Source organism: Macaca mulatta, chromosome 19 (assembly GCF_049350105.2).
Source record: "Macaca mulatta isolate MMU2019108-1 chromosome 19, T2T-MMU8v2.0, whole genome shotgun sequence".
NCBI classification, from domain to species: Eukaryota; Metazoa; Chordata; class Mammalia; order Primates; family Cercopithecidae; genus Macaca; species Macaca mulatta.
This window is the reverse complement of record NC_133424.1, coordinates 5,594,868-5,646,710: the sequence shown is the minus strand read 5'-3', so window position 1 is coordinate 5,646,710 and position 51,843 is coordinate 5,594,868. Positions and strand designations below refer to the sequence as shown.

Below are 51,843 nucleotides of genomic sequence, written 5' to 3'. Positions count from 1 at the left end.
TTATCCTCCCAAAGTGCTAGGATTACAGGCGTGAGCCCCTGTGCCCGGCCTGACATGCTGATTTCAATTCCTTTGGATAAATACCCAGAACTGGGATTGCTGGATCATCTGGTAGTTCTACTTTTAAATTTTTCTTTGGAACTTCCATACCATTTTCCATAATGGCTATACTAATTAAAATTACCATCAATAGTGCGTAAGTGTTCTCTTCAAATCCTTGCCAACATTTGGTACCTTTCATCTTTTTGATAATAGCTATTCTAGCAGTTGTAAGGTGATCCATTTCCTGGCATTTTTTTGACAGCAGTGAATTATGAGACAGAAATCTTTGGTGGCCCGAATTATTTATTTTTAAAATGTATTCAAGATGCAATATATATACACTAAAATGCATTTTTTTTTTTTTTTTTTTTTTTTGAGACGGAGTCTTGCTCTGTCGCCCAGGCCGGAGTGCAGTGGCCGGATCTCAGCTCACTGCAAGCTCCGCCTCCCGGGTTTACGCCATTCTCCTGCCTCAGCCTCTCGAGTAGCTGGGACTACAGGCGCCCGCCACCTCGCCCGGCTAGTTTTTTGTATTTTTAGTAGAGACGGGGTTTCACCATGTTAGCCAGGATGGTCTCGATCTCCTGACCTTGTGATCCGCCCGTCTCGGCCTCCCAAAGTGCTGGGATTACAGGCTTGAGCCACCGCGCCCGGCCTGCTAAAATGCATTTTTAATAAAGAGGACAGGGCCGGGCGCGGTGGCTCAAGCCTGTAATCCCAGCACTTTGGGAGGCCGAGACGGGCGGATCACAAGGTCAGGAGATCGAGACCATCCTGGCTAACACGGCGAAACCCCGTCTCTACTAAAAACACAAAAAATTAGCCGGGGGAGGTGGCGGCGCCTGTGGTCCCAGCTACTCGGGAGGCTGAGGCAGGAGAATGGCGGGAACCCGGGAGGCGGAGCTTGCAGTGAGCTGAGATCTGGCCACTGCACTCCAGCCTGGGCGACAGAGCGAGACTCCATCTCAAAAAAAAAAAAAAAAAAAAAAAGAGGACAGGTTTGGCTAGGCAGGGTCACTCACACCTGTAATCTCACCACTTTGGGAGGCTGAGGTGGGAGGATTGCTTGAACCCAGAAATTCGAGACCCGCCTGGGAAACATAGCCCATCTCTACAAAAATACAAAAATTAGCTGGGCGTGGTAGCGTGCACCTGTTGTCTCAGCTATTAAGGAGGCTGAAGTGGGAGGATTGCTTGAACCTCTGAAGTCAAGGCTGCAGTGAGCCATGATTGCACCATTGCACTTCAGCCTGGGTGACAGAGGGAGACCCTGTCTCCAAGATAAATAAATGAAAATAAATAAATAGAACAGGTGTGACAAACATGCAGTTATGTAGCCAGTATCACAACTGAGATGTTCAACAGCATCTTCATTCAGAATGTTATCTCATGCTGGCTGGGAGCAGTGGCTCATGCCTGTAATCCCAGCACTTTGGGAGGCCGAGGCGGGTGGATCACGAGGTCAGGAGATCAAGACCATCCTGGCTAACACGGTGAAACCCCGTCTCTACTAAAAATACAAAAAATTAGCCGGGCGTGGTGGCAGGCACCTGTAGTCCCAGCTACTCAGGAGGCTGAGGCAGGAGAATGGCCTGAACCCGGGAGGCGGAGCTTGTAGTAGTGAGCCGAGATTGCGTCACTGCACTCCAGCCTGGGGGACAGAGCGAGACTCCATCTTGAAAAAAAAAAAAAAGAAAAAAAGAATGTTGTATCATGCCCTTTTGGTCAACGCCTTTGTCCACCCGCAGCCACTAGTAAATGCTGATCTGTTCTCTGCATTTCATAATAACAGCATAGAAATGGAAAAATGCAATATGCGGCCTCTGGGGTCTGCTGCTTTCATTCAGCACAATGCATTCAAGATGCAACTATGCTGTTGCGCGTATTAGTAGCTCGTTGCCTTTTATTATGGAGCTGTATTCCATGGCAAGAATGAGCCACCATTCTTTTATCCATTACGTAATGGTTCTTTCCAGTTTTAGATGACAAATAAACCTGCTATAAACTTCTGCGTACAGGTCTTTGTGTGGAAATATGTTTTCATTTCTCTTGGGTAATGCCTACGAGTGTAAGTATTCTTTTTTTTTCTTTTCTTTTTTCTTTTGAGATAGAGTTTCGGCCGGGTGCGGTGGCTCAAGCCTGTAATCCTAGCACTTTGGGAGGCCGAGACGGGCGGATCACGAGGTCAGGAGATCGAGACCATCCTGGCTAACACAATGAAACCCCGTCTCCACTAAAAATACAAAAAAATTAGCTGGGCGTGGTGGCGGTGCCTGTAGTCCCAGCTACTCGGGAGGCTGAGGCAGGAGAATGGCGGGAACCCGGGAGGCGGAGCTTGCAGTGAGCCGAGATCGCGCCACTGCACTCCAGCCTGGGCGACAGAGCGAGACTCCACCTCAAAAAAAAAAAAAAAAAAAAAAAAAGAGATAGAGTTTCACTCTTATTGCCTGGGCTGGAATGCAATAGTGCGATCTGGGCTCACCACAATCTCCACCTCCCAGGTTCAAGCAATTCTCCTGCCTCAGCCTCCCAAATAGCTGGGATTACAGGCATGCGCCACCACGCCCAGCTAATATTGTATTTTTAGTAGAGACAGGGTTTCTCCATATTGGTCAGGCTGGTCTTGAACTCCTGACCTCATGATCCGCCCGCCTCAGCCTCCCAAAGTGCTGGAAAGTGCTGGGATTACAGGCGTGAGCCACCTCTCCTGGCCACCAATTCTTTTTTGATGCTTTCTTGTGTGTGGTACAACATGAAGAAATGCCTCCAAATAGGATTTCATGGCATATTTGAAATGTTTTTAATGAACAATTCAACCATTTGAAATATACATACACACAACCCAAAGTAATTTTTTTTTTTTTTTTTTTTTTTTTTTTTTTTTTTTTGAGACGGAGTCTCACTTTGTGGCCCAGGCTGGAGTGCAGTGGCCGGATCTCAGCTCACTGCAAGCTCCGCCTCCTGGGTTTATGCCATTCTCCTGCCTCAGCCTCCCGAGTAGCTGGGACTACAGGCGCCCGCCACCTCGCCCGGCTAGTTTTTTGTATTTTTTAGTAGAGACGGGGTTTCACCATGTTAGCCAGGATGGTCTCGATCTCCTGACCTCGTGATCCTCCCGTCTCGGCCTCCCAAAGTGCTAGGATTACAGGCTTGAGCCACCGCGCCCGGCCTTTTTTTTTTTTAGACAGAGTTTCACTCTTGTTGCCCAGGCTGGAGTGCAGTGGTGTGATCTTGGCTCACTGCAACCTCCACCTCCCGGGTTCATTTATTTGTTCGTTTTTTGAGACGGAGTCTTTCTCTATTGCCCAGGCTGGAGTGCAGTGGCCGGATCTCAGCTCACTGCAAGCTCCGCCTCCCGGGTTCACGCCATTCTCCTACTTCAGCCTCCCAAGTAGCTGGGACTACAGGCGCCCGCCACCACGCCTGGCTAGTTTTTCTGTATTTTTAGTAGAGACGGGGTTTCACCGTGTTAGCCAGGTTGGTCTCAATCTCCTGACCTCGTGATCCGCCCGTCTCGGCCTCCCAAAGTGCTGGGATTACAGGCGTGAGCCACCGCGCCCGGCCCACCTCCCAGGTTCAATCGATTCTCCTGCCTTAGCTTCCCAAGTAGCTGGGACTACAAGCACGCGCCACAACACCCAGCTAATTTTTGTATTTTTAGTGGAAATGGGGTTTCACCATGTTGGCAAGGCTGGTCTCGAACTCCTGGCCTTAAGTGATCCACCCACCTCGGCCTCCCAAAGTGCTGGGATTACAGGCGTGAGCTACCATGCCCGGCCACTTCATTGTGTTTTAATGTCCTTCCACAGATGGCAACATCTTGCAATATAATTGTTCTTTGCATGAAGTAATTATGGGATTTATTTAAAAAATTAATTCACTAGAGGGAATGTGATCCAATAATAGGACAGCAGCTTAAAGTTGCATGTTAAATTTCTACTTTTAAGGTTTCCACGGTGCACCTGGGACTGGCCATAAGACCATTTGGGGACATGAGAAGCTCCAGCCAGATGGACCTTGGTCAACCCCTGGGACACTCCTTTTGCCTCTTATAGTGTTTGGCACCATAGGGAGGCTAAGTGTTCTCGTGAAAATACTTTATGAACCATTTGCCTCTCAACACAGACAAGAGGTTAATTCTAAACGCTGAATTCCTGGATCCAACAACCAGGTCCACGGTCAAACAGCGGCATGACTTCAAACAGCAGCCCAAGTTCCCCGAATGTAGCTTTCTCATCTATAAAATGAGAACACAGAAGTGTGAGAGAGAAAACATGGCTAAAAGTGCTTTGTGGCCAGGTGCAGTGGCTCACATCTGTAATCCCAGAACTTTGGGAGGCTGAGGCAGGCGGATCACCTGAGGTCAGGAGTTCGAGACCAGCCTGGTGAGCACGGTGAAACGCCGTCTCTACTAAAACTATAAAAATTAGCCAGCGTGGTGGTGGGCACCTGTAATCCCAACTACTCAGGAGGCTGAGGCAGGAAAATTGCTTGAACCCGGGAAACAGAGGTTGCAGTGAGCCGAGATCGCGCCACTGCACACTAGCCTGGGTGACAGAGCCAGACTGTCTCAAAAAATAATAATAATAAATAAATAATTTAAAAAGTGCTTTGTAGGCCAAGCGTGGTAGCTCACTCCTGTAATCCCAGCATTTTGGGAGCCTGAGGCAGATGGATCACCTGAGGTCAGGAGTTCAAGACTCGCCTGGCCAACATGGCGAAACCCTGTCTCTACTAAAAATACAAAAATTAGCTGGGCATGGTGGCAGGTGCCTGCATTCCCAGGTACTCTGGAGGCTGAGGCAGGAGAATGGCTGGAACTGGGAAAGTGGAGGTTGTGGTGAGCCAAAATGGCACTACTGAACTCCAGCCTGGGCGACAGAGAGAGACTCTCTCTCAAAAAAAAAAAAACAACCCAAAACACAACAACAACAACAAAAAAACAAAGGTGACAAATAACAAATGCTCACAAATTCACTGTTTTTGTTACTGTGTCCTCCTCTGTTCTATGTTTCCTGGGTTATTTAAGTCCGCTGCACCTACCCAGTGGTACTGGGATACTGTGTGCTGGGGTACTCCTGCACATTCCTTCTGACTATCCTGTTTTTTGTTTGTTTGTTTGTTTGTTGAGATGGAGTCTTGCTGTGTTGCCAGGCTGGAGTGCAGTGGTGTGATCTCGGCTCACTGCAACCTCCACCTCCCAGGTTCAAACGATTCTCCTGCCTCAGCCTCCTGAGTAGCTGCGATTACAGACACCCACCACCACACCATTAATTTTTGTATTTTTAGTAGAGATGGGATTTCACCATGTTGGCCAGGATGATCTCTATCTCTTGACCTTGTGTTCCACCCGCCTCAGCCTCCCAAAGTGCTGGGATTACAGGTGTGGGCCACCACGTCCGCCCCCCATACCCTGTTCTATGGCTCCTTGGTGGTAGCTGGAAATCATTCTTGGCCTGAGTATTTACACCATGGGAAATGGGTCAATGCTAAAGACCAGCAAACCTCCTCCCTCCAACCTCCTCTCTCCCTCCAACTCCCTGGGAAGTTTCAGTGAGCCAAGATCATGCCAGTGAACTCCAGCTTGGGTGACAGAGAGACCCCGTCTCAAAAAAACAAAACAATTTACCCCTCTAGAGTGTGCGTATGTTGGTATGTTGGTGTAAACTGGCTCACAAGAGCTGATTGTTAAATTTTCAGGATTTTTTTTTCTGACCAATTGTTAATCATGGCCAATATTAAAAATTAAAGCTGAGCACGGTGGCTCACATCTATAATCCCAGCATTTTGGGAGGCTAAGGTGGAAGGATCCTTTCAGCCTATTATTCCCCCCATAGCATATAGCACTGTCTAACCTAGCCTGCTGTATAATTTACATATTTGGGAATGTTTGTTCAGGGACTCTTCTCTGTCGTGTTCACTGCTGTGTTCCCGTTTCTAGAACAGAGTAGATGCTCAATAAATATCTGTGGAAGCCGGGTACAGTGGCTCATGTCTATAATCCCAGCAATTTGGGAGGCTGAAGCGGGTGGATCACCTGAGGTCAGGAGTTTGAGACCAGCCTGACCAACATGGAGAAACCCCGTCTCTACTAAAAATACAAAAATTAACCAGGCATGGTGGTGCGCACGCCTGTAATCCCAGCTACCTGGGAGGCTGAGGCACATGAATCGCTTGAACCTGGGAGGCAGAGGTTGTGGTGAGCCGAGATTGCACCACTGCACTCCAGCCTGGGTGACAGAGGGAGACTCCGTCTCAAAAATAAAATAAAATAAAAAATGAAAATACATAAATAATAATAATAATAATAAAAAATATCTGTGGAATGAATAAAGGCAGCACCCCAGGAAGCACATTCTAACCACAGCACCACCCTGACTACAGCGCTGCGGCGCTGGCGCATTCTGCAGGTCTCCACTGCTTGCTTTTCTTTCATCTGATTTTTAAATTTTTTCCTGCGGCCCCGCCGGTTTCCAAGGATGCAACTATGAAGAGACACAGTGGGGGCTACGATCGGGTCGTGACTGTGGCCCACGCCAGGCGAGCGTCTCCGCCGCAGCCCCTCTGCCATCTGCGTGCCTGTTCTCCCGCTACCCGCCCCCGCGCCAGGCTCCAGGCTTGCAAACGTCCCCATGCCATGCACAGGCACATCTCGGGCTGCCAGCCAGGCACACACAGCGGGGTGTCATTAGCTGCAGCGCCGCCTAAACGCGACTGCCCGTGCAGAGCCACGGCCAGGCCACCTGCACGGGCTGGGGAGGTGATGGGGACAGCGAGGGACGTGCCAAACCCCACTGGGGGTCGGGAGGTGGGGGTGCTTTCATCCTAAGGTGCCTTCCGTTTTTTTTTTTCCTAATGAAAAAATATTTTAAACACTCGGATGAATAGAGAAAAAGACAAAATAGACCCCATCATAGCAATGCCAAAGAAAGATGAGACAGATTTATTTATTCCATAAATATTTACTGAGAGGATATTGCGTGTCTGCACTGATTCTGGAGCTGAGCTAGACCAGGGAGCAAAATAAAACAAAACTGACCCTTAAAAAAACATTTTAAAAATTTCAATAGCTTTTGGAGCACAAGTTGTTTTTGGTGACGTGGATGAATTGGATAGTGGTGAAGCATGAGGTTTTAGTGCACAGATCACCCAGGTACAGTACATTGTACCCAATATGCAGTTTTCTTGTTCTGCTTTTTTTCTTTTCTTTCTTTCTTTCTTTTTTTCTTTTTTTTCTTTTTTTTTTTTTTTTTTGAGGCAGAGTCTTGCTCTATTGCCCAGGCTGGAGTGCAGTGGCGCAATCTCAGCTCACTGCAACCTCCAGCTGCTGGACTCAAGTGATTCTCCTGCCTCAGCCTCCCAAGTAGCTGTGATCACAGGCACCTGCCACCATGCCTGGCTAATTTTTGTATTTTGAGTAGAGACAGGTTTCACCATGTTGGCCAGGCTGGTCTCAAACTCCTGACCTCAGGTGATCCACCCACCTCCGCCTCCCAAAGTGCTGGGATTACAGGTGTGAGCCACAGTGTCTGGCCCTGGTGTGTAGCTTTTTATCCCTCACTCTCCACTCTCTCCTCACTTCTGAGTTCCACTGTCCATTATACCATTTTATTTATTTTTATTTATTTTTTGAGATAAGGTCTTGCTCTGTTGTCCAGGCTGGAGTGCAGTGGTGCAATCATAGCTCACTGCAGGCTTGAACTCCTGAGCTCAAGTGACCCTCCCGCCTCAGCCTCCTGAGTAAATGGGACTAAAGGCAGGTGCCACAACACCCAGCTAATTTTTTTTTTTTTGAGATGGAGTCTCACTCTATTGCCCAGGCTAGAGTGCAGTAGCGCGATCTCAGTTCACTGCAAGCTCCACCTCCCGGGTTCACACCATTCTCCTGCCTCAGCCTCCCAAGTAGCTGAGACTACAGGTGCTTGCCACCATGCCAATTTTTTTGTACTTTTAGTAGAGACGGGGTTTCACCATGTTAGCCAGGATTGTCTCGATCTCCTGATCTCGGAATCCACCTGCCTCGGCCTCCCAAAGTGCTGGGATTACAGGTGTAAGCCACCATGCCTGGCCTAATTTTTTTTTTTTTAGATGTGGGGTCTTGCTACATTACCCAGGCTGTTCTCAAACTCCTGAGTTCAAATGGTCCTCCCTCCTTCTCCTCCCAAAGTGCTGCGATTCCAGGTGTGAGTCACTGTGTCCCACCCATTATATTACTCTGTATGCCTTTGCAAACCCATAGCTTAGCTCCCACTTATAAGTGAGAATACACAGTATTTGGTTTTTCATTACTGAGTTACTTCACTGAGAACACTGGTCTCGGCTGGGTGCGGTAGCTCATGCCTGTAATCCCAGCACTTTGGGAGGCCAAGGCGGGTGGATAACAAGGTCAGGAGTTCGAGACCACGCTGGCCAACATGGTGAAACCCCATCTCTACTAAAAATACAAAAATCAGCTGTGCATGGTGGCATGTGCCTGTAATCACAGCACTTTGGGAGGCCGAGGCAGGCAGATCACAAGATCAAGAGATCAAGACCACCCTGGCCAACATGGTGAAACCCTGTCTCTACTAAAAATACAAAAATTAGCTGGGCATGGTGGTGCGTGCCTGCAGTCCCAGCTACTCAGGAGGTTGAAACAGGATAATTGCTTGAACCTGGGAGGCAGAGGTTATAGTGAGCCAAGATCACGCCACTGCACTTCAGCCTGGGCCATAGAGCGAGATTCCATCTGAAAAAAAAAAAAAAAAAAAGAAAGAAAAGGAAAGAGAAGAGGAGTAAGTGTATTAGTTAGCTAAATATCACAGGTTGAGTGGCTTAAACACAGAAAGTTATTTTTCCACATTTCTGGAGCCTAGAAGTTCAAGTCAAGATATGGGCAGAATGATCTGAGTATGGTAGGGCACGCCTGCAGTCCCACCTTCTTGAGAGGCTGATATGAGAAGATTGCTTGAGTCCAGGAGGTCGAGACTAGTGTGGGCAATGCAGCGAGACCTTGTCTCTATGAAAAAATTAAAAAAGTTAGCCAGGTACAGTGATGTACACCTGTGATCCCAGTTCTTTGAGAGGCTGAGGTGGGAGGATCTTGACCCAAGGAGATCGAGGCTGCAGTGAGCTATGATTGCACCACTGCACTCCAGCCCGGGTGACAGAGCAAGACTCTGACTTAAAAAAAAGAAAGAGGGGGGAGGGGAGAGGGATGGTGTTGGGAGTTATAACTGATGTAAATGACGAGTTGATGGGTGCTGATGAGTTGATGGGTGCAGCATACCAACATGGCACATGTATACATATGTAACAAACCTGCACGTTGTGCACATGTACCCTAGAACTTAAAGTATAGTAATAATTAAAAAAAAAGATATGGGCAAGATTGATTTATCTTGAGGCCTCTCTCCTTGGCTTCGGCAAATGGCTACTTTCCCAGTGGAGCCCTGCCCCAAATTCCTGACCTACAGAATCCATAACATATAAGAAAATTATTTCAATAAAAAAGACAGGATCTGTCTCTGTTGCCCAGGCTGGAGTGCAGTGGTGCAATCTCAGCTCAGTGCAACCTCTGCCTCCTGGGTTCAAGCGATTCTCCCACCTCAGCTTTCCAAGTACCTGGGACTACAGGCCTGTGCCACCATGCCCAGCTAATTTTTGTATTTTTGTGTAGAGACAGTGTTTCACTATGTTGCCCAGGCTGGTCTCGAACTCCTGAGCTCAAGCAATCCGCCCACCTCGGCCTCCCAAAGTGCTAGGATTACAGGCGTGAGCCACTCCACCCAGCCATGATGATTGTTTTAAGCCTGAACATTTTGAGGTCATCTGTGGTGCAGTAATAGTAACTGGAATCGTGCCACGTGCTAGCTGGTAGCTTTAATTTGCCTGTCTATAATTACTAACCAAATCACACAGTTCCCCAAGAGTTTGTTTACAATGTCTGTTTCCTCTCCGGGGAACTGTCTGTTCATTGGGAAAATATGACATGGTTTAGTTTCTAAGAAACAGTCTCAGTGTGTCTCCCACTCCCTGAAGGGACTAGATAGATTTATATAATGTAGCACAGCCTGAAGGCATTAGTATGTATCTTTGTTTCATTTCTTCATTCATTTATACATTCAGCCACATTTATTTATATTCTTAGCACCTGCTATGTGCTGGGCTGTGTGCTGGATCCTGGTTATATAGCAGTAAACAAGCAGATGTTCTCAAGAGCCCAGAGTCTGATGGGAGGAGAATAACTCAAGTTAGACTGTGTGGCTGGGGATGCGGGAGCCGGAGAATGAATGAATTGTATCTGGCTGGAGAGGAAAGGAGGAAGCTGGAAGATACTTCATGGACGAGGCTAGTATTTGAATATGGACATATGGACCGGGATTTTTTTTTTTTTTTTTTTTTTGAGACGGAGTCTTGCTCTGTCGCCCAAACTGGAGTGCAGTGGCTGGATCTCAGCTCACTGCAAGCTCCTCCTCTCGGGTTCACGCCATTCTCCTGCCTCAGCCTCCCGAGTAGCTGGGACTACAGGCGCCCACCACCTCGCCCGGCTAGTTTTTTGTATTTTTAGTAGAGACGGGGTTTCACCATATTAGCCAGGATGGTCTCGATCTCCTGACCTCATGATCCGCCCGTCTCAGCCTCCCAAAGTGCTGGGATTACAGGCTTGAGCCACCGCGCCCGGCCGTTTTTGTATTTTTAGTAGAGATGGTGTTTCACCATGTTGGCCAGGCTGGTCTCAAACTCTTGGCCTCAAGTGATCCGCCTGCCTCAGCCTTCCAAAGTGCTGGGATTACAGGCGTAAGCCACTGTGCCAGGCCTGGCATACGCTATGTCTGTCCATTCATCTCTTCCTTACCCGCGTGGGGCAGGGCCAGAGGTCCTCCTGCCTGCCAGGCCACAGAGAAGGAACGCTGTCCACTGCCCGGCTGCCCACTCTGGTCTTGGGCTGAGCCACAGCTGGATTCCTGCGATTTGGAATGACAGGGATAGAAATTCCAGAACCAGATGTGGGTCGGGGGAGGAGACTCCACCATCTTGCTCTGATGCTGCCGGCTTGTTGTCATGGAAACCAAAGCCACTCTCTTAGGAAGGACCCATTAAGGTGCAGGAAATAATCAAGGTTCTCTCTGGCAGCCCCCTGCCCTCCCTGGTGGGAGGCAACCACCATTTGAGCCCTTGAATATTGCAGCGTTTTAGTTCTGCCCTCTTCCCTCACTTGCCTCCCTACAAAAAACTTCTCCAAAACATACGCAAGGGAGCCAGGCAGGCGTCAGAGAAGACCCTCAAGGTTTCTGAACTGACTCATCCCCAAGCCTGAGTCTTCAGTTCCAGCCCTAGCTAGGGACGATTCGCTGGGTGACCGCCACAAGCTCCTGTCTGCCTCTTGGCATCCTTTCCTGGGAAAATGACAGAGAGATACATTATAATTGCCACATTGTCTCTGAATACCAAACTGTTAGAGGGGTGGAAGGTAGGGGTTCAACTTGCAGACTGTGCATCAAACTGCCTGGATTGGGCTGGGCATGGTGGTTCACGCCCATAATCCCAGAACTTTGGGAGGCCAAGGCAGACAGATCACTCGAGGTCAGCAGTTCAAGAACAGCCTGGTCAACATGGTGAAACCTCGTCTCTATTAAAAATACAAAAATTAGCTGAGCCTGATGATGGGTGCCTGTAATCCCAGCTACTCGGGAGGCTGAGGCAGGATAATCGCTTGAACCCAGTTGGCAGAAGTTCCAGTGGGCCGAGATTACACCATTGCACTCCAGCCTGGGCAACAGAGTGAGACTCCATCTTTAAAAAAATGATAATAATTGCTACATTGTTTCTGAATACTGAACTGTTAGAGGGGTAGAAGGTAGGGGTTCAACTTGCAGACCCTAGATGAAACTGCCTGGATTGGAATCCTGGCTACACCACCAGCAGCTGTGTAACCTCAAGCAGCTTGCTTGACCTCTCTGGGCCTCAGTTTCCTCTCCTGCAAAACAGGGTGCAATAAGACTACCAACCTCGCAGGAGATCATGTGTCTAAAGCCAGGAACAGTGTCTGAATAAGGAAAATGTGGTATATCCATGCAACGGAAATATGACTCAGCCATGAAAAGCAATGAGGCTCTAACACAGGCTACAGCAAGAACCTTGAGGACGTCAGGCTCAGGTGAGAGAAGCCAGACACAAAAGGCTACACAGTGTGTGATCCCATTTCTATGACATGTCCAGAACAGGCCAATCCAGAGAGACAGAAATCAGGTAAATAGTTGCCAGGGGCTGGAGTGTGGGAAGAAGAATGAGGAGTAACTGCTTTTTTTTTTCTTTTTTTCTTTTTTTTTTTTGAAGCAGAGTCTCGCTGTTGCTCAGGCCAGGGCGCAGGGGCACAATCTTGGCTCACTGTAACCTCTGCCTTCCTGGTTCAAGCAATCCTCCCACCGCAGCCTCTCAAGTAGCTGGGATTACAGGTATGTGCCACCACCCTTGGCTAATATTTTTTTTTTTTTTTTTTTTTGAGATGGAGTCTCGCTCTGTCGCCCAGGCTGGAGTGCAGTGGCGCCGTCTCAGCTCACTGCAAGCTCCGTCTCCTGGGTTTATGCCATTCTTCTGCCTCAGTCTCCGCAGCAGCTGGGACCACAGGCACCTCCCACCATGCCCGGCTAATTTTTTATATTTTTAATAGAGACAAGGTTTCATCAGCCTCCCAAAGTGCTGGGATTACAGGCATGAGCCACCGCACCCGGCCTTAATTTTTGTATTTTTAATAGATCCAGGTTTCACTATGTTGGCCAGGCTGGTCTCAAACTCCTGACCTCAGGTGATCCACCTGCCTTGGCCTCCCAAAGTGCTGGAATTACAGGCATGAGCCACCATGCCCAGCCTCCCCTTTCTTTTTTAAGAGAGGGTTGTGAGCAACATAGTAAGACTCAAACTGGCCTGAAACTCCTGGCCTCAAGCCATCTTCCCACCTCAGCCTCCTGGGCAACTGGGATGACAGGACATGAGACATTGCACCTGGCTAACCTGTGGATTCTGACACTTAACTCTGGGTGATTACAATCATAATTTAATTGCTCTATGGCCGGGGTAGAAGGGGATCTCTCTCACTTTTTTTTTTTTTTTCTGAGACGGAGTCTCGCTCTATCGCCCAGGCTGGAGTGCCGTGGTGCGATCTCGGCTCACTGCAAGCTCCGCCTCCTGGGTTCATGCCATTCTCCTGCCTCAGCCTCCCGAGTAGCTGGGACTACAGGTGCCCACTACCATGCCCGGCTAATTTTTGTATTTTTAGTAGAGACGGGATTTCATCGTGTTAGCCAGGATAGTCTTGATCTCTTGACCTCGTGATCCGCCTGCCTCGGCCTCCCAAAGTGCTGGGATTACAGACGTGAGCCACTGCACGCGGCCTCTCACATATTTTTTAAGAGAGTCTTGTTCTGTTGCTCAGGTTGGAGTGTAGGGGGGCGATCATAGCTCAGTGTAGCCTCTGACTCCTGTGCTCAAGCAATTCTCCTCCTAAATGGCTGTGACTACAATGTGCACCACTGCACCCAGCTGCCACTTTTTTTTCCAACAAGACAACAGCACGAAATGAAGTATAATGTGTTCTTCCGTCAAGTTAACCAGCCATAACAGCAAAGCCCAGGAGGTCAGGGATGGAAACTCATTCACCTTTTTTAGTTTCTAAAGCCATTGGGTAGGCAGCTGCAAGCTGGGTCCTTGGGGGTGGCTGGGAGAAGGTGGTAAGTTGGTGGGGCCTCCGTGGGTGATGGATCATCTTTTTTTTTTTTTTTTTTTTTGAGACTGAGTCTCGCTCTGTCGCCCAGGCTGGAGTGCAGTGGCCAGATCTCAGCTCACTGCAAGCTCCGCCTCCCGGGTTCACGCCATTCTCCTGCCTCAGCCTCCCGAGTAGCTGGGACTACAGGCGCCCGCCACCTCGCCTGGCTAGTTCTTTTGTATTTTTTTAGTAGAGACGTGGTTTCACCGTGTTAGCCAGGATGGTCTCGATCTCCTGACCTCATGATCCGCCCGTCTCAGCCTCCCAAAGTGCTGGGATTACAGGCTTGAGCCACCGCGCCCGGCTGATGGCTCATCTTTACAGGGGTGTGTGGCCTCCAGGATTCTGTGTCTGATGAAGGTGATGGGTTCAGGCACAAGCATTTATACCCAAAGTGAATACTGGATGCCAGCACTGAGCTAGGCATGTGTGTGAGGAGGAGGAGGGTACGAAGATGAAACTGCCAGGAAAAACTGAGGGCTCCCAGGGGTCTTTGGGGGGAAATAAAAGGTGAGTGTGGCTTTAATAAGAATCAATAAGGGCCGACCGCGTGCGGTGGCTCACGTCTATAATCCCAGCACTTTGGGAGGCCGAGGTGAGCAGATCACCTGAGGTCTGGAGTTCACGAGCAGCCTGACCAACATAGAGAAACCCTGTCTCTACTAAAAATACAAAATTAACCGGGCGTGGTTGTGCATACCTTTAATCCCAGCTACTCGGGAGGCTGAGGCAGGAGAATCGCTTGAACCCGGGAGGTGGAGGTTGTGGTGAGCTGAGATCATGCCATTGCACTCCAGCCTGGGCAACCAAGAGCAAAACTCTGTCAGAAAGAGAGAGAGAGAGAGAGAGAGAGAGAGAGAGAGAAAGAGGGAAGGAGGGAGGGAGGGAGGGAAGGAAGAAAGGAAGGAAGGAAGGAAGGAAGGAAGGAAGGAAGGAAGGAAGGAAGGAAGGAAGGAAGGAAGGAAGGGAGGGAGGGAGGGAGGGAGGGAGGGAGGGAGAAGGATAAGGGCCAGGCACCGTGGCTCGTGCCTGTAATCCCAGCACTTTGGGAAGCCGAGGTGGGCGGATCACTTGAGGTTAGGAGTTCAAGACCAACTGTGCCAAAACGGCAGGACCCCCACCTCTACTAAAAATACAAAAATTAGCTGGGTGTGGTGGTGCATGCCTATAATCCCAGCTGCTCGAGAGGCTGAGCCAAGAGAATCGCTTGAAACCAGGAGGCAGAGGTTGCAGTGAACCGAGATGGTGCCACTGCACTCCAGCCTCGGCAACAGAGCGAGGCTCTGAAAAAAAATTAGGCCGGTGCGGTGACTCATGCCTGTAATCCCAGCACTTTGGGAGGCTGAGGCGGGTGGATCACTTGAGGTCAGGAGTTCAAGACCAGCCTGGCCAACATGGTGAAACTCCATCTTTACTAAAAATATAAAATAAAAAATAAAAAATATAAAAATTAGCTGGGTGTGGTGGCACACGTCTGTGGTCCTGTGCAAGTGATCCACCCGCCTTGGCCTCCCAAAGTGGTCACCACTCCCGACCAGATATTTGAATGTTATTCTGCAGTCAGTAGGGCTCTTGGAAGTGTGACAGGCAGGAGTGGAACTTGGTCAGATGTGTGTTCTGGAAAGTCCTCTCGCTGCGTGTAGAGAATGAACAGGCTGCATGTGTGCGTATGCTGGGAGGGGAGACAGTGAGGAGATTGGGACGTGCAGTGAGGTGGAGGTCATGGAGGCGGAGGGCTGGAGGAGAGAGGATGGACTTGAGCACAGTGACTCATCTTGGGGACCACGGGGAGTGGATGAGGAGAGGAGGGTCTTGGGCATGTAGGAGGACTGTCATATTCATGGGCACATTGCGGGAGGAAGCTGGGGGCTGAGAAGATTGAGTGTTCAGTTTGAAATGATTAATTTGTGGTGATTGGGAGACACCCATAGTAGAATGCCCTCCTCCACTGAGGACCCCAAAAGGCAATATCTGTGTGCCTTTTCCTTTCTGAAAGACCTTGCATTCCCAGGGGGCAATTCTAAATAGTCCAGGAAAACTCCCACAATTAGACCTAACCCAGACATTGAACCTCCCTCTGCTCAGCCCATTCATAAAGTGCCTCTGGCATTTAGGTGTCTTCTAATCTCATTTTCTCTGCTTGTTAATAGACCCACTGAGGCAATCCTCCTGGGAGAGAGAGAAAGATTTCATTTGTCTGGGGCTGAGGAGGGAGACAAGGGTTGCCAGAGCGAATAAGGAATCAATGCCTTGTAATTGCTAATTAAATGAGCCTGGCTCTCTCTCTTGGGGCTATGAGTTGGCTGGCCGGCCCTTAAGTGTCCACAAATTCAATTATGCTTCCCCAATAAACACCTGCAGCAACCATCGCTCTCCGGTATCTCTCTGGGGGAGACCTAGAAGAAGGATCTTCCTGTGTTTGCTGAGGCCATTCATTCATTTATTGATTGATGTATTGGTTTATTCTTTGATGCCTTTATTGATTCAACACATGCTTATTGTACGCCTGCTGTGTGCCGGGCCCTGGACCAGGCACTGGGGATACAGCAGTGAAAATACAAACATTGTTTCTGTCCTCACGGAGCTCACAGTGTAACAGGGAGACAAATAGACCTGTCAGTAGATAACATGAAAATAACTGGACTATGTGCTGTAGACACAATATCCTAGGTCTATGAGAATGTCAATACAGACTTCACGTGGGCAATGGTGAGGTAATAAGGATCATTTCCTTTGATGAAATGGAGCTTGCAGAAGAAGGCAGGGTCAGTTGTGGGGAGCTCTGGGTGGAGGTGGGGGGAGTCCAAGCTGCAGGAACAGCAAAGGCAAAAGCCCTGAGGCTGGAGAACAGGTACCATGTGGAGTTTGTCACTCGATTAGGGTGTTGCAGAGAATTGGGGGTGAGTCTTTTTTATTTATTATTTATTTTTTTATTGAGATGAGGTCTTGCTATGTTGCCCAGGCTGGTCTCGAACTCCTGAGCTCAAGCTATTCTCCCACCTTGGCCTCCCAAAGTGCTGGGATTACAAGTGTGAGCCATCACACCTGGTAAAAGAGGTGAGCCTTTATGATGTCCTAAGTCACCACCGGGCACAAGTTCACACTTGTCCTATGATCGGCCCATGACACTGATGGGTAGCAGACAGGAAAATAATCTTTTCTGAAACTTTTTTTTTTTTTTTTTTTTTTTTGATACAGGGTGTTGTTCTGTTGCCCAGTCTGGAGTGCAGCGGTGCAGTCACGGCTCACTGCAGCCTTGACCTCCCAGGCTCAAGTGTTCCTCGCACCTCCCAAGTAGCTGGGACTACAGGCATGTGTCACCTCACCCAGCCAATTAAAAACAAAACAAAAACAAAACAAAACAAAACAAAAAAACATTTTGTGTAGAGACGGGGTCTCACTATATTGCCCAGGCTGGTCTCAAACTCCTGTGCTCAAGCAATCCTCCCATCTCATCCTCCCAGAATGTTAGGATTACAGGTGTGAGCTCCCACACCCAGCCCACTTCTGGAACTTTTATTGAAAAGTACCCTTAGGCTGGGTTCGGTGGCTCACACCTGTAATCCTGGCACTTTGAGAGGCTGAGGCAGGAGACCATGTCTTTCCAAAAAAAAAAAAAAATGTTTTTTGAGACAGAATCTCTCTCTGTTGTCCAGGCTGGAGTGTAGTGGTGCAAACTTGGTCATGCAGCCTCTGCCTCCTGGGTTCAAGGGATTCTTATGCCTCAGCCTCCAGAGTAGCTGGGACTACAGGCGTGATCCACAACGCCCAATTTTTATATTTTTAGGAGAAATGGAGTTTCACCATGTTGTCCAGGCTGGTCTTGAATTCCTGGCCTCAAGTGGTTCACCTGCCTCAGCCTCCCAAAGTGCTGGGATTACAGGCATGAGCCACCACAACCAGCCAAAAAAAATTTTTTTTTTTAATAGAAAAGTACCCTGAGAACCCTGGTCTATGGAGGGCTTTAAACGCCATTCCCTCATTGAGTTCCCCGGGAAAGCGCCATGAGGTGGTTAGAGGTCTTGGGTTTAGAGTCAGGTATTTTCTATCTCCAGGCTTGTGGGGGCGTCCGAGTGATGTGACCAACCCCATACATGGTCCGTGGCTGTATGAGCACAGGATGTATGTCCTTGTTTGCTTCCCTCCCTTGCCTGTGCCTGTATCCCCTGGAGTGAGCCAGCCCCCACTCCAAGTGGAAACAATTCCTCCCCGACCTCCCCGGTTCTCCCCCACGGGCCAGCCCATTTAAGGCGAAGGTCGAAGGGAGTCTGCGCTATGAGGCCGGCTGTGATTTGTTGTCGTAGCACATCAGAACAACAAAATCACTAGTCTTCCACACAGCACTAGACCATAGCCACTCTAATCTTCTTCACCACCCCCTGCCCCATGTCTGAGATCGCTGCCCAGCTCCTCCTTCTCACCTGAGCCAAGCTGTGACACCTGGGCTTCCTGCCTCTGTGCTGCCTCCCTGTTTTCCATTCCCGGTTCTCCTGGAGAGAGGCAGGGTCTGATCTCCAAGGGCCCAACTCCCACCCAGGCACGTCAGAGACATGGGATTTAGAGTTGGACGGATGGGGTTGACTTACAGCTTCACTTGTGGGCTGAGAGTCCCTGCGTGGGTTATTTTTCTGCCTTTTTCGGGGCCTTGGGTTCCCCAAATGTCACCTGGGCACAGTAACACCCATGTCCTAGGGTTGAAGATGGCATGATATGCTGTATGTACAATGCTTGGCACAAGGTTCCTCACTGAAGTCTGGAAGGGACACCATAATGTCATCTTAGCAGGCACCTGTTACCCCAGTGAGGCATCTTACCTGTTGAAAGTTCCGGACTTGGGTCAGGTGCGGTGACTCACACCTATAATCCCAGCACTTTGGGAGGCTGAGGTGGGCGGATCACGAGGTCAAGAGTTTGAGACCAGCCTGGCCAACATGGTGAAACCCCGTCTCTACTAAGAATACAAAAATTAGCCAGGAGTGGTGGCGGTACCTGTAATCCCAGATACTCGGGAGTCTGAGGCAGCAGAATCCCTTGAACCCGGGAGGCAGAGGTTGCAGTGAGCCGAGATCGTGCCACTGCACCCCAGCCTGGGCAACAGAGCAAGACTCCGTCTCGAATAAAAAAAAAAAAGAAAATTGCAGACTTCTGTGTGTGCTTATCTGGAAAGTACTTTGTTTAAAGATCCATTACATGAGGGGCAGGTCTCCAGAAATGCCAGGCACCTCACACCACCCTCTCTCGTCCTCCTCCTGCAAAATCAGGGTCAAAGGGCTCTCGCGTTACCTGGGGGAGCTGTCCAGGGTTCTGGCGCCGAAACGGAGCCCTCTGGGAACTGTCCTGAGCCCCGGTGCTGAAACAGATCGCGGTTCTCTCCTTGGAACCCCCGAGAGGCGCTGTCCGGATACTTGGTGCTGAAATAAATAGCATTCTCCTCCTTCGGTCGGGGGAGAGCTGTCCCTCGTGCTGAAGAAAACTTGATTTTCCTCTCTCTCTTTCCCGGTTCCCCCACCCCTCTTCGTTCTCGGTTCCCCCGATTCTTGGGAAACCCCACCCCCACTCAATTTATTTCCCCTCCTAGCTTCTTTCTGGGGAGCTTCAGAATGGCATTGGGAGGGGGAGACACGGAGGGGTCGCAACTAGCACTGATACCTGCTCCTCACCCTGTACCACGTCCCCAGAACTTACCTCCCAAGCAGTCAGCCCCGCTGATCTCTGCTTTCCAGACCGTCAAACTTCGCCGTCTCTGTCCGTTCCTGGGAAAATGTCCATGCGCCGACCTGCAAACCAACCTAATTCCCGGCATCCCATGTCCCTCAGACCACCCCTCCTCCCACGCAGCTGCGGGCCTCCCCCTCTGTGTGCCTCACCTGCTTCCAGTCTTGTTGGCAGATGCAGGTGTCTCGTGGCTGCCGAGGCGGGGATCTGTGCTTTTATAGGCTTCGGGGAAGGCGGAGCGCCAGGAATCCTGGGAGGGGCTTCCCCAACTGGCCAATGGGATTCCGCCTCAGAATGAAGCTCCAAAGATTACCTCATAGGTTGTGGCCCACGCTTCAGAATAAAAGTCTGGCATCTGCCCAAAAACTGGGCTAGGGGATTTTTTTTTTTTTTGGATGGGGAAGGAGCATTCATTGTGGACCACGGAGTCTCCGCACTCTCTCCAATCCCCTCCTGGGTTCCTGAGCTCCAAGTTGGTTCAGGTGTCCGGGCTGGTACCTGTTTCTTTGCATTCCCAATTTTTGCGATTACTCCTGGTTCAGGAAAGAAAAAGCTGGTAAACTGTTTTGGGAAAAATAAGGGATGTTGAGAATATTAAAGTCCAGTTCCACCTAGGGCAACTGACGTCTGTGAAAATGGAGGACTCAGAAGACTCTGGGGCAGAGATGGGACTTAAGCCTGAAGATTTTGATTCCTTGACTCAAAACCCAACTTATAAAATTCAGCTTATTGTAGTGCTATACTGGGCAGGCTCTGAACCAAAAAACGAAGAAGCTGGGGTTCAAATTCAGATTTTTCTTCTCGTTCCTTTGGGACATTGGGCACAGTTGTGCCTCACTTTTTGCAACTGTAAAGTGGTAATAGTAGAGCGTTTGATGAGGAATTAATGATATGGTGTGGATTGCATGTTGGAAATAATCAGGGCAGGCGCTAATGACTTGAGTGAGGCACTGGCCTCAGGTGCAAAATTTAAAGGAACACCAAAAAACTCAATAATCAAGATAAATAGTATTTCAGGCCAGGTGCAATGGCTCATGCCATTGAGCACTTCGGGAGGCAAAGGTGGGAGGATCACTTGAGGAGTTCAAGATGAGCCTGGGCAACACAGTGAGACCCCGTTTCTGAGAGAGAGGGGGAGGAGAGAGAGAGAGAGAGAGAGAATGGCACCTGTGGTTCCAGCTACTTGGGAGGCTGAGGTGAGAGGATCACTTGAGGCCAGGAGGTCGAGGCTGCAGTAAGCTATGATTGCACCACTGCACTCCAGCCTAGGTGACAGAGCAAGACTCTGTCTCAAAAAAAAAAAAAAAAAAAAAAAAATCAGTGCTATGTTTTAAGAAATCAAAATGTATGCCAAAATCCACAATTAACAAAATATCAAAAATGTCAATAAAGGCAGAACCAGCCTTTCTGACTTTTCCTTTTGCCTAAGTTCCCAACATGGCTTGGCATGGCACTAGCAATCGTGTCTGTTTATGGTAAGTTTTGTAATGACACAACTGTTATTCTTTCCTGATCTATTCCACCCATGTATTTGCTCAACAAACTTTTGTTGTACTAGGCACTGGAGATACATACATGAATTCAGCAAACAACCTTGTCTTTACGGAGGGTAAAGACACGAAAACTCTGCTCGCATGCTGGTATGGGTATTGGGCTGAAGGAACAGTTAGTGTAAAGGCCCTGCTGGGGGTGGGGGAAAGAACAGGCCCTGGAGGGTGAGCAAGCGTAGAGGGGACAGTTAGGATATAAATCTGGGGACAGCTGGACAGGACCTGATCATTCAGGCCAGGACCAAAGTGAAGTTCCTTAGGTTGCACAGGAAAACCTCCCACCCTTTCTCTCCCCCCATCCCTAAGCTTTTACTCTGTGCCAGGGTCAGCGCCAAACATTTCACCTGATGTGTGTTCTGAAGGCCTCAGGGCAGCCCGATAAGATAGATCCCGGCCAGGCACGTTGGCTCACCCCTGTAATTCCAGCACTTTGGGAGGCCGAAGCGGGTGGATGACCTGAGGTCAGGAGTTTGAGACCAGCCTGGCCAAATGGTGAAACCCTGTCTCTATTAAAAATATTGGCCGGGCACAGTGGCTCAAGCCTGTAATCCCAGCACTTTGGGAGGCCGAGACGGGCGGATCACGAGGTCAGGAGATCGAGACCATCCTGGCTAACACGGTGAAACCCCGTCTCTACTAAAAAAAAAAAAATACAAAAAACTAGCCGGGCGAGGTGGCGGGCGCCTGTAGTCCCAGCTACTCGGGAGGCTGAGCCAGGAGAATGGCGTAAACCCAGGAGGCGGAGCTTGCAGTGAGGGGAGATCATGCCACTGCACTCCAGCCTGGGCGACAGAGCAAGACTCCATCTCAAAAAAAAAAAAAAAAAAAAAGAAGAAGAAGGAAGGAAGGAAAGAAAGAAGGAAAGAAAGTTAGTTCTTTTTAGCAGGGTGCCTGTAATCCCAGCACTTTGGGAGGCCCAGGCAAGTGGATGACCTGAGGTCAGGAGTTTGAGACCAGACTGGGCAACATGTTGAAACCCCATCTCTACTAAAAATACAAAAATTAGTTGGGCATGGTGGTGCATGCCTGTAGTCCCAGCTACTCAGGAGGCTGAGGCAAGAGACTCACTTGAACCCAAGAGTTGGAGGTTGCAATGAGCTGAGATTGTGCCATTGCACTCCAGCCTGGGCAACAAGAGCAAAACTCCATCTCAAAATACACACTGAGAGAGAGAGAGAGAGAGAGAGAGAGAGAGAGAGAGAGAGAGGAAGGCAGGCTTTTTGGCTGGGTGTGGTGGCTCATGCCTGTAATCCCAGCACTTTGGGAGGCTGAAGTGGGCAAATCACGAAGTCAGGAGTTCAAGACCAGCCTGGCCAAGATGGTGAAACCCCGTTTCTACTAAAAATACAAAAAATTAGCTGGGTGTGGTGGCAGATGTTTGTAATCCCAGCTACTTGGGAGGCTGAGGCAGGAGAATGGCTTGAACCTGGGAGAAGGAGGTTGTAGTGAGCCGAGATCGCGCCACTGCACTCCAGCCTGGGCGACCGAACGAGACTTCATCTCAAAAAAAATAAAAAATAAAAAAAAAAGAAAGACTTCTTTTTTTTTTTTTTTTTTTTTTTTGAGACAAAGTCTCACTCTGTGACCCAGGCTGGAGTTCAGTAGTACAATCATGGCTCACTGCAGTCTCTGCCTCCTGGCTCAGGCAATCCTCCTACTTCAGCCTCCTGAATAGCTGGGACTACAGGTGTGCACCACCATGCCAGGCTAATTTTAAAAATTATTTGTAGAGACAGGGTCGCCCTATGTTGCCCAGGTTGGTCTTGAACTCCTGGGCTCTGCGATCCTCCCACCTCGGCCTCCCAAAGTGCTGAAATTCCAGGCATGAGCTATCATGCCTGGCTGATATGCACGTTTTATAGATGGCTAGAGAGGGGAAGGGGCTTGCGGAAGGACCACAGGGAGAGGGTGTGGGAGTTGGGATGGGGACCCCAGTCTGTTAACCCCAAGGTTTAGTCTCTTATCAATTGTTCATTCCATTTCCTGTGCTGTTCCAGAAGCACACGCATATATAAGTGTGTACATTCTCCGCCCACATGCACATTTGCTACTTTTTATTTTTATTTTTTATCTTACTATTTTGTTTTGTTTTATTTTATTTTATTTTTGAGTTGGAATCTCACTCTGTCACCCACGCTGGAGTGCAGTGGCACAATCTCAACTCACTGCAACCTCCACCTTCCGGTTTCAAGTGATTCTCCTGCCTCAGCCTCCCAAGTAGCTGGGATTACAGGCACCCGCCACCACACTCGGCTAATTTTTGTATTTTTAGTAGAGATGAGTTTTCACTATGTTGGCCAGGCTGGTCAACCTGACCTCAAGCAATCTGCCCACCTTGGCCTCCCAAATTGCTGGGATTACAGGCGTAAGCCACTGTGCCCAGCCTGGCTTCCTTCCCTCAGTAGAACACACTGGAGATCCATTCATGCTACTGTGTGAACCCGGAGTTAGTTCCTTTTTATTATTAAGTAGTATTCCATCATGTGGATGAACTACGGCCTGTTTAGCCATTCATCAGTCCAAGGACATTAGGTTCTGGAACATCTTCTGTGTTTGGAGATTATTAGGAATAAAGCTGCTATAAATATTTTCATGCAGGCTTTCATGTGGGTGATAAATTTTCACATCTCTAGGGTAACACCTAGGAATGCGATGGCTGGGTCATATGGGAAGTGTATATTTAACTTTATAAGAAACCGTCAAACTTTTCTAGAGGGATTGTATTTTAGTAGAGAGGGGGTTTCACCACATTGGCCAGGCTGGTCTCGAACTCCTGACCTCAAGTGATCCTCCTGCCTTGGCCTCCCAAAGTGTTGGGATTACAGGCGTGAGCCACCGTGCCCAGCTATAGCTGACGTTTTTATAACTTTCCGTGCACTGGGTCCTTGCTCATTCAGGCTCTGCCCTTGTCTATTTGCTGAGAATCTGAGCTTCCCGGAGAGACCCCTTTGTTCAGTTTTTCTCCTCTCTGGGACTCTGTGTTCTGTAACATTTCCTTGTGTCCCAGGAGATAGACAGGTGTGGGTGGGCAGAGGCAAACGAATCTCTTTAGAAAATGTCCCCATGACTCCAGTTAGGAACAGTAGCTAATTGTCTCTGGAATAACAAGGCAGCAATGAGTATCAATTAATAGCTCATCAGGGTAGAAAAGAAAAGTCTAGGAATAAGGGTCTTGGACAATTCCTCCTCCCTGTGTGTGCGTGTGCACACACAGACACATGCACACACGCAAGCACAGGCAGCTCCTTCCTCAGCCATTACTATAGAGACCTGTTTTCTGCCACCCTCATGAGCATTTACAAATCAAGACTGCACAGATGGTGACCTCAGCGGGTCTGTTGTTCTTTCTTCTAAGGACAATTTCTGGAGCCCTGAGGATTAAGGAAACAGGGCTACTCTGGACAACATCTGCCTGGGGCCCCGAAACCTGACCCGCAGCCCGGGCAAGGGGAGATTAGCAGAGGCGTTTACCCAGAAGAGGCAGGGCACGAAAACAGGACCACACGCAGGTCACCCTCCCCACCTGAGGCCACCCAGGGAATCCCTAATGAAGGTCTCAGTTCCCGCTTCCTGGCACGTTAATGCTTCGGACGCAGTGGGAGAGGAGAGAATCTTGCAATGTCAGTCCTGGAACTACTGCAGTAGTATGAACTAGGGTTTATTGAGCATCTATTTTGTGCCAAGCACTTTACGGGTGATGATGATGGCCCGATGTTGGTGCTCATTGTCTGTCACTCACTATGTGCTAAGCGCTTTATAGACCATAGAGAGCCAGGTTGTACATTTTAATTGGCACTGTATTTCCCAATGCCTGAAATTCACTGAGTGACTGGATGATCTAAGTTACTTCTTAAAGCTGCCCTGCAGTACAGTCACTGAATCTCAGTGTTCTGATGTGGAAACTGAGTCCCAGAGAGGTGGAGACATTTTCCCCAGGGACACCCAGCAAGCAGGGGGCAGAGAAGGGCTCTGAAGGGTGGCCTTCCTATTATAGAGCCCCCCTACTTTTCAATTCCTTGAGGTCCAGAGAGCTCAAGCAGCACGTCAGAGGCCCAGGCAGGACTAGAATCCAGCTTTCCTATCCCCTTCTTTAATGTTTCTTTTCTTGGCTTAATACTTTCTGGCAGCCCTAATGTGAAGCACAATGTCCTGAAAATATTGATTCCCAATAGGTATTTGTCAATGATATGATGAGTTCCAGATCTGGACCTTCCAGAACCTTCTGGAACCTTCTGAAACCTTTCCAAGGTATCTGTTCCAACTCACACCCTCATCCTCCAGGGAACCAGGACCTGTTGTTTTGTTCCTGTTTGAAAGACAGGGAAAAGGGAAGAAGACAGAGGTCGGATTGCTAGCCCGTAGTCATACTGAAAGACGGAGGCTGTCTGGGGCTAGGCTTGGTATTTCTCCGCCATCTTGCTGCTCTCCTCAATGGCTCTTCTCTTGGCATCTGCCTGTTCTCAAAAGCGATTTTCTAGCTTTCTGTTGGTTCTGTGGCCGTCACGGCTTCCTTCCAATCAGTCCCCAGTCTGTGTAAATGATGGTGCCAGCTACCATTTATTGAAAACCGGCTCTTCTCTTCATCTCATCCTCACATTAGCTTTCCAAGCTTGGTGCTTATTCGCACCATTTCCCAGGGGCAGAAGCAAGCGGAGAGTTGAGACACTTGCCCAAGTTCACACAGCAGAGATGCAGAGAGCTGCCTTTTGAGACCAGAGTCCCCACTTTCAGCTGGATTCTGTGGTTGGTGCCTGTCTGAAGTGGGACCAGATCCCCAGCCTCCAAAAAGGTGGCTCTTGGGCTGCAGAGTCAAGCCAAGTTCCTGCAGACCTGGTTTGTTCTCCAGCCCTGAGTCCTGGGAGGCCCTCGCATGAAAGCTGTATTCTCCCTTCTTAGTTTGCAGAGGCTCCTGAAAAATGCATATGAACAAAATTCTGGGCCAGGCATGGTGGATCACACCTGTAATCTCAGCAATCTGGGAGGCCAAGACTGGAGGATCACTTGAGGCCAGGAGTTTGAGACCAGCCTAAGCAACATAGCGAGACCCTGCCTCTACAAAAAAATGCAAAAATTAGCTGGGCATAGTGGCATGCACCTGTGGTCCGAGCTACCCTGGAGGCTGAGGCAGGAGCATGGCTTGAGCTCAGGAGGTCGAGGCTGCAGTGAGCTATTATTGTGCCACTGCATCCCAGACTGGGCAACAGAGCAAGACCCTGTCTCAAAAACAACAACTACAACAACAAAAACAACTTCCAACTACAGTCCTCCTCTGCAACTGCCTTCTGGTGACTGCCCTCCTAAGAGGGGAGCAGATAGGAAGGCAGTTCCTGGCAGCCATGGTGGTGGAGGGGGGTACACCCAGGGGAGCCCCTCAGAGGCTCTGCCATTTGTATCTTTGCTCCTGCTGTTCCTGGAGCAGGTGAGGAGAGGAAAGTCAGAGGCAAGTCTTCTGGGAAAGATGGAACAGCGAGCGGGAAGACCTGGAGGAGGAAACCAGCACCGGCGAAACTGAACAATGACCAGATGCGCCCTACTGTCCCCTGAGGTCCTGGGCCACTTCCTGTGGTCAACGCCATAGTCACCACTATTGGCACTGTATTTCCCAATGCCTGAAATTCATTGAATGACTGAAGGATCTCATTTACTCCTCGAAGCTGCCCTGCAGTCCGGCTCAGCTGGACCCTGATTTCAGCACAGCGAGACTGAGGACTCAGACGCACAGTAGAGCCTGGTACACACTAGGTGCTCAATTAATGTTTGTTGACAAAAGAAAAAACAAAGCAAAGAACTGGAAAGGGGTTAAGAGATCAGCTAGGCCGGGTGCGGTGGCTCAAGCCTGTAATCTCAGCACTTTGAGAGGCCAAGGCGGGAGGATCACCTGAGGTCAGGAGTTTGAGACCAGCCTGGCCAACATGGTGAAACCCCGTCTCTACTAAAAATACAAAATACAGGTGGCACGCGCCTGTAATCCAAGCTACTCGGGAGGTTGAGTCAGGGGAATCGCTTGAACCTGCGAGGCAGAGGTTGCATTGAGCCGAGATCTCACCATTGCACCCCAGCCTGGGCAATAAGAACAAAACTCCGTCTCAAAATAAATAAATAAATAAAAATAAGGTAGTCCAGGAATCAGAAATTTAAATGCCTTCACATGAAGGCCCCCACTTTGAGCTAATTTTCTTTCTTTTTTCAAAATTTCTGGTTTTTTTTTAGAGACATGGTCTCACTCTGAAACCCAGGGTGGTGTTGAACTCCTGACCTCAAGAGATCCTCCTGCCTCCGTCAGGTCTCCCAAAGTGCTGGGATTACAGGTGAGAGTCACTGTACCTGGCCTTGAGCTATTAATAATTAGAAACAAAAACAACCCAGAGAACATTGTGTAGGAAACCAAGTACAGTGGCAGGGAATCTGACACGAAGCCACTTCTCCCACTCCTTCACCTTATCTATGGAAACGATGGGGGCTCAGTGCCATTCAATGACACTTGGAAGGCCTCACAGCTCCTAACTGAGAGCTGGGACCACGGTGATCATTAGCTGCTGTTTATTAAATACTTGCTGTACACTTCACACACATTCTCTCAATAATACAAGAGGGAGTCTGGCTCTGTCACCCAGGCTGGAGCACAATGACCCCATCACAGCTCACTGCAGCCTCCACCTCCCAGGTTCAAGCGATTCTCCTACCTCAGCCTCCCGAGTAGCTGGGACGACAGGTACCTGCCACCGGGCCCGGGTAATTTTTGTACTTTTAGTAGAGATGGGGTTTCACCATGTTGGCCAGGCTGGTCTCCACCTCCCGACCTCAGGTGATCTGCCCGCCTCGGCCTCCCAAAGTGCTGAGATTACAGGCGTGAGCCAGTGTGCCCGGTCCTATTTGTTTTTTTTTAACTGATGAGGAGTGGAGGGCTTAGAGAGGTTAAGGGACTCACCTGGAGTCACACAGCAGTAAATGGCAGAGACGGGATGTGAACTCTGTCCACCCAGAGACAAATATTTTAATACACTCCCTTCAAGAGTTAAACTTTTTGTATTTTTGTGCAGGAGGAAACCATGACCCATCGGGATGGGGGAGGGAGGGGTTGGTTCAATACAGCCAATGGCGATTGGACAGTTTCTATGAGACCCCGAGTCTTAAGAGTCAAATCTGTTCCCCGAGCCCCCAAATCTAGGTTTACCCAGGCTGGAGGCTAGGGTCCCCACCCCACTGGAAACACTCCAACCCCACCCCCTCCAACAGCAGGTGCACACAGTAGGCGCCTAATGAGCGCTTCGATGGTGGCGTTGGAGGCAGTGGCAAGGCTGTTGGAGGAGAGAGTCCTGTTTTCCAGCCCTCCCCGCTCAGCTCCTCAGGGTCTGCCCAGCCCCCAGCCCCAGCCTCCGCGCACCCGGCAGCTCTCCCACTGCAATTACGGTAATTAGCTGGGAGCCTCTCGCCGGGAGGGAGGAGGCGGACTTTGGCCCAGGCTGACCTGCTTCCCGGCGGGCCCTCGGATTGGTCCGCGCCGAGCACGTGACACACGCCGCGGACTTGTTGCTGGGCATCGCGGCGTTGCCAGGGCAACGCCTACGCGCGTTCTCTCTGCCGAGTGCCTGGAGAAGTGGCTGCTCTGAGGGTCCTCGGTAAGAGACGAGGAGGGGGGATCACGAGGGCCAGGCAAGCGCTGCCTCCCTGCCTCCCTCCTTCCCTCCCTCCCTCAGCTCCCGCTCCCAGTCCCCGGCCCCCACAGCTCAGTCGCTCCGAGCCCCCCACGGACGTGACAGGACATCCACGTGGGTGGACAGAACACCGATGATCACGAACAGGGCCATGGAGCACAGAGGGCAAGGCACGCTGAAGGACAGACAGACAAACACGCCAGGGGCACAGAGATCTTGCAGCATCAACAAACAGTTGCTGAAACTCCTGCAGGCTCCAAGTCTCTGTTCGGAAGGGGATGTCACCAGACAAGACAGGAGACAGTCCCTGTCCCCCCAGCCATCATCATCATCACCACGGCCCCTGTACCTGACCACTCCCTACGAGCAGAGCCTGAGCTAAACGTTTTATTTGCATCTCATCCTTTTTATACCCCAGAAGCAGGCATTGTTATTTCCCTTTTACAGATGAGAAAACTGAAGCTCCCAATGGGGCCAGTACAAGCTAGGAGGCAGGGAGGGACTCCCATCCTCTAGGATTGGCTACAAAAGCCCATATATTCGTTCACTTTATGAAACTTCCTCTAATAATAATGATAAAAAAACAATAGTGGGCGGGGTGCAGTGGCTCACGCCTGTAACCCCAACAGTTTGGGAGGCCAAGGCAGGCAGATCACGAGGTCAGGAGTTCGAGACCAGCCTAGCCAATATGGTGAAACCCCATCTCTATTAAAAATACAAAAATTAGTCTGGGCACGATGGCTCACGTCTGTAATCCCAGCGCTTTAGGAGGCCGAGGCAGGTGGATCACAAGGTCAGGAGATCGAGACCATCCTGGCTAACATGGTGAAACCCCATCTGTACTAAAAAAAAAAAAAAAAAAAAATTATCCGGGCATAGTGGTGGGCGCCTGTAGTCCCAGCTACTCAGGAGGCTGAGGCAGGAGAATGGCATGAACCTGGGAGGCGGAGCTTTCAGAGAGCTGAGATTGCACCACTGCACTCCAGCCTGGGTGATAGAGTGAGACTCTGTCTCAAAAACACAAAAACAAAAATTAGCCAGGCATGGTGGGGTGCACCTGTAGTCCTAGCTACTCGGGAGGCTGAGGCAGAAGAGTTTCTTGAACCCGGTTGGGGGAGGTTTCAGTGAGCCTAGATCGTGCCACCGTACTCCAGAGACTGGGTGACAGAGCAAGACTTTGTCTCAAAACCAACCAACCAAACAACAACAAAAAACCACACACACATACACACACACACAAGTGCATTAGTTATCTATTGCTGTATAACAAATAGCCCCAAATCTTTTGTTGTTGTTGTTGTTGAGACAGGGTCTCCCTCTGTCACCCAGGGTGGAGTGCAGTGGCAAGATCAGGGCCCACTGCAAACCCTGTGTCCTGGGCTTAGTGATCCTCCCACCTCAGCCTCCAGACTAGCTGGGACTAAAGGTGCGCACCACCATGCCCAGCTAATTTTTAAAACTTTTGTAGAGATGGGGTTTTGCTATGTTGCCCAGGCTGGTCTCGAACCTTTGGGCTCAAGTGATCCACACATTTCGGCCTCCCAGAGCACTCAGATTACAGGCATGAGCCACCTTACCTGGTCCCTCAACTCTTAATGGCTTAAAATAATCATATTCATTATCTCACTGTTTCTGTGTCTTACCTGCCTTAGAACCTTCCACAGGTTTTCATCAAGGTGTTAGCCAAGGCTGGGGTCTCATCCAAAGATCTGATCTGGGGGATGCCAGATGAGGTGTTAAGTGCCTGTAGGCCCAGCTACTCTGGAGGCTGAGGCATGAGGATTGCTTGAGGCTAGGAATTTGAGGCTGTAGTGCACTGTGATTGTGCTTGTGAATAGCCACTTCAGCCCAGCCAGGGCAACATAGCAAGATCCCATCTCTAAAAGAAAAGAAAAAAATATTGGAAAGGGAAAAGAGTCACTTGCTGACTCACATAGGGGTCTCTTCAACATGATGGGTTGCTTTGTTAAAGTCTGAAAACTGAGAGGGTAATACATCCTGCTAACAAGATGGAAGTTACAGTGTCTTACAACCTGAGCATGGAAATGACATCTCATTACTCTATGTGTGTTTATTGTGATAAAACATGTACCATTAAGCATTACATAACAACATTTCAGTCAATGACAGACTGCAATCATGATGGTTGTTCAATAAGATTTTTTTTTTCTTTTTAGACGGAGTCTTGTTCTGGCCCAGGCTGGAGTGCAGTGGCACCATCTTGGCTCACTGTGATCTCCACCTCCCAGGTTCAAGCAATTCTTCTGCCTCAGCCTGCCAAGTAGCTGGGATTACAGGCACCCGCCACCACGCCTGGTGAATTTTTGTATTTTTAGTAGAGATGGGGTTTCACCATGTTGGCCAGGCTGGTCTCGAGCTCCTGACCTCAGGGATCCACCCACTTCAGCCTCCCTAAGTGCTGGGATCACAAGCGTGAGCCACCGCTCACGCTTTCTAATAAACTTTTTAATCGTTCATACAATATTTTTCCTGCACCTTTTCTATGCTTAGATGTGTTTAGATATACAAGTACTTACCATCGGGTTACAGTTGCCTGCAGGATTCAGCACATCTCCATGCTGTGCAGGTTTGTAACCTGGGAGCAATAGACTGTGTCACACAGCCTAGGTGTGCAGTAGGCTGTGCCATCTAGGTGTGCGTGGGCACACTCTGTGATGTTCACACAACGATGAAATTGCCTAATGACACATCTTGCTGAATGTATTTCCTTTTTTTTTTTTTTTTTGAAACAGCGTGTCACTCCATCACCCAGGCTAGAGTGCAGTGGCGCAATCTTGGCTCACTGCAACCTCCACCTCCCAGGTCCAAGCGATTCTCCTGCCTCAGATTCCCATGTATTTCCATTAACAATTAATGCATGATTGCATCACATGAAATTTGCCATTTTAACTTTTTGGTTTTTTTTGAGATAAGGTCTCATTCTGTCCCCCACACTGGAGTGCAGTGGCTTGATCACAGCTCCCTGCAGCCTCAAACTCTTCAGGTTCAAGCGGTGGTCCCACCTCAGCTTCCCGAGTAGCTGGGACTACAGGCACATACCACCGCACCTGACTTTAATCCTTTTTAGGTGAACAGCTCAGTGGCATTAAGTGCATTCACCATTGTGCCACCATCACCATCATCACCTCCAGAATTTTTCCAGCCTCCTAAACAAAACTCTGTAGCCATTATGCAAAAACTCCCCATTTCCCCAGCCCCTGCTAACCTCCAACCTATTTTCTGTCTTTATAAATTTGCCGGTTCTAGGGAACTCATGCAACTGGAATGATGCATTTGTCTCCTAACACTGGTTTCTTTCACTTAGCATGATGTCCTCAAGGTTCATCCATGTTGTAGCATGAATCAGAATTTCTTCTCCTCCACCACACTTTTTTTTACTTTTTTTTTTTGAGACGGAGTCTTGCTCTGTCACCCAGGCTGGAGTGCAGTAATGCAATCTTGACTCAATGCCAACTTCGCCTCCCCGGTTCAAGCGAGTCTCCTACCTCAGTTTCCCAACTAGCTGGGATTACGAGTGCCCACCACCACACCCCGCTAATTTTTGTATTTTTAGTAGACACAGGGTTTCACTGCATTGGCCAGGCTGGTCTCAAACTCCTGACCTCAAGCGATCGGCCCGCCTCGACCTCCCAAAGTGCTGGGATTACAGGCATGAACCACAACGCCTAGCCAATTTTTGTATTTTTAGTAGAGACAGGGTTTTGCCGTGTTGGTCAGGCTGGTCTTGAACTCCTGACCTCAAGTGATCCGCCTACCTCACCCTCCCAAAGTGCTGGGATTACAGGTGTGAGCCACTGCACCCGGCCCTATTTTCTAATTTTTTCATCCCTACTCAGATGTATTTTTTTTTAACTTTTTATTTTGGAAAGAATATCAAAAGTTGCAAGAAGACTACGATGACCTCTCAGGTACCATCTTTCCTCACCTCACCCATTGTGAACATTTTAATATGTACGCCTGTTTATTGTTAATGAGCCCGGAAGGGACTGGGCACCTCTCAGAACAAGTCTGTTCCCTTACATAATAATGAAGATACAATGAATTCATGAAATTTCACGTTGACTTGATGTTATTATCCAATATATAATCCATATGCACACTTCACCACCTGTCACCATCACGTTCTTTACAGCTCTTTTCCTTTGTGGTCTGGGAACATGTGTTGCCTTCAGTGTGCCTGTCTGACATTTGAAGAGATCTTTCGTAAATTTTTTTTTTTTTTTTTCTGAGACAGAGTCTCACTCTGTCGCCCATGCTGGAGTGCAGTGGCACAATCTCGGCTCACCGCAACCTCTGCCTACGGGGTTCAAGCAATTCTCCTGCCTCAGTCTCCCGAGTAGCTGGGACTACAAGTGTGCGCTACCACGCCTGGCTAATTTTTGTATTTTTAGTAGAGACAGGATTTCACCATGTTGTCCAGCCTGGTCTCGAACTCCTGACCTCAGCTGATCCGCCTGCCTCAGCCACCCAAAATGCTGGGATTACAGGCGTTAGCCAATGGGCCCAGTCTTCTTGTTGTTGTTTTTGTTTTGTTTTGCTTTTTAAGAAACAGGGTCGGCCGGGTGCAGTGGCTCACACCTGTAATCCCAGCACTTTGGGAGGCCAAGGTGGGTGGATCATGAGGTCAGGAGATTGAGACCATCCTGGCTAACATGGTGAAACCCCGTCTCTACTAAAGAATACAAAAAATTAGCCGGGCGTAGTGATGAGTGCCTATAGTCCCAGCTACTTGGGAGGCTGAGGCAGGAGAATGGCGTGCATCCAGGAGGCGGAGGTTGCAGTGAGCCGAGATTGTGCCACTGCACTCCAGCCTGGGCGACAGAGCAAGACTCCGTCTCAAAAAAAAGAAGAAACGGTGGTCGGCTGGGCACGGTGGCTCATGCCTGTAATCCCAGCACTTTGGGAGGCCGAAGTGGGTGGATCACCTGAGGTCAGGAGTTCGAGACCAGCCTGGCCAACATGAAGAAACCACGTCTCTACTAAAGATGCAAAATTAGCCGAGTGTGGTGGCACATGCCTGTAATCCCAGCTCCTCAGGAGGTTGAGGCTGGAGAATCACTTGAACCCGGGAGGCGGGGGTTATTTTGAGCTGAGATCACGCCATTGCACTCCAGCCTGGGCAACAAGAGAGAAACTGCATCTCAAAAAAAAAGGAAGGAAGGAAGGGAGGGAGGGAAGGAGGGAGGGAGGGAGGGAGGAAGGGAGAGAGGGAGGAAGGAAGGAAGGAAGGAAGGAAGGAAGGAAGGAAGGAAGGAAGGAAGGAAGGAAGGAAGGAAGGAAGGAAGTCTCAGCCAGGTCTCATTCCAGTGACTCACACCTGGAATCCCAGTACTTTGGGAGGTCAAGGCGGGTGGATCACCTGAGGTCAGGAGTTCGAGACCAGCCTGGCCAACATGGTGAAACCCCGTCTCTAGTAAAAATATAAAAATTAGCCGGATATGGTGACATGCACCTGTAGTCCCAGCTACTTGGGAGGCTGAGGCAGAAGAATAGCTTGAACCCGGGAGGTGGAAGCTGCACTGAGCCGAGATAGTGCCACTGCACTCCAGCCTGGGCAGATTGAGACAGATTGAGACTCTGTCTCAAAAAAAAAAAAAAAAAAAAAAGAAAAGAAAAAAAAGAATTGCATCCTGAGGCTGGGCACAGTGGCTCCGGCCTGTGATCTCAGTGCTTTGGGAGGCTGAGGAGGGCGGATCCCTTGAGCCCAGGAGTTCAAGACCAACCTGGGCAACATAGTGAGACCCTGTCTCTACAAAACATTTTAAAATGAGCCAGGCATGGTGGTGTTCACCTGTAGTCCTAGCTACTCAGGAGGATCACTTGAGCCCATGAATTCGGGGCTGCATTGAGCTATGATCATGACCCTGCACTCTGGTTTGGGTACCTCTACCTCCTGGGTTCACTCAATTCTCCTGCCTCAGCCTCCCCAGTAGCTGGGACTACAGGCACGCACCACCACACCCGGCTAATTTTTGTATTTTTATGAGAGACAGTGGGGGGGGGGACGGTCTCATCATGTTGGCCAGGCTGGTCTCAAACTCTTGACCTCAGGTGATCTGCCCATCTCGACCTCCCAGAGTGCTGGGATTACAAGTGTGAGCCACCATGCCCGGCCTAAGCAATTTTTTAAAACACATAGTTGGCTGGGCGTGGTGGCTCATGCCTGTAATCCCAGCACTTTGGGAGGCCGAGGAGGGCGGATCATGAGGTCAGGAGATCGAGACCATCCTGGCTAACACAGTGAAACCCTGTCTCTACTAAAAATACAAAAAAGTACCTGGGCGTGGTGGCGAGTGCCTGTAGTCCCAGCTCGGGAGACTGAGGCAGGAGAATGGCGTGAACCCGGGAGGCGGAGCTTGCAGTGAGCAGAGATTGCACCACTCACTGCACTCCAGCCTGGGAGACAGCGATACTCCATCTCAAAAAAAAAAAAAAAAAAAAAAAGAGTTAACTTTATTTATTGTGCGTTCAGTATTCACCAATCTCACCATTTGTTGACTCACTGAATTCTCACAACCTCCATAAGCATTAAAGACTATTGAAGTAGGAGGCAAGGCTCTTGACTCCACAGGTGGGCTCAGACTGTGCTTAACACAGTCACAGGCAGAAAGTACTTCCCCACCTGTGTACCGTATCAGTTTACCATTGCCATGGCAACACCCAGACGTTACCATCCCTTTCCATTGCAACAACCCAGCAACCCAAAAATTCCTGCCCTTCTTCTAGAAATGTCTGCATAATCTGCCCCTTAATTTGCATATAATTAAAAGTGGATCTCAGTATGCCTGCAGAACTGCCTCTGGGCCGCTGCTCTGAGCTTACTGCCTATGGAGTAGCCCTGTTCTGCAAGGAGCAGGAGTTCTGCAGCTGCTTATGCTGCCGCTGCAATTAAGATTGCTAACACCGGCCGGGCACGGTGGCTCAAGCCTGTAATCCCAGCACTTTGGGAGGCCGAGACGGGCGGATCACGAGGTCAGGAGATCGAGACTATCCTGGCTAACATGGTGAAACCCTGTCTCTACTAAAAAAAATACAAAAAACTAGCCGGGCGAGGTGGCGGGCGCCTGTAGTCCCAGCTACTCGGGAGGCTGAGGCAGGAGAATGGCATGAACCCGGGAGGCGGAGCTTGCAGTGAGCTGAGATCTGGCCACTGCACTCCAGCCTGGGCGACAGAGCGAGACTCCGCTCAAAAAAAAAAAAAAAAAAAAAGATTGCTAACACCACGGTCAGATACGGCGGTTCACGCCTGTAATCCCAGCACTTTGGGAGGCCAAGGTGAGTGGATTACTTGAAATCAGGAGTTCGAGACCAGTCTGACCAGCATGACAAAAACCCATCTCTACTAAAAATACAAAAATGAGGCCAGGCACTGTGGCTCATGCCTGTAATCCCTGAACTTTGGGAGGCTGCAGCAGGCGGCTCACCTGAGGTTGGGAGTTCAAGACCTGCCTGACCAACATGGAGAAACCTTGTCTCTACTAAAAATACAAAATTAACTGGGCGTGGTGGCACATGCCTGTAATCTCAGCTACTCGGGAGGCTAAGGCAAGAGAATCGCTTGACCCCGGGAGGTGGAGGTTGCGGTGAGCCGAGATCTCACCATTACACTCCAGCCTGGGTGACAAGAGCAAAACTCCATCTCAAAAAAAAAAAAAAGTAGCTGGGCATGGCGGTGTGTGCCTGTAATCCCAGCTACTCAACAGGCTGAGGCAGGAGAATTGCTTGAACCTGGGAGGCGGAGGTTGCAGTAAGCCAAGATCACGCCACTGCACTCCAGCCTGGGAGACAGAATGAGAATCCATTTCAAAAAAATATATATGGTTACTAACCCCACCAGCTTGCCCTGAATTCTCTCCTGGGCAAAGTAAAAAATCCTCCCCTGCTAAGGCCCAATTTGGGGACTTACCTCCCCTAAGTCTCGAACTCCTGACCTCAGGTGATCCACCTGCCTCAGCCTCCCGAAGTACTGGGACCACAGGCATGAGCCACCATGCCCAACCATTTTTTTTTGAGACGGTGTCTCGCTCTGTCGCCCAGGCTGGAGTGCAGTGGTGCAATGTCGGCTCACTGCAACCTCTGCGTCCTGAGTTCAAGTGATTCTCCTGCCTCAGCCTCCCAAGTAGCTGGGACTACACGCACGTGCCACTACGCCTGGCAAATTTTTTGTATTTTTAGTAGAGGCAGAGTTTCACCATGTTAGCCAGAATGGCCTTGATCTCCTGACCTCGTGATTCACCCGCCTCGGACTCCCAAAGTGCTGGGATTCCAGGCGTGAGCCAGCACTCCTGGCCTTTTTTCTTTTTGAGACAAAATCTCACTCTACCACCCAGGCTGGAGTGCAGTGGCGGGATCACAGCTCACTGAAACCTCTACCTCCTGAGTATAAGTGACTCTCCTGCCTCAGCCTCCCAAGTAGGGGGATTATAGGCACATGCCACCATGCCAGACTAGTTTTTGTATTTTTAGTAGAAATGGGGTTTCACCATGTTGGCCAAGCTGGTCTCGAACTCTTGACCTCAAGTGGTCTGCCTGCCTCGGCCTCCCAAAGTGGATTACAGGTGTGAGCCACCACGCCCCGTCTCAAGCTGCAATCCTAAGCCCCTTTGAGCTCAAGGTCTCTGGTCCCACAAGTGTAATATTTCCCAAATTGTGGCCAGACACGCCAACAGCCTCTGGGGCTGCTGGGGCTTCCCGGGGATTGTTCCTGGTTCATCAGCTGTGTCTGCACAGGTCTGGGTACCTCTGTTACCAGCTGTGAGAACAGGGGCTCAGGTTTCAGCTCTGCTCAGCTGCTGCCGGCCCTGAGCAGGTGTGGGGCCTGGAAATGAGGCCTGGTTGATCAGGACGGAGCCTGATAAGCCCTGTGTCCCTCATGGCCCTTACCGAGTCTGGCAGCTCACCTGTGATGCCAATTCGTGGGCTGAAAAACAGGAGTTTGGTTCAAGGTGTCTGCACCAGGGGTAGTCAGCTGGTGGGTGGGTAGAGACTGTGCCCTCCCCAGGAATGTTTGTCAGGAGACAGGGTTTGTAGATGATCTTTTGGTTTGGGTTTGTCCAGTGGTCTAATTCATTTTATTTCTTTTCTTTTTTGGGGGGGACAGAGTCTTGCTCTGTCGCCCAGGCTGGAGTGTAGTGACGTGATCTTGGCTCACTGCCAGCTCCGCCTCCCAGGTTCAAGCGATTCTCCTGCCTCAGCCTCCCAAGTAGCTGGGATTACAAACATGTGCCACCATGCCCAACTAATTTTGTATTTTTAGTAGAGACAGGCTTTCTCCATGTCGGTCAGGCTGGTCTTGAACTCCCAGCCTCAGGTGATCCACCCGCCACAGCCTCCCAAAGTACTGGGATTACCGGCGTGAGCCAGCGTGCCCGGCCTCATTTCCTTCCTTCCTTCCTTCCTTCCTTCCTTCCTTCCTTCCTTCCTTCCTTCCTTCCTTTCTTTCTCTCTTTTCCTTCTTTCCTTCTTTCTTTCCTTTCTGTCTTCTCCTTCCTTCCTTCCTTCCTTTCTTTCTTTCTTTCTTTCTTTCTTTCTTTCTTTCTTTCTTTCTTTCTTTCTTTCTTTCTTTCTTTCTTTCTTTCTTTCTTTCTTTCTTTCTTTTTCTTTTTTTCAGAGTCTTGGTTTGTGGCCCAGGCAGAGTACAGTGGTGTGATCTCAGCTTACAGCAGCCTCTGCTTTCCGGGTTCAAGCAGTTCTACCACCTTAGACTCCTGAGTAGCTGGAATTACACATACCATCATACCCAGCTAATTTTTATGTTTTTAGTAGAGAAGGGGCTTCCCATGTTGGCCAGGCTGGTCTCGAACTCCTGACCTCAGGTGATCTACCCACCTTGGCCTCCCACCATGCTGAGATTACAGGCGTGAGCCGCCTCGCCCAGCGGTCTAATTCGTTTTCATTCAACAAATAGTTATTGCTGAGTCTGGTAATCACAGCATTTTGGGAGGCTGAGGCAGAAGGATCACTTGAACCCAGGAGTCTGAGGCTGCAGTAAGCTATGATCATGCCATTGGAGTCCAGCCTGGGTGACAGAGTGAGACCCTATTTCTGAAAATGAAAAAAAAAAATTTAAACCCACTTATTGAAGCTGGGCAAGGTGGCTCCCAGAGACAGAGCAAGACTCTTATCTCAAAAAAAAAATTTAAATTTAAATTTAAAAAAAATTATTTACCGGGAATGTGTACTCATGTAATACGAAAAAGACAAGAAGTGAAATTATGTGTTGAGGCCAGATGCAGTGGTTCATGCCTGTAGTAATCTCAGCTCTTTGGGAGGCCAAAGTGGGTGGATCACCTGAGGTCAGGAGTTCGAGACCAGCCTGGCCAACATGGCAAAACCCTGTCTCTACTAAAATTACAAAAATTAGCCAGGCGTGGTGGCGCACACCTGTAATCCCAGCTACTCGGGAGGCTGAGGCAGGACAATCGCTTGAAGCTGGGAGGTGGAGGCTGCAGTGAGCTGTGATCATGCCACTGCACTCCAGCCTGGGTGACAGAGCAAGTCCCTGTCTCGAAAAAAAAAAAAAAAAAAAAAAAAGAGGCAACAGGTGAGAGGCTGGACCCAAGAAAGAACTCAGTGTCCAGGGTTCTTCAGAGGGACAGGCAGGGGTGAGGGGGCAGGGTGGCCTCATGGCCCCACCACAAGCTTTGGAGCCTGGGAGACCAGCGCTGAGCCCCATCTTCCCCCATCTTATTTCTTTTACACTAGAATAAGGACAGAGCTGGGGAGGGCATTATACAACTGACCCCTGCAGGCTGTGGTACAGCTGCATTAATCTTCCCTTCCAGAACATTGAGTATATTCTATGTCTGTTAGATCCAAAGCTGGACAAACTTATACCAAGGCAGCAAATGTTTTCTACACACACACACACACACACACACACACACACACAGAGAGAGAGAGAGAGAGAGAGAGAGAGACAGAGAGAGAGAGAGAGAGACTGCCAAATACAGACAGCATCCTCCAGAAACCATGGTGACTAACACAGCTTGGGGGCGGGGGCACAGATGACATTTGTAATTCCCTGTGCAGATTTTCCAGCACAGGTTACGGTACTAGCAAGGCAGTGTGTGTGTGTGTGTGTGTGTGTGTGTGCGTGCCCGTGCGCGTGTATGAGTGACTGTGAGTGTGGATGTGGGGGGCGCATGTGTTTGTGTGTGTGCGTGCATGAGTGTGACTGTGTGTGCATGCATATCTGTGTAGCTGTTTGAATCTGCATTGCAACCCCATGTGTGCTTCTGTGCATGGATGTGATGTGTGTGTGGGCACTTTCAGAAAGGTGTACAGAGCTGTGTGTGCACGACAGTGTTCATTTCTATGCACCATGTGATTGGCTGTGCGTGTGTGTGTGCATCCGTGGGGTGACCGTGTCCTGCCCTTTACTACAGTTTTTTGTTTTTTGTTTTTTGCTTTTGTGGGGTTTTTTGAGACAGGGTTCGGCTCTGCCACCAGGCTACAGTGCAGTGGTGCCATCTCGGCTCACTGCAGCCTCTGCCTCCCGGATTCAAGTGATCCTCCTGCCTCAGCCTCCCGAGTAGCTGGGACCACATGTATGCACCACCATGCCTGGATAATTTTTTTTGTATTTTTAGTAGAGACAGGGTTTTTATATGTTGACCAGGCTGGTCTCGAACTCCTGGCCTCCAGTGATCCATCCACCTCAGCCTCCCAAAGTGCTGGGATTATAGGCGTGAGCCACCATCACTCTACCGACTTTCTTTTTCTTTTTTTCTTTCTTTTTTCTTTTCTTTTCTTTTCTTTTTTTTTTTTTTCAGAGATGGGGTCTTTCCATGTTTCCCAGGCTGGTTTCAAACTCCTGGCTCAAGTGATCCTCCTACCTTGGCCTCCCAAAATGCTGGGATTACAGGCATGAGCTACTGGTCTCTGCAGGTATGTGAATCTGCCTGTCCCTATGTGGTGTGTGTCACTGTGTGTGAGCAACTCGTGTGCTTGGATGTAGGCGTGTGACTCTGTGAGTGTGGGTCAGGTGCGGTGTGTGACTCTAGAAGTGTGTGTACACATACTCAGGGGTGTGTGCAAGAGGGAAGCTTAACATACTCAGGGCTGTGTGCAAGAGGGAAGCTTAATGTGAAAAATCTGGAAACAGAGCTCTGCCATCCAGGGAGTAGGTGTGGCGCCCACAGCCGCTTCCGGCTTTGAGAATTATTTGAGTTATGTAAGACGCTACTCCGGGGGGAAGCGGGGTGAAGGGTACAGGGGCTGGCTACGCTATTTTTGCAACTTCCTGCAGAGCCTATCATTATTTTTAAAATAGAAAGTTTTTAAAAATCTGGAGATGAGAAAAAGAAATACGAATTTCACACATTGTGTGTGTGTGTGTGTGTATTCTCAAAACAAGCAGGAGAAAACGGAAGAATCTAGACAAATCACTGAGGGTTTTAAAAATAAGCCTTTCACTGAGAACTTGGATCGATGCCCCCAAGTGTCCCAGGTGGAGATGGCCACCCCAGCGCTGTGTTGGGGAGGGGCGGGACTCGGGCTGGCAGACCCAGGCAGGTGCAGGGGTGCATTGTGCAGGTGGGCGTCTGGTGACCCGGGAGTAGGCTGGGAATGTGTAGTGCAGCCCAGGATTCAGGCTGCATCGGGAAAGGTGTGGGCTTCACCGGTGGAAGGGAGGAAATTTAATCGAGGTGCAGCAAAAAAGTCAATGGCATCGAATCTCTTGGGGCAGTCTGGGGAGTTAGGGGAAGAGTAGCTCATGGGTGTCTGGTTGTCTGAATATCTGCCACCGTCGGGGGTTCTCCTCAAGGCCCAGGGGTCCAGAGTTTGAAGGGGTGTGGGGGTGAGGAGGGAGACAGATGCTCAGAGATGCAGAGAGAGCGCCAGGTGGAGCAGAGGGCAGACAGAGGCAAGACTGAACATACAGAAAGTTAGAGACACAGAGAGACACCCACTGAGAGATAGAGAGAAAAAGAGAAATGAGGCCGGGCGCGGTGGCTCAAGCCTGTAATCCCAGTACTTTGGGAGGCCGAGGCGGGTGGATCACGAAGTCAGGAGATCGAGACCATCCTGGCTAACATGGTGAAACCCCGTCTCTACTAAAAATACAAAAAACTAGCCGGGCGTGGTGGCGGGCGCCTGTAGTCCCAGCTACTCGGAGGCTGAGGCAGGAGAATGGCGTAAACCCGGGAGGCGGAGCTTGCAGTGAGCCGAGATCGGGCCACTGCACTCCAGCCTGGGCGACAGAGCCAGACTCCGTCTCAAAAAAAAAAAAAAAAAAAAAAAAAGAAAAAGAGAAATGAAAATACAGAGAGAGACAGAGGCAAGACTAAACACTCAGAAAGACAGAAACAGAGATAGACAGAGACAGAGACAGAAAAATGTAGAGAGATGGAGACAGAGACATAGAGATGCAGAGAGACAGAGAGATGGAGAGAGACAGAGACAGAGATGGAGAGATCTAGAGACAGAGATGGAACAGAGATACAAAGATGCAGAGAGAGACAGAGACAGAGAGTCAGAGACACAGAGTAAGAGACCCCAGGCCAGGAGTAGTGGCTCACTCCTGTAGTCCCAGCACTTTGAAAGGCTGAGATGGGGCCGGGCGCGGTGGCTCAAGCCTGTAATCCCAGCACTTTGGGAGGCCAAGACGGGCGGATCACGAGGTCGGGAGATCGAGACCATCCTGGCTAACACGGTGAAACCCCGTCTCTACTAAAAAAATACAAAAAACTAGCCGGGCGAGGTGATGGGCGCCTGTAGTCCCAGCTACTCGGGAGGCTGAGGCAGGAGAATGGCGTGAACCCGGGAGGCGGAGCTTGCAGTGAGCTGAGATCCCGCCACTGCACTCCAGCCTGGGTGACAGAGTGAGACTCCGTCTCAAAAAAAAAAAAAAAAAAGGCCGGGCGCGGTGGCTCACGCCTGTAATCCCAGCACTTTGGGAGGCCGAGGCGGGCGGATCACAAGGTCAGGAGATCGAGACCACGGTGAAACCCCGTCTCTACTAAAAATTACAAAAAATTAGCTGGGCGCGGTGGCGGGCGCCTGTAGTCCCAGCTACTCAGGAGGCTGAGGCAGGAGAATGGCATGAACCCGGGAGGCGGAGCTTGCAGTGAGCCGAGATCGCGCCACTGCACTCCAGCCTGGGCGACAGAGCGAGACTCTGTCTCAAAAAAAAAAAAAAAAAAAAAGAAAGGCTGAGATGGGAGGATCACTTAAGGCCAGGAGTTTGAGACCAGCCTGGCCAACATGGCGAAACCCCATCTCTACTAAAAACACAAAAATTAGCTGGATGTGGTGGTGCACGCCTGTAATCATAGCTACTCGGGAGGCTGAGGCAGTAGAATCGCTTGAACCTGGGAGGCAGAGGTTGCGGTGAGCCAAGATCGTACCACCGCACTCCAGCCTGGGTGACAGAGCGAGACTCCATCTCAAAAAAACAACAACAAAGAAACAGAGAGAGACGGAGACAGAGAGAGTCAGAGACACAGAGCAAAAGACCCCAAAGCAAACAGAAACAACCAGAGACACAGAGAAACACAGAGACAGAGACAGGGAGAGACCCAGAGAGAGCTTGAGCCTGACCCCCAGACAGAAGGCACCAGAAGAACCACGAAATCCACCTGAGAGAGAAACGAGTCCAAAATCCCACCAGAGACAGAGACATGAGGACAAGGAGAGGAGGGACAGTAGTCAGGCTGGCCAGGAGGTGGAGAGGCTGTGGGGGAAAGGGTCTGAGGAGGTCAAGCCTCTGAGCTCTGCGTTTTGTTCATTTGTTTGTTTTGTTTTTGTTGTTTTGAGATGGAGTCTTGCTCTGTTGCCCAGGCTGGAGTGCAGTGGCACCATCTTAGCTCACTGCAACCTCTACCTCCCAGGTTTAAGCAATTCTCTGCCTCACCCTCCCAAGTAGCTGGGATTACAGGCATCTGCCACCGTGCCCAACTAATTTTTTTTTTTTTTTAGACGGAGTCTTGCTCTGTTGCCCAGACTGCAGTGCAGTGGCCCGATCTTGGCTCACTGCAAGCTCCGCCTCCCAGGTTCACTCCATTCTCCTGCCTCAGCCTCCTGAGTAGCTGGGACTACAGGTGCCCGCCACCACGCCCGGCTAATTTTTTGTATTTTTAGTAGAGATGAGTTTCACCGTGATAGCCAGGATGGTCTCGATCTCCTGACCTCATGATCTGCCCGCCTCGGACTCCCACAGTGTTGGGATTACAGGCGTGAGCCACCGCGCCTGGCCAAATGCCCAGCTAATTTTTGTGTTTTTAGTAGAGATGGGATGTCACCATCTTGGCCAGGCTGGTCTTGAACTCCTGACCTCGTGATCTACCCACCTCAGCCTCCCAAAGTGTTAGGATTACAGGCGTGAGCCACCACGCCAGGTGCCTCTGAGCTCTGAAAACCAGTGTCCAGTAAACAAGAAGCTGCTGATCTTTTCCGATCTAGCCTGGGAAATCCCACAGCACCACTTCCATGATATCCAGTTGGTTGAAGCCATCCAAGCCTGCCTATGCTTTAAGACTAGTAAAAATACAAACATTAGCCAGGTGTAGTGGCAGACGCCAATTGTCCCAGCTACTTGGGAAGCTGAGGCAGGAGAATCACTTGACCCTGGGAGGTGGAGGTTGCGGTGACCTGAGATCATACCGCTGCACTCCAGCTTGGGTGACACAGCGAGACTCTGTCTCAAAAAAAAAAAAAAAAAAAAGGATGGAAACAATTGCAACCATTTTTAGAAACAAATTACTTCAAAGGGGTGGTCATTTGGCCGGGCACAGTAGCTTATGCCTGTAATCCTGGCACTCTCGGGGACCGAGGGAGAAGGATTTCTTGAGCCCAGGAGTTTGAGACCAGCCTGGGCAACATGGCGAAACCTCATCTCTAAAAAAAATAAATAAATAAAACCAAACCAAAAAAATGTAGCTAGGCATGGTGGCACGTGCCTGCAGTCCCAGCAAACTGGGACACTGAGTGGGGAGGATCACCTGAGCCTAGGAGTTCGATGTTGCAATGAGCTAAGATCATGCCATTGTACTCCAGCCTGAGTGTCAGAGTAAGACCCTGTCTCAAAAGAGGGAGGCGAGGCAGACGTGCAGTGGCTCACACTTGATATCTCAGTGCTTTGGGAGGCTGAGACAGGCAGCAGATCACTTGAGGTCAGGAGTTTGAGACCAGCCTGGCCAACAAGGTGAAACCCCATTTCTACTAAAAATACAAAAATTAGGGCGGGCACGGTGTCTCACACCTGTAATCCCAGCACTTTGGGAGGCCGAGGCGGGTGGATAACAAGGTGAGGAGTTCAAGACCAGCCTGGCCAAGATGGTGAAACCCCATCTCTACTAAAAATACAAAAATTAGCTGGGCATGGTGTCTCGTGCCTATAGTCCCAGCTACTGGGGAGGCTGAGGTGGGAGAATCGCTTGAACCCAGGAGGTGGAGGTTGCAGTGAGTTGAGATCATGCCACTGCACTCCAGCCTCAGTGACAGAGCGAGACTCCATCTCAAAAAAAAAAAGTCTCAAGGTCACACCACCTTATACCCGTTAAGAGTGCTATTATCAAAAAGACAAGACATCACAAGCATTGGTGAGGATGTGGAGAAAATGGAACACTTTTGCTCTGTTGGTGAAATGGAAATTGTGATAGCCATTATGGGAAATGGTAAGGAGATTTCTCCCTCAAGAAGTTAAAACTATAATTACCATATGATCCGGCAGTCTCACTTCTGGGAATATATCCAAAGAAAACTGAAATCAGGAGGCTGGAGTGAGGGCAGAGAGGAGGGACAGGCGTGGGAGGGAATGGGAGGCTATTTCTCTTGTGTGCAGGATTGCTGCTAGAACAGGAACAAAAAAATGAGTCATCTGCGAGATCGTTGAGAGACAGAGCCTTGAGATGTCACTGGGCCTGGGAAGACCAAGCTGTGAGAAGGGTTGGAGAGAAAAGGAGGGGTGCAATGTTGTACTTCCCTGCAAGAAGGATGGCATTTGTATCCAAATAGGTCGGTCACAGTGTGGCTTTGCTGTGCTGACGTATAAACATACCAGACCCACTGTAACATGGACCGTGACTCTTTTTTTTTTTTTTTTTCTTTTTCTTTTTTTTTTTTTTTGAGACGGAGTCTCGCTTTGTTGCCCGGGCTGGAGTGCAGTGGCCGGATCTCAGCTCACTGCAAGCTCCGTCTCCCGGGTTCACGCCATTCTCCTGCCTCAGCCTCCCGAGCAGCTGGGACTACAGGCGCCCGCCACCTCGCCCGGCTAGTTTTTTGTATTTTTTAGCAGAGACAGGGTTTCACCATGTTAGCCAGGATGGTCTCGATCTCCTGACCTCGTGATCCGCCCGTCTCAGCCTCCCAAAGTGCTGGGATTACAGGCTTGAGCCACCGTGCCCGGCTTTTTTTTTCTTTTCTTTCAGAGTCCTGCTTTTGTTGCCTAGGCTGGAGAGCAGTGGCACGACCTTGGCTCACTGCAACCTCCGCCTCCCGGGTTCAAGCAATTGTCCTGTCTTAGCCTCCCGAGTAGCTGGGATTACAGGCGCCTGCCACCATGCCCAGCTGATTTTTGTATTTTTAGTAGAGATGGAGTTTCACGATGCTGGCCAGGCTGGTTTCTTTTTCTTTTCTTTTTTTTTTTTTTTTTTTGAGACGGAGTCTCGCTCTGTCGCCCAGGCTGGAGTTCAGTGACACGGTCTCGGTTCACTGCAAGCTCCACCTCCTGGGTTCACGCCATTCTCCTGCCTCAGCCTCCCGAGTAGCTGGGACTTCAGGCACCCACCATCACACCCGGCTAATTTTTTGTAGAGACGGGGTTTCACCGAGTTAGTCAGGATGGTCTCGATCTCCTGACCTCGTGATCTGCCTGCCTCGGCCTCCCAAAGTGCTGGGATTATAGACATGAGCCACCACGCTCGACCTTTTTTTTTTTTTTTTGAGACAGAGTCTCGCTCTGTCGCCAGGCTGAAGTGCAGTGGTGTGATCTCGGCTCACTACAACCTCTGCCTCCTGGGTTCAAGTTATTCTCCTGCTTCAGCCTCCTGAGTAGCTGGGACTACAGGCATGCACCACCACGCCCAGCTAATTTTTTTTTTTTTTGTATTTTTAGTAGACACAGGGTTTCACCATGTTGGTCAGGATGGTCGTGATCTCTTGACCCCATGATCCACCTGCCTCGGCCTCCCAAAGTGCTGAGATTATAGGCGTGAGCCACCGCACCTGGCCACAGGCTGGTCTTGAATGCCTGACTTCAGGTGATCTGCCCACCTCAGCCTCCCAAATGCTGGGATTACAGGTGTGAGCCACCATACCTAGCCGGATCATGACTCTTTCAAGCCCTTAACTCACTCTGAATTTCTGGGTGGAGGGCACCTAGTGGCTGATCTAGACAGAGTGCTGGGGCACAAAAATTACCCCAATTCTCCCAGATGTAGATATACCTACAGTCATGATATAGCATATTGTATCAGATGATGCAAAATCTCTGCTTGTTTGTGGTGGAAACAGTGAGATCTCAGAAACCAAGGATGTATCCGTTAGGGAAGGCTGCGTTTAGGACTGGAGTGCAGTTGGGTTATCACAGCTCACTGCAGCCTCGAACTCTCAGACTCCAGCAATCCTACAGCCTCAGCCTCCTGAGTAGCTGGGACTACAGGCGCACACCACCATGCCTGACTGCTTTGTTTTTTTGCGATGGAGTCTCGCTGTGTCGCACAGGCTGGAGTGCAGTGGTGTGATCTCGGCTCACTGCAACTTCTGCCTCCCAGGTTTAAACAATTCTCCTGCCTCAGCCTCCCAAGTAGGTGGGATTACAGGCATGCACCACCATGCCCGGCTACTTTTTGTGTTTTTAGTAGAGACAGGGTTTCACCATGTTGGCCAGGCTGGTCTCAAACTCCCGATCTCAGGTAATCCTCCTGCCTCGGCCTCCCAAGGTGCTGGGACTACAAGTGTGAGCCACCGTGCCCGGCCCTGACTACTTTTTAAAATTTTTTGTAGAAGCGGGGTCTCCCTGTGTTGCCCAGGCTGATCTCAAACTCCTAGGCTCAAATGGTCCATCATCCTTGGCCTCCCAAAGTGTGGGATTGTAGACATGAGTCACCGTACCTCTGTCTCTTTTTTTGTCTCTCTCTGTGTCTCTCTTTTGGATTCTCTCTCTGTCTCTGTCTTCCTCCTGCCTGCCCCTGCCACCTCCCTGTCTCTCTCCCTGCCTCGGTTGTCCCTGGCCATCTCCCTGGTGATCAGTGAGTCTGCACCTGTCTGGTTCTTTTCCTGTCGGTCTCTCTGCCTGTTTCTCTCCCTCACCCTCCAAACATCTTTTCCCTGTCTTCCTGCTTGCCTGGCCGTTGGTCTGTCTACCTCTGTCTCCACCCGCTTTTAGCTCTCAGTCTTTCTCTGGCTCTGTCTCTCCCTCTCCTCTCTGTCCCTTGTTCCCTTCCTGCCTCCAACCGACCTGTATGTGAATCTCTGCCGTGTCCCTCCTCTCTGGCCTTGGTCTGTGTATGCAGGGCCCTCCCTGCCCCGCTCCCCATCCCTATCCCTGCCAGGAGGAGGAAAACGTAGCCCTGCGGAGGCAGCGATGCCCCCCTCCTTGGTTACCAGGGTGCTGGATGGGGGACAGCATGTGGCTCATTACCCTAATGGCTGGTGAGGCCGCCCAGCCTCCCAGGAAATGGGCCACTTAAGCCTGTTCCAGCTGATGGCAGAGGCTGCTTCTCCCCATGTACTCGGCAGGGAGAAGGGACCAAGGGGGAGAGGAGGGGAGAAAGGGGGAGGAGAGGAGGGGAGAAAGGGGGAGGAGAGGAGGGGAGAAAGGGGGAGGAGAGGAGGGGAGAAAGGGGGAGGAGAGGAGGGGAGAAAGGGGGAGGAGAGGAGGGGAGAAAGGGGGAGGAGAGGAGAGGAGAGGGAATGGAGGACTGCAAGGCTGGCGGGGGCACATCTCCACTTAGGAGCTCTTCAGGCCTGGGTGTGTCCTGGGAACATGCGCAGGGCTGGCTGGGGGCTGGGGGAGGCTGGACCCCAGGGGCTTCTTCGAAATACACATGCACCTGCCACTTGGAGTCACCCTATGGCCACACACACTGAAAATCACAAACACCCCCTACTGCTCAGATAGCCCCCAAGCTCTCTCCTGTCCCCCTAGGTCCCCTGGACACAGCCCTGCAGGGTCACACGGGCATGTGCCCAGAGTCTCATACACACACACACACACACACACACACACGTGGCCGTGGAGCGTGACTGTCTCTCTGGAGGACTCCCAAGGCCACGTGCAACAGCCTCGGGACAGGATTCAGAGCACAAAGATCCGACACACCCCAGCCACAAGTTCGGCTGAACACTTTCAGATGGTCACGGGTCCACACACACACAGACACACACACAGGGTTACAAGTACAACCATACACGGGACACAGATGTACCTTCACATGCCCACGAACACACCCACACACATGCTTCCACATGCACACCGATGTAGCCACGAAACACAGTCACAGAGGCGCAGATCATAATACACGCTCCCACTCCCACACACAGTCAGGCTGGAACAGTTGTAACTCCAGAACATTCCAGCAAACCGGGCTTCACACACAACACAGAGGCACACAAAGGCCGGGCGTGGTGGTTCATGCCTGTCATCCCAGCCCTTTGGGAGGCCAAGGCAGGCAGATTGCTTGAGCCCAGGAGTTCAAGGCCAGCCTGGGCAACACAGCAAGACTCTGTCTCTACAAAATACATAAAAATTAGCCTGGTGTGGTGGCCTACACCTGTGGTCCCAGCTACTCAGGAGGCTGAGGCAGGAGGATGGCATGAGCTCAGGAGGTCAAGGTTGCAGTGAGCTATGATTGTGCCACTGCACTCCAACCTGGGCAACAGAGCAAGACCCTGTCACAAAAATAAAAAATAAAAGATACACTCTCTTTTTTTTTTTTTTTGAGACGGAGTCTCACTCTGTCGCCCAGGCTGGAGTGCAGTGTCATGATCTCTGCTCACTGCAAGCTCCGCCTCCCAAGCTCACGCCATTCTCCTGCCTCAGCCTCCCAAGTAGCTGGGACTACAGGCGCCCGCCACCACGCCCAGCTAATTTTTTTATATTTTTTAGTAGAGACGGGGTTTCACCGTGTTAGCCAGGATGGTCTCGATCTCCTGACCTCGTGATCCGCCCGCCTCAGCCTCCCAAAGTGCTGGGATTACAGGCACAGGCCACTGCGCCCGGCCCAAGATACACTCTTGGTGTGGATATATATGTATTATATGACAGACACTAGATACATATTACTATACATTATAGAATAGCTAATATTCTACATAGTATATATGTTATATATAATATATAACAAATGGAATATATTCTTTTTTTAAAAATTTATTTTTATTTTTTATTATTATTATACTTTAAGTTCTAGGGTACATGTGCATAATGTGCAGGTTTGTTACATATGTATACTTTTGCCATGTTGCTGTGCTGCACGCATCAACAAGTCAGCACCCATCAGCTCGTCATTTACATCAGGTATAACTCCCAATGCAATCCCTCCCCCCCCCCACAAATGGAATATATTCTTGATCAGCCTGGCCAACATGGCGAAACCCTGTCTCTACTAACAACACAAAAATTAGCCAGGCATGGTGGTGGGTGTCTGTAATCCCAGCTACTCTGGAGGCTGAGGCAGGAGAATGACTTGAACTCGGGAGGTGGAGGTTACAGTGAGCTGAGATCACGCCACTGCACTCCAGCCTGGGGGATAGAGTGAGATTCTGTTTCCAAAAAAAAAAAAAAGAAGAAGAAGAAGAAAAATTATAATAACAAAAAATAAAATACATTCTTTTCTTTTCCTTTTTTATTTTATTTACTTATTTATTTATTTTTGAGACAGAGTCTTGCTCTGTTGCCCAAGCTGGAGTACAATGGCATGGTCTTGGCTCACTGCAACCTCCACCTCTCAGGTTCAAGCTATTCTCCTGACTCAGCCTCCAGAGTAGCTGGAACTACAGGTGCTCACCACCACACCCGGCTAATTTTTGTATATTTAGTAGAGACGGGGTTTCACCATGTTGGCCAGGCTGGTCTCAAACTCCTGACCTCAGGTGATCTGCCCACCTCGGCCTCTCAGACTGTTGGTGTTACAAGCATGAGCCACTGTGCCCGGCCAATTTTTTGATGTTTTCTAAAGACAGGATTTTGCCACATTGCCCAGGCTGTATAATGCAATTCTCACATTAACCTCCTGGGGTTATGGCAGACCCAAGTTATGGGCATAGTCCCTAACAAGACTGTCCTCGTCACCAGGAGCAATGGGTCATGCCTGTAATCCCAGGACTTTGGGAGGCCAAGGCAGGAGGATTGAACTCAGGAATTTGAGACCAGCCTGGGCAACGTAGCAAAACTCTGCCTCTTAAAAAAATAGGAAACTGGCCAGGCGCGGTGGCTCACGCCTGTAATCCCAGCACTTTGGGAGGCCGAGGCAGGAGGATCCCAAGGTGAGGAGATCGAGACCATCCTGGCTAACACGGTGAAACCCCGTCTCTACTAAAAATACAAAAAATTAGCCAGGCGTGGTGGCGGGCGCCTGTAGTCCCAGCTACTCGGGAGACTGAGGCAGGAGAATGGCGTGAACCCGGGAGGCAGAGCTTGCAGTGAGCTGAGATTGCACCACTGCACTCCAGCCTGGGTGACAAAGCGAGACTCCCTCTCAAAAAAAAAAAAAGAAAAAGAAAAAAGAAACTTAGCTGTGTGTGGTAATGGGCACTTGTAGTCCCAGGTACTTGGGAGGTTGAGTCAGGAGGATCACTTGAACCTGGGAGGTTGAGGCTGCAGTGAACCATGTTTGCATCACTGCACTCCAGCTTGGGCAACAGAGTGAGACCCTGTCTCAGAAAGGGTTTTTCTAATTATAAACACAAGTCAGGCCGGGCGTGGTGGCTCATGCCTGTAACCCCAGCACTTTGGGAGGCCGATGCAGGCAGATCACGAGGTCAGGAGATTGAGACCATTCTGGCTAACACGGTGAAACGCTGTCTCTTCTAAAAATACAAAAAATTAGCTGGGCGTGGTGGCGGGTGCCTGTAATCCCAGCTACTCAGGAGACTGAGGCAGGAGAATCACTTGAACCTGGGAGGTGGAGGCTGCAGTGAGCCGAGATCGCACCACTTCACTCCATCCAGC

The 51,843-nt window shown here is 50.0% G+C and overlaps 2 long non-coding RNA genes and 1 other non-coding gene across 3 annotated transcripts; all 3 read right to left on the bottom strand.

Moving 5' to 3' along the window:
- Positions 1-16,458: 16,458 nt before the first annotated feature.
- LOC106994612 (uncharacterized) lies at positions 16,459-18,737 on the bottom strand. The gene is made up of 4 exons (XR_003724984.2): positions 18,601-18,737; positions 18,373-18,474; positions 18,208-18,276; positions 16,459-16,594 (listed from the first exon to the last, which is right to left on the bottom strand). It is a non-coding gene; the product is annotated as an uncharacterized LOC106994612 (long non-coding RNA).
- On the bottom strand, positions 18,043-18,152 carry MIR7-3 (microRNA mir-7-3). Its single transcript, NR_032365.1, has one exon. It is a non-coding gene; the product is annotated as a microRNA mir-7-3 (primary transcript).
- Positions 18,738-19,128: 391 nt separating the features above from the next.
- On the bottom strand, positions 19,129-19,690 carry LOC144337021 (uncharacterized). Its single transcript, XR_013409614.1, has 3 exons — positions 19,654-19,690; positions 19,472-19,539; positions 19,129-19,197 (listed from the first exon to the last, which is right to left on the bottom strand). It is a non-coding gene; the product is annotated as an uncharacterized LOC144337021 (long non-coding RNA).
- Between the last annotated feature and the right edge of the window lie 32,153 nt (positions 19,691-51,843).